The 72,089-nt window shown below is 42.3% G+C and overlaps 1 protein-coding gene across 1 annotated transcript; it reads right to left on the reverse strand.

Moving 5' to 3' along the window:
* Positions 1-19,196: 19,196 nt before the first annotated feature.
* LOC147634256 (mitochondrial Rho GTPase 1-like) lies at positions 19,197-47,661 on the reverse strand. The gene is made up of 14 exons (XM_086805385.1): positions 47,243-47,661; positions 46,269-46,401; positions 46,045-46,191; positions 38,954-39,130; positions 38,605-38,859; positions 38,446-38,514; positions 36,283-36,338; positions 35,197-35,278; positions 34,853-35,064; positions 34,459-34,528; positions 34,123-34,235; positions 20,170-20,320; positions 19,658-19,844; positions 19,197-19,563 (listed from the first exon to the last, which is right to left on the reverse strand). Exons 1-14 carry the CDS (start codon positions 47,455-47,457, stop codon positions 19,490-19,492), a joined length of 1,941 nt encoding a protein of 646 aa, XP_086661511.1. The 5' UTR covers positions 47,458-47,661; the 3' UTR covers positions 19,197-19,489.
* Positions 47,662-72,089: the final 24,428 nt, after the last annotated feature.

Genomic DNA, 72,089 nt, shown 5'->3' on the forward strand with positions numbered 1-72,089 from the left:
AGGGAGATTAGCAAATGCTTGGTGATACTTTGCTATAGACTTGCCCTTCTGGTCTACTTCCAAGAATTTTTTCACTATATCTTTTTGGAAACTAGGTGGATATAATCCCTCATATCATCCTATATGTTATTTTGATCTAGCCCATTGGCGTCACAATACTTTTTCCACCCAACCCTGCTACTCCAGTGACTTTCAATCAAGCCAAAGCTAACTTACTTTGCTTCTTGTATCCCATCACCACATCAAAGTACTCATCCATATTCATAGATTTGATCCAAGAATCCATGGCTTCACCCCTCTCCTTCAAAAAACAATGGCTAAGCTTTATGTAGGGCTTCCCATACATTATGATCAAGTGGCTCATTATAATCTATGAGGTTAGCCTATTTGTAGTTGTTGTCTTGATTCATGATTCCTATCTATGAGGTTAGCCTATTTGTAGTTGTTGTCTTGATTCATGATTCCTATCTAAGCAAGGAGAATTTCATGACTTTGTTACGTTCTCATGTAACATGCTTCATAATTTATTAACTCTAACTAATTTTCAATCTTTGTTTAAAATAAGAACACATAGAAGAAAAAATAAGTTTTATTGCATGTACTAAATTTATTGCATCATCTAAGATCCTCTTTCTATGGTTTAAAGTAAATAGAGGGAGGTGGTAATATCCAACAATTACAAACTTTTCTTGAGATAAGTACAATGAGAGGTGATGAAGTATAGCGATGCATTCATCTAAGGGTAGAATTCTATATTCTTCTATTAATTCTAATTTATTTATTAGGCTAAGGTTCAATGCGTAGAAGGATCGATGATCCAAACTTATTTCCACTATGAATCTCCTTTCGGTTTTGCAACCACCATCGATGAGACAACCATAAGAAAAGATGCTAGTTGGGCTAACCAAAGCAATATTCTTTAAACTCTAGATAGCATTGTTATGCCATATCTCTATCCAAGGGTAGATGCATAAAAGCTATGTTCATCACTTCCTAAGTATGGGCTATGGTCTAATTTTCTGAATTATAATAAGAGTCTGCATCCATTCACAATAACATGATCCCTTTATTTGCTATTGCTAAAATACTTTTTAAATTTTAAATTTTTTTCACCTTAATTATTAATCTCTAGCATGACTTCCAAGTTTGTCTCTACAGTCATTGTATACAAACTTACGAAGTGGGAGATATAAGCTCAAGGAATTTATCATTGTAATGAACTCTTCTAAGGGTAGGGGTTTGTCTCCCTGTATAGTATACTTCTTTACTAACCTTAACTTCTCCATAAAGGATAAATTTTTTCAGTACCCTATCCCTTCTGGCTCTCCACACCAGAAAGCATCATTTAGAGTGGAAAAGGTTGTCCCATATGTTCTTTATAACTTGTTCCCAATCTAGATGGGGACTAGAGGATAATCTTTTGTAGGAAAATGCTATTCTATCCTAGCATTTGCCAATCCCTATAAAACCTAACAACTAGATGGACATCTTTCCTACCGCCGAGTTTTTCATCATTGAGAATCTTTCTTATGTAAGTTCTAATAACCAGGTAGACATCTTTCCTATGCCTAGTTTCCCATCTTTGTTGAGAACCTTTATGATTAAAAATTATTACTCCCTCATGGGAAAAAGGGAACATAAATTATTTGTTTGAATTATTTGGGGACTAAATCCATTATATCTAAGATTTCAAAACTTGTTGAAATTATCCGATCTTCGTAAAATTGTCACCCAAGAACCAAATAATAATTTTAAAACTTTCTCAAGTTAATTTGCCAATAGCTTACAATCTTTAAGATAAAAAGGGAAACAAAATTTTTTATTTCACTAGTCAAAGTTTATTTATATATATACAAGGAGATTCATCAATGTAGGATTCCCCATTTTTCCGTTCTACTCTCACTTGAGCTCTCTTGAGTCTCTTATGCATAGACTTAACATATTCTCTAGCTATAATCCCATGAAATACATGCTCTATAACTTGATGAGGGGAAGTTATATCATGGGAGGAGGTACAAAATAGCTGAAGATTCTATACGCTCTTTGATATGATCTAAAGTCTCGATGTAGAGGCCCATACAGACAAAGCTCAAGGTTTACTCTGATTCTAAACAAGATCATGGTTAGAAATATATTTTCTCTAAACATCCCATCTTGACTATAATAGATGTTGATAATGGTACACTACTAGAACCAACAGTGTCTCTATTCAACATGAGTAGGAAAATAAAGCTACTCAAACTAACACACTAAGGCAACCCTTTCGCACCATCCATGGTTCAACAATAAGTGTTTAAAAGCAAAAGCTGTCATGTCTCCCTCGGTTTGATAAGCCTAGAATCTCAGATAAATCAGTTCATCTAAATATAAGGTTATTCTCATAAGCCCAATTAGTTTATCAAAATCCATAATCATTGATCTCATAAGTTTATCACATCAGATAGACATGATTTAAATTGAATTCAAACAATCATTCTTTAAAAGAAATGATTGAAAAACTTTTTTCCTTTTTAAACATACACTAGGTTTTGACTAATGCTTTTAATGATTTGAGGATAGGCTGAAAGGGTACCCCTACACGGACGACAGGAGCACCACGAGATAGCTGACTACAAACTGATTTAGTATGTTGATTTAGTTAGCTGACTCAAATAACTCATTTAGTCAGGTGATTCAGAAAGCTTATCCCAGAAAGCTGATTTAGTCAGTTGATTCAAAAAATTAACTCCTTTGACAAACTCCACAGGTTGGAAGCTAACTCAAGCAGCTTCTTTAGTTAGCTCATTCAGTTAGCTGATTCAATCACGTGATTCAGACATCTGACTCAAACCCACAAAATGAAAAATTAAAAAATTTAAAACATGTTTATTTTATGGAAGACTAATGAGCCTTTCCTTGCTCCAAGCATGGAGCAACTATGGAGCCTTCCCTTACTCTTCAAAAACCTTCCCTTAAGAGAAGCTCCATCATGCCAAGGCCTACTCTCTTCTTGAAAAAGAGCTCTTTGCCTAGGGCTTTAGTGAAGATGTCTGTAACATTCTCTTTGGTATTACAATGCTGCAACAGTATGTCACCTGAGTGAATCTTCTCCCTGATGAAATGTTCTTTGACTTCAATAGGCTTGGTGAAATGTTCCTTTGATGCATGACTAGATTCTTGGCTAAGGCTTGAGATGATATGTTATGATCACACAGAATAGTAGAACCATCAACTCCATAAAGACCAAGCTCCTACAACAAGCACCTTTTCAACCAGATAGCTTAACAGGATCAGGTGGTTAAAGCCTTGTATTAAGCCTCTGTAGAGGAAAGGCTGACTATATTCTACTTCTTAGAACACCATGAAATGGCTCTTGCACCAAGAAAGAATGCATTTCCACTGATGCTTCTTCTATCCACCATTAGATAGGATACATGCATAGTCAGAATCACTAAACCCATGTAGATTTAGTGTGTCACCTACATATAAGATACCCCAATGCTAAGTGCCTTTCAAGTATCTGAGCACTCTTTTGGCTGGAGTCCAATGAGATAATTTGGGGTTCTGCATAAACTAAGCAAGGCTATTTATGGCAAAACAAAGGTCAAGCCTAGTCATAGTCAAGTAAATGAGAGAACCAATGAGTTTCCTATACAAAGTAGTATCTGAAGGATGTCTAGTTTCATCCTTTGTCAACTTCAGAGTGGATTCCATTGGTGTAGACACTAGCTTGCAGTCTTCTTTAGAATAGTCTTCAGGTACTTTTGTTAAGAGATGAAGATACCACCTGTTGTGGTCCTGGCTACTTCAATCCCAAGAATATAGTGCAGGTATCCAAGGTCTTTCATCTCAAACTTAGCTAACAATTTGGATTTGACATAGCTACAACCATGGCTTCATTGTTGCCTATCAAAATCAGATCATCAACATACTGAAGAACAAGAACAATGTCCTTCTCTTTCACCATGGATCAGCTGATGACCAGCTTGGCAAGCTCATCAAATATCACATCCCTTGACACAAATGTCTCCTTCATAATTGGATCATAGAGTTTGTAAGCCTTATGCTCACTACTATATCCAACAAACATACACTTTCTGGACTTGTCATCAAACTTCTTCCTATTTGCTTTTGGAATATGAGAAAAAGCTAAACAACCAAATATTCTAAGATGATGTACTTGAGGCTTAAGTCCATGAAAGGATTCATATGGGGTGATGCCCTAGAGTGCTTCAGTTGTTGGGGATCTATTCATCAGGTAGCATGATGTGCTGACAGCTTCAGCTAGCCCAGTAGGTGTTGGAGAGGTTCTTCTCCTTTAGCATACACCTAGCTGACTCAAACAAGACTCTATTCTTTCTCTCGGAAACTCCATTTTGTTGAGGTGTATGGATGCAGGTTAGTTGCCTTCTGATGCCATGCTCAAGAAGGTATTTGTTGAAGTCTTTTGAGAGGTTTTCACCTCCATTGTCTAACCTAAGGGCCTTGAGGCTTCTACCTGTCATATTTTAAACCATAACATGAAATTCTTTGAAAATTCCAAACACTTCAGCTTTGGATTTCATGAAGAAAACCCAAGTAATCATCTATGAAGGAAACATGGTATTTATAACCACCAAGTGAAGGAGTGTGGGCTGATTCACAGACATCTATGTGAATGAGGTCAAGGACTCATCTTACGCTACTTGTGCTTCTAGAAAATGGTGCTCAAGACTGTTTGCCAAGGCGATAGGTTTCACATACTTTATCAACTTTTTGCAGACATCTATGTGAATTAGGTCAAGGACTCATCTTACTCTACTTGTGCTTCTAGAAAATGGTGCTCTCGACTATTTGCCAAGGCAACAGGCTTCACATACTTTATCAACTGTAGGGATGGTATGCCAAAACCATACCTCTTGATTTCCGTAGCACATGCTATTGAAATCTAGGTGAGCATACCTTTTATGCATAATTCTGATGGAGGTAAGGAGGCTACCTAGCTAGCATGCTAACTAGCTAGCATGCTAACAGTTTTGTTATTGACCCACTCAACTTGAAGAGTTTTCCATGCTTCTGACCTCTTCTGATGACTTTATAGCTACGTTGAGGATCTTTGATCAGGCAGTATTGACCTTCAAATTCCACTTTGAAGCCTTTATCCATGGCTCCAATTAAGAGGAGGTTCTTGGTGAGTGAAGGCACCAAGAGGACATCTCCAAGTTGCTTCCTTTCCCCTATGTTCAGATCAAGGGAAACTTCTCCTTTACCTGTGATACAATTAAGAGTGTTGTCTGGCAGTATAAAGCAAGCCATCATGAGTATAATCCAACTTAGAAAAATACTGAGAATGAGATGTCATGTGGGACCTTGCTCGACTATCAATCAACCATGGTTCCTGCTGGCTACCTTGGTCTACATGATTTGCTTCTATGATCTCTTCAATAGAGAGAAAAGTGTTGGCATTTGTGAAGCTTTAAGAGCTTCCATCTTTAGCATAGCTTACTAATTTCCCTTCAGATTAGCTTGCTTTTTTCCTGTGATCAGATTAGCTTGCTTTTTTCCTGTGATCAGATTAGCTTGCTTTTTTCCTGTGATCAGATTAGCTCACTGATTTTCTCTTCATATTAGCTTGCTTTTTCATGCAATCTTTCTCAAAATGTCCGTATTTTTTATAGTAATAACATTGAATGGAATTATGGGAAGTGCTGAGGAATAGCCACCTCTACCATTAGAAGAATAAGTACCTTCATGAGAACCTTGATCATTGTTGTTGTTGTTGGGCTAATAGTTGTTATGTCTTCCTCTTCCTATTTAATTATTTGATCTTTCTCTGCCTATGTGTGTGAAGAGGGCTCTATCAATGTTACTTGTGATAAAGTGTTGCTGCTACTACCATGGATGTTCTTCATGTTGCTTTACTTTGGTCCTCGTCCGTAAGGATCTACTCCATTTCGTCTAGTAAATGTTTTTCTCTCAGAATGATGAGGCCTTAAGAAAAACCTTCATAGCCTTCCTTTAGCCCATGGATGATGATTGTAGCAAGCTCGTTGTCAGACATCTTGTCTCCAACATCTATCAGTTGTTGATGCAGATCTTTCACCTGCTTGATGAAATCTGTAGGAGTTTTATTGGGCTTCCTTGTTTCATTTATGAGTTTATCTCTCAAGGAAATCTATCTTAAAGTGCTTTTAGACTCATACACCTTCTTTGGGATCTCCCAAGCTTCTTCGGGAGTCAGCACCTCCCTCAAATGGCTAAGGGGGTCATCCTTCACACTCAACTTTATCATGTGGATAGCTAACATGTCCTTTGTGTCCCATTCTGTTGGGGCTGCAGCAGTCATATCAGGTGGTCTCTCCATAGAAACCATCTCCCAACAATCTTTGAAGAATGATAGTGACTCCATTTTCAGCTTCCAGGTTGCATAGTTTATACTATTGAGTTTTTCAGCACCCTCCAAGTGTAGGCTACTCGGGTTGGGTGCCATTGAGTCAGTAGAACAGACAGCTAAATCCGCCTTTGGATTTTGATAGTTGGAGCTGACTTCAACAGTCGGTTGACTTCAATGGTTATTATTATGACTATAGTAAACTTGGCCAAACAAGTAAACCCAACCAAATTAGTAAACATGGGCAAATGCTGAATGCCGACTCTAGAATGCTAAAGGTTGTGCGGCAACAACAGGCACGGTGACTATCAATAACAAGTCGCTGATGTCAACAGGAAAGTTAACGGCTTGTCAGTAGAGCAGGTCAACGGCTTGTCAGTAAAGTAGGTCGACTCATTAAAAAAGATGGTTGATTCTGTCAGGTGATTCAAGAAGCTGATTCTGGCAGTTGGTTCAAATAGCTAGCTCTAATAGTTATCAAACAGCAAATTCATTCAACTATTTTAAATAGCTAACTCCGACAATCGAAAGATGGCATGGCATCAATAGGCAAGATAATGACATGGCTTCAACATATTAGAATATGACATGGCATCAGTACATCAGATGATGATGTGGCTTTAGCATGTTGGAAGATGATGTGGCATCAATATCAAAAGCTGATGCATATTCTACATATTTGATTCTATAGACGAAAGTGACTCATGTTGAATCTAGAACCCGTGTAGAATGCCTAATGCTAGAATGCAAAAGACTGACTTATCAGTTGTGTGCAGCATCGACGTGGAGCAATACGGCTACAAATCTAAGACAACATGTAACTGAAGCTGATCTAGATACTGGTGTGCTTGATCTCAGAGGCTAGGTGGCGCCTAGGTAGACTCTACGCAATAGAGTAAACAAGGCTCCGATACCATGTGCAAATGGTGAGTACAGAGGAAATGCAACACAACGACCAGTAATCTGATTGAATGAACAAAGTTGAAACCGAATCAATACTGTTTATATTACTAAGACAACATGTAACTGAAGCTGATCTAGATACTGGTGTGCTTGATCTTCAGAGGCTAGGTGGCGCCGCCTAGGCGACAGACTCTACGCAATAGAGTAAACGAGGCTCCGATACCATGTGCAAATGGTGAGTACATGAAATACAACACAACGATCAGTAATCTGATTGAATGAACAAAGTTGAAACCGAATCAATACTGTTTATATTACTGAATCAGAGGAGATACGATAATGATAAATTCTAACTCTAATCTATAAGGGCTGATTCCTAACACCCTATCCTAATGCTAAGGAGCTCAATCAGCTCAGATATTACAGTCAGTATAGTGCTTTGAGTGTTAGTCTAGGCTACACACTTAATAGGCCGCTTCTTGTACACTTCTTGTTTCTTCTTCACACTATCTATACCACTACATACAAAATCGACTTTTATAATAATCCAAGATGAGTAGCTCGTCTCCATGTTGTGCTTCATCTTTACCGATGTAATCATGTAGGTGTGACTAGAATTTTATAGCTAATTCACAGCGACTAGGTGAGCTATGTAGAATTATCACCTAAGACGATGGCAACCCTGTAGGGATCGATTTCTACCAAATAGGTGGCACATTTGAGAGGCCTAGGAAACCTTAGAATGGTGTGAATCTTAAATCTTTTAATAGAGGTCAGGGTCCTAGTTAACCTATTATCACATGGTCCACCTCTTAAGTGCAACTCACATGGAATAATAGCCTGTGTAGTACTCCATAGTGCTAAAAAGCACTTAAAATTTACTAACTAGAAATACTGGAATAAAGCATTGTAAACTATGTGAAAGCACTAATAAAAACTGCTTGAAAGCATTATAGATTGCATGAAATCACTAAATGAAAACAGAGATTAACTTGATTAAATATCAAGATCAAATACACATAAATAAAGAGACTTTGTAATAGAATAGAACAATTAGATTATTGGACTAAAAAATGCTTGTATTATGAAAGATTAATGCTTGTGCACTATAACTTAGATGAACTCAACACATGGGAGAATTAATGTTGGTAATGTTCAAATATCCCTAGTCATTTAAAGCCAAAGATCTCTATCCAGTGAAGAGATCTCCTAGGCCTGAGGAGTGATGTTTCCATTTTCTGATTCTACAATAAGGCTACCAGATTTTGAAATAATGACTGTATCTTTGAATTAATTCCCTCCACTCAAGACATTTTAACGCTCCATTTGATCTATGCCAAGCTTGTTGTCTTCTTTGTTTTTTGAATAAGTTGTATTACATTTTTGTCCCTTGCCACTTGAAGTTTTTTTTCAAGAGCTTGAATCTTTTCTGTGCATCTTTCATTTTTTGAAGTTTTGTTTCATGAAATCAATCTCGCAAAATGAGTAAGATGATTTTCTACTTTAAGAACATCAATTAGAGCTAACATATTTCCATCACCAATAAATTTCACAAATAAAGTTACATTCCAAAATGGTGGGGGGCAACTAGTAAATGGATCTTTAGGGTACAGATTACCTTCCATCTAGAGATCAATGTTTTTCTTACCTTGAAGCTGAAGATTTTCTGCTTCTAGATATGTTAGTGTGTTAGCTTTATTACATTTCCTCATTGGTTCATACTCCCTAAACTTTCATACAATGGTGATAGAGTAGTACGTCATGCAGAGCCATCAAGCAGGACTATGTCAGGTCCGTTAGAGAGTGAGGAAAGCATAGGCAGTGTGAACCCATGGAGCGGGAGATTACGTGACGGATAGCCAGTTGGCAAAGGCAAGAAGAAGGTAGATGTGGAAGAGAGCTCATGTGAGGAGAGTATGGATGAAGAGCATGGTTTGCCACATGTTAGGACACCAGGCACAAGACAGGAAGAGAAGTATGTGTCACCTCATGCAAGAGTGGATGAGAAGAATGCACCACAAGTGAGGAGATCAGAGAGAGTCCGTTACCCAGTGGTGACAGGCTGACATACAATGGCTACATGAGGATGCATTATGCATATATGGTGTCTCATGTACAACACAAAGAGCCAACGTGTTTTCAGGATGCAGTTGGAAAGCCTCTGTGGGAGGCAGCAATGGATGAGGAAATGGATGCGTTAATTCACAAGACATAGGATCTTGTGAAGTTGTCGATAGGAAAGCAAGCCATTAGTTGTAAATGGGTTTTCAAGGTGAAATGTAAGTCAGACGGGTTAGTATAACGCTATAAAGCAAGTATTCACAGATGCAAATTATGTTGGTAGTGTCATGGACAGGAGATCTACCAGTGGTTATGCTTTTTTGTTGGGAAGTGCTATGATCAACTGGAGTAGCAAGAAGCAATCTACCGTAGCCTTCTCAAGCACGGAGACAGAGTATCGTGGAGCAACCATTGCCGCATGTGAGGAGGCTTGGCTGAGGATTGTGACAACATAAGTAGTATCATGCCTGCCAGGAACCCATTATATCATGCACGCACCAAGCATATAGAGGTGCATTACCAGTTTGTTTGGGAGAAAGTGGTTGCAGGAGAGATTAACTTGGTCTATGTTAAGACCAATGAGCAAGTTTGCTGATATTTTCACAAAGGCATTGAGCAAAAGGCATTGAGCAGGGACAAGTTCCATTATTTCAGGGTAGCATTAGGCCTTGATGATGTGCCAGCTCATGTTGAGCTTGAAGGGGAGTGTTGAAATATAACCCCGTGATTATGTAAGTGTGTGTGTGGGTGTCAGTGGTGTGAACACACCCTAAAGTTAATCGATAGGGTTGTGTGAGAAAAAGGAGTCGTGTATGTGAGTACACCGTACAGTACATAAAGACAAAATGAAGGAGAATGGAGATGAAGATTTGGAAAAATTTATGTGTTTGTGACTAAATACACACCACACACTCACACTCACACTCTAGTAAGAATTTACATACTATACTTTCATACTAAGAAATAATAAGCGATAAATAAGAAACTTCGGTTATACGGATGCCTTTCTCTTATTGGTCTAGGACCCTTTCTCTCTCTAGGATGAAATGGCCCAAAAATGACCTCCCAAATCCTCTAATGGCAGCCCACATCAGCGGGCTACTTGGCCCCTTTTTACCCTCCATTATGGTAATATGAGCTTTCCCTATGGCTTCTACCAAGCTCATATTACCATAATGAAAGGTTAAAAAAACGGGCCAAGTAGCCCACGTCCGCGCAGGCTACTGCTTGGCCCTTTTTTGCCATTCTGTTATGGTAATATGAGCTTTGCCTATGATGGCCATATATTTAAGGATGGGCCAAGGTCGGTATGATTCATTCAGTGCTAGATTTGCTGAGTAGGTCCATTGAATAGACACTAGAGCACCTGGATCAACATTAACACAGTCCTAATGTGCAATTCAGTCCCATAATTGTTGGGACAGTAGTACAACCTTTTGTTCATGCATTTTCGATTCATGCTAGCATAGGAGTTGTCCAGCTCTTAGTTTAGATCTGATTTTATAGAATTGGATATATTCATCTTTTTGTAATATACAATAGATTAGGTGAATACTTCTCTATATTCACATGTTTGTCTTTAATCAAACACTTAATTAGCATTGATAAGGACATTACTGCTACTTAATCAGCATTGATAAGGGCATTACTGCTGCAACACTCATGTTCTTCTTTTGTTCAATCCATCACTTGGGCTCATAACAGTTCATTTCTCGTCTAATCTACCCTCGACATGGCATGTGTGATTATGGCACATGATTCTAAGGCGTACATCCCATGTGTCCCCTTCAGTGCTCCAATGGGATCATCCAATTTGCAATCTCCTCCATCTTCAAGTCTTTGCTTTGAAATTGGACCCTCAAGCTCATATTACCATAATGGAAGACCAAAAAAAAAATGGCCAAGCAGCATGCGTCGACAGTGCAAGCTGCTTGGTCCTTTTTTTAACCTTCCATTACACTCTGTGAGAGTAGCTTGGCCCTTTTTTTTGTCATCCTTTTGGGCATGGTTAGTTAAGTGAGCATGGTGTATGGGGTGGCCCTTTTTTTTCCCATGGTTAGCTAGGGGAACATGGGGTATGGTGTGGCCTTCTTTTTTTAATGAGTTTTGTATACATACACAACCAAACTTAAAAGTTTCTTTAGATTGCTATGTATGTCGTGTATGGTATGGCTATGTATGTAGTGTATGGTCAAAATGCATGTCTTGTTGAGCCATGTATGGAGCGCAATGTTGATGATTTTGCCCGGCCCCAATGATGGTGATTTAGCTCGTGGGGGTAAGTGGGTGACTACCTCTCCTCCCATTTCATGTAATCATTGTAACAAGGTGTTTGTCTGAGGTTTTCTAGTTGTTTGATACTCTTTTTCAGAGAGTCTTGCTTTGTCTACAGCTTTTTCTTCCAAAAAAGCGACAAACCTTTGTTTATCTGAGAGAGCACACATTGTGCTACAATGATGTTTCTCCATGCGTGGCCATTGTTGGGGACTACATTGTCATCGCGTGGCAAGGCATTTGCAGGTGGGCGGAAGGACCTAGTGTACACAAGGGTTCCTAAAAGTTCTTCACAAAGAACAAGCATGTGGTGGTAGTGTATACACTCTCAGGGGGAAGCACATGCCTTTGGCAGTAGACTTTTTTTTATTGGACTTCCCATTTGGAGGGATTCTCCATGGGAGTATGCAGAGGCCACTATAGGATATGTTCATAGAGGACCATGCCCATTATGGCCTTTCTCTAGTGACAGCTACTCTTGCAAATAGTGGATGGTTGATGGTTGTGTCTTCCATGGTAGGTAAAGGCCTTCTTTGCACTCTCCCTTTTGTGTTCATTGACTAGCTATCATTCATTTAAACATTGAATTCATGCAAGAGATTCTATGGGGTAGATTGAGTGCTATGCTAGAGTTTCTGACATGGAGGTATGGAGATGAATTGTTGTGTTCCATCACTATGCATATGGGTACATGAATGAGTGCTGCAAGATAAAGGTGATGTAAGTACACTTTATATGTCCATTGACATTTGTGTCACCATTATTATGATGATACGTAATAGGATTTTATTCCATGGTGGAATTCACATGCACACTTGTTTCAAAAATGCAATTCTAGACTTCTATGTTGTACTTGATCTGAAAACATGGGATGTTTCCACCCACCTTTTCATTGGAGAGCAAGCCATTGTTTGAGGCTATGCATATGAGGCCCACAGACTCTTTTTTGCATTGCACTACTTTCCAGGGAGTGATCCCACGATGGGCAATGGAGGATTGGAGCTTCGATGGGGGCTTGAGATGAGCCACACATTTCTATCATGTTATTTGGAGCTGCTCTACCGCCCCCAAGATATTGTCTTAGAGATGGGGTGCAACACAGCTCCCACTCTAATGGCATGTCTTCGTTTAGGGCGATCATGTGTTTTGCTTGACATGAATGATGACATCATCTCTGGATATGTGGAGGCATATTTGAGCAGCTACACATGTGTATCCTCTTCCAAAAGGATGAGAGTAGATGAACTCTTGGGGGAGATCGATTCTCATACCCCTGTGATGTCTAGCGAGCCATGCGATTCTCCCAATTGTTTTCTTTTTTGGTTCATTTCCAAATTTATGGTAGAACTTATGTTTAAGATTATGATTCCTATTAACCTTTTTGCTTTTTCATATATAAAGTCTTTTTTGGTGATTTATTTGTGATGCCGGATGACTTTTGGGTGATGTATTTTGGGCTTTGGCTGTATCCTTCATGGCACTATAAGTTTGGATGATACTTGGTTGTTGATCTGAACGAAGGGCTTCTTTGTTTGGATTACATGCTTTAAGGTTGTTTTGTTAAAAGGTCCTTCGAGGCTCTAACAACCCAATCTTCTTCCCATGAGAAGCTTTCACTTTTTGACAAACCAAACAGTATTGCACATGAGTGAACATGTCTCACCTCATTCTTGGCCAATAAAACTAGCGCTCTAATCCAAAGTCGAGTTCATGTCCATGTGACCACCAATGATGGCATCATGGTGGGCATCATGGAGAAGAGTTGCCTAGAATTGTTTAAATACACAAAGTCAACCTTTGTAGAAAAGCCAACTATCATGTATCAAAGAAATGGCATGGTCCTGTGTGGTGGTGTCCAATGAATGTTCCCACTGAGTACCGAATTCTATGGAATCCACGTTCTTGTGCTTCATTTCATCTAGTCATGTACCATGCGGATTGGATGTGGTACACCATTCATTTCCTGCTCAAGGCGTCGGCCCACTCAGTTGGCCTTCCCCCGAAAGATACTCGATCGTTCCTCCAGACTACTAGAAAATTTGGTTCCATTAGTGTGACGGTCACTCCAATTTGTGCTTGGCTTCGCCTAAAGCCAACGCAAAGCGTGGTGATCTATGCGAACCTCAAGTTGCACCCATAGAGAAAATGTTTCCAATGCTTCAGGGCTTATATATCAACCCCGAGGAGTTCCTAATCATAAACCGAGTAGTTATTTTTTGTAGGGATCAGCTTACATGACATGTAAGCAATTGGATGCCCATTCTGTTGTTGTAAGAACGCTCCAATAGCGATGTTACTCGCATCGGTGTGATCACATGAAATGGGTCATTCCAGGAGGCTAATGGTAACAAGGAGCCTCAGATAACTCAACGTTAAGGTCCTTAAAAGCCTCTTAAACCCCGGGGGGTCATCTTAATATGTTACCTCCAAGACTTGATGCCTTTAAGAAGATCAGTATGTAAGAGCTGCCAAGACATCAGAAAACTTGTCGATATGGGTTGAATATGCCTGGCAAATACCCACAAACAACCAAATGTCATGTCATTTTCAAAATCTCCCAATTAAGGATTTCTACCACCTGTGCAAGGTCTAATCGGATGCCTTCAGCACTGATTATATATTTGAGGTAGCGAACCTCATATAAAGAAAATTTTATTTTTTTTCTCATTGACGTAAAGCTCATTGCTTTTCAACAATTTCATCACTTTTTCCACGTCAATACCATGTTGCTCTTCTGTAGCTTTAAAAATCAATATGTCATCCAAAAAGATGAAAGCGCTTTCCTTCTATCAAGTCCCTGAACACCTGCATCATCGTGTGGTTTAATGTAACTAGGGAATTTTTTAAACCAAAGGGCATGACCGCGAACTCATAGTGGGCTCTCTCAGTTTGGAATGTGGGTTTGGGGATGTCCCCGTCCCTAATTCTTACTTGATGGTACCCACTTTTGAGGTCAATCTTTGATAACACTTTTGCTCCATTGAGCCTCGTACCAATTTAGGAATTTTGGCACTTATTCAAGTGCCATTTTTTCATATCCTTATTAAATGCTCTATTTTTTGAGAGCGATGATCAAGAATGAACATGACTATAAAGATATTGTTAAAGAGATGATGTGGATACATTGTAGTTGCATGATAATTGTAATTGTATGATGTTCTTAGACCTCTTAGATTCTATTAGGTTTGAGGAAATCATCCTTGATGCTCAAAGTCAAATTTGAGTCTCTTGGAGTCTATTTTGTGCAAAAATGGCATCCTTAGAAGCTAAAACTACTATTTGAGACTCTCTCATACAATATCTATTTAAAGGCAATCGCCCACAACGCTCAAATCTTGTTTGAGCCATGGGAAATAGACTTCACATATGATAAAATATGAGAGGCCCAAACTCAAGTTTGAGCCTCTAAGGAAATTTCCTTCATATAACATAGACTATGAATGGCTCAAGTTTAAGTTTGAGCCTCTAAGGAAATTTCCTTCATATAACATAGACTATGAATGGCTCAAGTTTAAGTTTGAGCCTCAAGGAGCCTTTATAGACAATACACAATACACTATGAAATGATCAAACTTTAGTTTGGACCTCAAATGACTTGAGTTTTAAAGTTGTGCTAAAATTGTGAATGTTTGTCAAATTTCCTAAATTTGTGTAGTCTCTAAAATGTAATCAATCTGAGGCATAGGGAACTTGCTCTTTATCGTCATCTTGTTGAGCACTTGGTAATCTATGCAAAGCCAAGAGGATCCATTTTTCTTTTTCACCAAAAGTATCAAGGCTGTGAATGGAGACACACTAGAGCGTATGAACCCACACTACGGTAGTTTGTGGAGTTGATCATCCAACTCTATCTCCATGGCCTTGCTCAGCCGGTATGGAAACTTATTGGGGAGGTCGGAACCTGGGAGAAGCTCAATCTTGTGGTCCTTCAGTCTAGATGGGGGAAGTTTAGGGGAAGGTTGTCCCGAAGAAAGATCTTCTAGAAGTGGTCATCTAGGGCCTTATACTTCTTCGAAGCACTAGTCATTGTCTGCGTGGTCTGAACATAGATCACCGCACACTATTGTGTGCCTTTTTGAATCTCTCATTTAGCCTAGATGTGGCTAATGACCGAAAAGTAAGGTATCCCTAGTTCACACTTCATGATCATCGAGAGTCTTTGACATATTTCAAGTAATCCGGAACATGTGCTAGTGCCAGTCAACATCTGGGGTGAACTTGTGAAACCAGTGGATCCCTAAGATTATGTCTACACCTACAAGAGGGGCAACCATGAAATCATGCACAAATTCTACGCCTTGGATGGCTAATTTAGCATGGCAACCTTCAAAATTGATGCTCGTTATGCCCATGCTAAATCCCTCTAGTTTCTAAACTATGGAGGTCAACGAGAAATGGGATCGCCAAGCAGCTTTTTTGTGACCATGTCCTATGTATTGTCGTCGTCAAACAAGACAATAACCATCTGACCACCTATGTAGCCAAATGTCGTGAGCAATTCATTTCGCTCATACTCCTGGCCTTCTGCTTATCTTCAAGCTCTCAGCTATATAACAATGGTGCCAACTATTGATGTGAGATCTGAAGGACTAGCGGAACAAACTAGGGGGTCAGTGTGGGAGGTTGGCTCACCACGGAAGCTGCCAAGACAATGGTAGTCTAAGCAGGGGTCTTCTTAGGGCAAAACTTAGAAGTGTGTCCTTTTGTATAACAAAAGAAACATCGCCACGCTCCTTGTATTGTTCATGCTCTTCAAAATTATGCTTACCACGTGTTGTTGGCCAGAGCCTTCTGGTCTAGAGTAAGGCGACGTCCATTGTTCGAGTTCTTAGAGCCAGAGACTCCCGACATAGACAACTGGGTCTAGTTCTAGCCCTTACCGCCAAAGACTATGCCTTGGCTACTCCAGGCTAGGAGATCTTTGGTTTTTCGATGTTATACTTAAAAGAATATGGCACAGCGAAAAAAAAGATAAAACAAGAGAAAGTACACTAGACAATGCAATGAAGAGAATTTCAAAATTTTGATTATACCAAACAAGAGATAGGTACAATATGGTGTTATCCACCTGTGCGCTCTAGTGTACAGCTTAGATGGCGATCTAGACACTCAAGATGAAGAGCGTACTAAGTATAGGGAATATATGCTCACAAGCATTCAATGCCTTAGCTTGTGCCAACTATGTCTATTTATAGTGTTGCAGGTAGTGCAATGGACGTGGGCGGCTACGCCACATTGACGCGGCTCATTGCCCACATATTCATAACGCGTCCCAACCGACCATTGCCCACTAATGATGAAATTAGTATCCAAGAGAATTTTTCCCTATATCCCCAAACGCCAGCTAATGCTTGTACCCCTCATCATCTCCTATCCATCAACGATCACAACAACTAGACCCCTTCTAGCATCTAAGTTCAGGTTCCAGTAAAGATATGTGCACCAATGGCTTCTCCTCGTAATGGGGGCCGTACAAATGTGCACCATACATCAATGTGAGATACATGCTAAGAGATGGGCATTGAACATATACTAACAGTACTTCATCTCGACACTTTGCACAAGAAGTGCCCAAACAAAAGTCTGGTTCAAACATGTGCACATCCCACTAGATTTACGTATTATTCCGTAGAGGAATTGACCTTGTTTGTCCGTATCTAATTTCTACAATTGTACAAAGTTGTGGGATAGAGTTTACCGTTATACTTGCTAAAATTTACCTTCTCTCATGAAGGTGAGTCGAGTACTTTCCTTGCGTCGAGAGCAACAAGGTATCCCTCATAGTCCACGTGTCGACATTCCTCCAATGCGACAACGTAGGCTAGCGTCTATGTTCGAAGCTCTACCTCTCGTACCTGCAATTCATGTAACCCATGGGAATGCTATGTTAATTCCTCAAGGGAGATAGCCGAAGCACAGATCTAGGAAGGGATCGCGGTGATAACTCATGGAGAAAAAGGGAGGGAAATGGGTGTCAAGGTTTCTTGAAGAGGTATCCTTTTCTCCAAGGCCTGTATCAAAGGCAACATGCCTGCATATGTTCCCCTTGTTACGCTATTTTGCACGTAAGTTCCTAGAATGTGGTGTTTGTGTCTCCACTAAGGACCTAGAGTCTAGAAGCAATCAATGTCAAGAAACAGTTTCTGCAAGGGTCTAGTGTTCTCTCTCATCGTCAAAATTCGCCATAGTGGGAGTGGTCCAGTTTTTCTTGACCGCAACAATACCATCCACTATATGTGGGAGACGTTTCCGGTTATAAACCAACCCTCCTTCGAGGGACGAGAGTCGCACCGAAATGGGAGTTCAACCAACGTCTAAAAACCAACCACAAGCAAAAAAAAAAAAAAAATCCATTTTCTTGGCTAAATCTCTTCACCGGAAGGCAAACAAAGCTCTGACACCACTGTAATATGCGAAGGAGAGGAGGAATGAGAGAAAAAAGAGCAAGAGCTTTCCTTAATCCTACTATATATTCATAAATATCAAAATAGTATATACAAGTCTTGGTGACCTGAAGCACACCTGAAAGGAGCCTTGACTATAAAAAGGTCCTAATCTAGACCTAGGACCTATTCCCCAAGTGGGAACTAGATGATATAACACAACATTCTGCCTTGGCTTATATAGGCCCCAAGTATGCCGGTCAACCAACCAAGCTACTGTGAGCCAGTTCAGACTTCCATAAATATGTATTTAATGCAAGTGCTTATCCCAATGATCAACCGACTCCGACTAGCTTCTGAGTCTTCCACTGAACCTATGTTAGGATTAGTATTTTTTAGAGTTTTGTAGGTTTTTTTTGCTTTGGAGTTTTGGGTCTTTTTGAGTTTTGCAAGCTCCTCTTCTCCCTCTTGTCTCACGCATCAGCCCTCTCAACCCTAGACACTCATTCTCCCCCTTAAGACACATGACAGCTATGTTTTAAATAATCAAGGCAATGATCTGCAAGCAAATTAAATAATCAAGGCAATAATGAGAAAGTAAGCACCATCGTCGCAAAAAAAAAAACACCCTTGAAAAGTTCCCACTGTTGGTTGATTGTGCCAAAACAAAACCTTACCACCTTCACAGAATTTCTTTTCTTTTTCAATCATCAGTTAGAAAGTAAGCAGCTAACTACATTCTAACCAGTCATAGCTTGGCATGTTCCTTCCATTTGAAGGTTTGTGTGCTGCAATGTGGATTGCAGGTACATGTTAGCTAGCTTTTTGATGCATACTTATGGCGTGCAGTGATTCGTGCACGGCGCACTTCTTGGTGTGCACTACATTACTTACTATGACGCAGACTCTCCATGAAGATGAAAGGTTGAGCGGATGCATTCTGAACACCATTAGGATAATTGTCAACTTCAACGTTTCTACATGTGTTGAGACGTCCAAGGTGACTACTCAGGTTTTGAATCCAGATGATAAGGTCGTCTTCCACGCATTTTGCCTGAGCTCTTGCTTGATCTTAGCCATGTGTGCTCTTGATAAAGGCAATAGTCTAATCAAATGCACATGAAAGCAGTCTCTCTCACAAATTGCTTCAAATCTCACAGTACTCAACGAAAGTAACGTTTTACAGAAGTTGAAAATAGCACCTCTTACAGGGAAGAAAAGGCAACTGAATCTTTGGCCCCAAATAGATAATTTATTACATAACCTGGCACAACTCTGATCAGACACGAGACAAGGCAGACAAGCAGAAAAAATAATTACTGCCCTAACCTTGATGGGCGATCATAACAAAAAAAGTTGCACTCTGGTCATTGAGACTTCAGTGGACACTAGCTATAGACTTCATAACTTGGCCCTGTGGGTTTCTCTATGCATCCAAACAACCTTTACCAATTCAATGCTCTAAAACTGAAACTGACTTCACAGTGCCGAATCTTTCAGACATGCTGCCTCAACATCCTTAGTTTGACACTTGACGTCTCGCACAATAGACCCTGTAGGCTGCTATTCCAACAACAGCTACAGCAGCTCCCACTGCACACCACATCAAGCCATAACACTGACTGCATCACATGAATTCAAAGCATCCAACCCAAACTACTGAAAACCCCACAATGAAGCTGCATACCAGAAAGCACCACAAGCGAGCGGTTGACTATCTGCTTGTAGTGCTGGTAACTCTTTCCAGCCTCTGTGACTGGAATGCTCAAATGTGGACGTTGTGCAGCATCAACAACACGCCGGTAGATGTTGCCAATATCTCCCAGCTTCATGCTGACTGAGAGGGGAGCTTCCATACCCATTTCCTGGCATATCTATAAAACCTTTTGAAAGGTCAAACACCATACATGCAGTGCAGGTTTGGCTTAAAGCATATCTATAAAACCTTTTGAAAGGTCAAACACCATACATGCAATGCAGGTTTGGCTTAAAGCATTAATGTGCTAGCATGACTACTCACAAAAGAAGATTACTATCTTTCTCATACAAAAGGAGGGGCACTCATCATCAGGGGCATTTTGAGCCACAGTTGTTCTTGGTGTTTTTTTTTTTTTTTTTGGGGGGGGGGGGGGGGAGAGAGAAGAAGGGAAGCGAAAGTTGGGAGGGGGGGAGGGAGAGTTTGTTGTTTTGAAACCTTACCCGTGCTGAATCAGAGACAGCTGCAGCCTGCGGGCCCAAATCATCTTTTGCTGCGACAAGGAGGCAAGGTACCTCGAAACCACTATTCTCACCATGGGCTGTGACTTCCAGCAATAGTTCTGAGGTTTGCTTCCATGACAACTCATCAGAGCTGTTGAAAAGAAAAGGATCAATTTTCTGTCTTCCTCATCATTTGCTACAAGCCATCAGAGAGACACAGACCGAGCTAAACACACTTTTAAAGTAAGTTCCAGGCTGAGAGAAAAACAATTTTTTGAATACAGCAATCAAAATTACTCGGTCTTATAGACCATTTTGGCCTTCAGGTAGAGCTGAGCACGTCTTCAAAGCCGGGAACCTCATACGGAGACCCAAAGAGGAGAGGATCTGCCGATTATGCCACACAAATGTTGAGACGGAGGAGCATTACATATGCCGCTGCCCAGTATACTATGAGATCCACGGGAAGTTTCATTGTCTGTTTCGTGAGGGATTTGGTCCACTCTCCAGGATCTATGACTTCCCGGGCCAACGTTGCATAGGCCTCTTCCTCCTTGAGCTCTGCAAACATGGGGACACTTTCTTGAGAGAGCTTCGGCCCCAGCCAACCCGCCCCCTCCCTCGCCAACTAACCATCACCAGTTTCTTCCGGACCCAAGAGGTGGAGGACACCGATACAATAGATCTTGTGGACCCACCTCGAGCTGCTTCGGACCTACCTTGCCCGAGAGGAGTTACCTCAGACCGGGCCTCTACACTCCAGCGTGCCCGATGCCCCTGGCCGTCGGCCACGATCCCCTCATCAGCTCCAGATCCACGACATGCTCCACCGCCATCGAGCTACCTTTCCACATGTCATAGCTGAGGGAGACCTCTCGGCCATACTCATTAGCCCCATGCTTGATATTTTGGAGAGTGGTATACCATCTACTGGGAGCTGATGTTGCTCTCATGTTTCTATGTTCCTAGTATTCCATAATGAGTTTCCATGGACAGTTTTATATTACCCCAGTGAGATAGCTATGTTTATTTTTTGTTTCTGTTTTATTTTCCATTCCATGATGAGATATGCCATTGTATCACTTTGGTCTCTTAGGCCCATTGGGTCTTTAGTAGACACTTAATCTCTCTCTCTCTCTCTCTCTCTCTCTCTCTCTCTCTCTCTCTCTCTCTCTTCCACCTGTCAATTGCAGATCCTGGACATTCTCTGCCCAAGAGATCTCAATAGATCAACTATACGATGCAAATAGAATGAGTGTAAGATCAATCACATGTATGCATGATGTGAGAACATGTGCAAGACACCACATTCAGGGCTGAAGATGGGCTAGTCCCCCCCAAAACAAAAAAAGCTTTCCTTCCATCAGCTAAATCAGAACATGTCCCTCAGGTTATAAATTGGATGTAATTGCATTTGGTGTAGATTTGGTTTCGTCCCGTATAGCCAAAAATGACTCCTGGACTGAAGTTCAGTGTGTGTGACTAGGTTAGGAAATGGCCCTTGAGCCATAGCCCATCTTGTATGGTTAGGCCAAGAGATGGCTCGATCATAACTCACGTTGCAGTTAGGTCAAGGAATGGACTTGAATGTGGCTCTGTTATGCACCACAGCCAAGTCATGAGTAAGACTTCCTCATTGGAAGTGGTAAAAAGCTTAAGAAGGGGGATTTATTTCTTTGATAACCTATTGTCCATAATTTACATTGATTTCCTTGATGTCTAGGCTTATAAGATATGTGGTTGACCTGATTTTGACGTGGACAATGCTTGCTCCACAGGCTTCGAGGACACCCAACAAATGCCAAAAGGCCGGTGTGTGAATGCGTGCTTGATGTTATTATGGCATAATTCTTACCTTAATAAGTTTTGCTCATAAAATTGTGTAGCCCACAGATGTGAAACGAATTTCTAATGCTAATAGTTTCAACCTCAGAATAAAATGGCTTTAAAGTTGAAAGCAAGAAAGCTATGGGTGATGGGTAGCCCTGCTCCACCAGCGCCAACTGTTGTGCCCTTCTCTGGCTGGATTCGCCACCCTGCAGCACCATTTGCTTAGCCTGCTTACACCCTTACTTCTAAGCATCATAGTCATCCTGCTGATTCTCTAGTCACTGTTCCAATTCATTGGGCAGCTTGAATTCAACAATGTGCCACTTGAAGTATTGGGAGAAAATAGGCATTTTTTCACTAAAGCTTATATATATCTATAAGAATGACAAGGCCTTGGGGTTCACATTAGAAGAAGTGTGGCTTATTCTACACCAGAGAGAGAGGAGGTTTCCATCATCAACAAAATCGTTGTCATATTGTTTGTATTTGTTTGATTTTCTCAAAGTACTTCTTTCAAAAGCAATCTCCAATGCGGAGCAAATGCTTCTTCACTACACGATCCAACAAGGGTTGAAAGTTTATCCCAAACAAATGTTACCTCAACTTATCAACTCAGCTACAGTTGTGGAGAGCTTACACATGAGCACCTAAGTGGACACTGGAAACCAAAGGCAGGCTCAAAATCTATTTAGATCTGAATAGCCACCAACAAGAAAGTTCAAGGATACTAAATTCATGGAGATGAAGAAGGAAAAGATGTCACGAGAGTAAACCATTTGTTCCTAGGGTCGATTCAAAACAAAGACAAACCTATAGAGAGCAAGGAAGATACTTCGAGTGTGGTCCCAATAACATGGACCCAGAGGGCAGAAAACTTCAAATCTCAAGCTAGTTTGATTCCTTTTATATACTTAGATGAATCCAAGAACATGCCCAAATTTACCTTTTAGGAACGTGCATGTTATATACTCATGGTAGTCAACCCACAAGACTATATAACTATCAACTCCATTATACATAGTATGGACTAGATACTACGACATCCCCACTAACATCATCAGTGCCCAATAGTGGGTGTAGAACTCTGTATCAAGATATGCTCTCACATACGCACTCCCCACACACACACACACACACATAAGAGCATATATTCACACAAAGCCCTTCGTACTAAGTTCCTAGGGTCAATTCAAAACAAAGAGAAATCTATAGAGAGCAAGAAAGATACTTCAAGTGTGGAGGCAAGGACAAGCGGATAGCAAATTCTCCCAATAACGAGAACCCAAAGGGCAGAAAGCTTCAAATCTCAAGCTAGTTTGATTCCTAATGTACAAGGGAATATTGGAAAATCTATACGGAATCTGATACCATGCAACGCTTGGGAACAACTTATGAATCAAACAAAACTTTTCATTTTGATGATTGCTCATTGGATAACTTTACTTCTACGAAAATGATAGCTGTTAATGGGATAGATGTACCACAAATGGGAGTGCCAATGGACGTAAATTTAGCTTTTGGGGGAAGGGATGTGAATGTGAGACCAATAATTAGAAGGTGCAGATTCACATTCAAGGATAAGAACTTTGTAACTACCTCTCTTCAAGGTCATCATGTAATATTGGGCATGCCATGGCATACATGCATGAACCCCAAGAATGAGAGGGAGGAAGGCACGGTGGACAAAGCTTATGCAAGACTTTGATATGGAGATTCAGTATAGGTAAGGTAGTTTGAACCGAGTTGCAAATGCTTTGAGTTGGATTGGAGGTGTGAATCTGTATGATTCCCTGAGAGGGCTATGTTAGACCGATGGGCATTTCAGTTAGTATTGGTAGCAGGTTCAGGCAAGGAGCTCCACAATTTTAGACCAGGATTCAAGGGTCATAACATCTGTTAGGGTGGCTCGTAGTCAGTACTTGATCCGAAACGGATTATTGTTCCGAGATGATAAAAGTCTGTGTACCGGATTGTGCTAAGATTAGGAGGAAGATTTGTCATGACTCTCCTTCAAGGTCATCCGCGTGTACAACGGACTTATGATTTAGTAAAACGGATGTTTGAAATAAATGAACACTAAGTCGTAAGAGATAAATTAACATAATTTGACCAATACTTACCACCTATCCACATGCAACATAACCATGTCAGAGACAATTTAACACGCACAGCTCACAGGCAAGCATCCCTTACTAGAAGTACACATCGGTCATGCAAGTATGAAAACAACATGCAAATTCAATTTGCAAGCAAGCACATAAAGATGTTAGGCAATACAACATTGTTATAGACAATCCCCGTTCATGAGACTATACCCAAGGCACGTTTCCAGGCAAGTACACGAGATAACAGACCAAGCGGAAAGCCAATCCTCCAAGCGTTTTCGGGCATGTACACACAAGCACAAGTCCTAGCGGAAAGCCAATCCTCCAAGCGTTATCGAGCATGTATACACAGACACAAGTCCCAACAAAAAGCCAAGTCTACCAAAGATTCCATGCATGTACGAGCCACCTTCTCTGGAGTGCAGTCCGTGAGTCCCTTCCTCAAGCTGACTTTTGGTACATGACTCTCCTTGGGAGGAGTTGATCCTAGCACTCAAGGGACAAGACCCTGGTATCTACCAAAGTTTGGGCGCAACCCCGAGAGCGTGTGCTTCTCGCGATCTAATAGGAGGAGCACCATCCCCAACCTCTCTCAACTTGATAGATTATGTGGATGGGTGGGTTTAAACTCACGGGGGCATGATTGGTATCTTGGCAAGCACCACTTTCTCTAATCATGCTCTAGTTATTCTGTCCTTGGAGGACCCCTCGAAACAGGAGAGGCATGTGAGCACTAGGATTCCGGACAACCTCATTCAGGACCCTGAGATTTGCAGCAAAAAGATAGAGCAAGTATGGGAGGGACTGGATTTTATCTCAGGCTCTGCCGCGCGCACCTTGGATGCGGGCCTTGGCGAGACCAACAGCTTTTTGCAAGAGACAACACGGAGCAGATTCGAGGGATTTTGTGAGCAGGGGAGGAGAATTCCGAGGGATCTTGCTTCTCTCCACCGTCTTCAAGAGAGTTCTCCCGGTGGATTGAGAGTCAGCTTGTTACCGCTTGTACAGAGATCAAATCCATCAAGGAGAGGAGGACAGTCTCACCAGCAAGCTGCTTTGTGGGTTCTTCGGTATCTTGGTGGCACATCAAGTGTGATATGCAACGGAAGTCTTTGTATTGGAAGATCCTGTCACACAAATGCTCACACCGTCTTCTGTATCCTGAGTTTCGTGAGTTTAGCAATCCACTTTAATACTTCAAACTTTAAAGAGATGAGTGAGAGAGATATGAGAACTGTACACCAGATTGGGTCCCGAATTACCCACTGAAGGGCCCCCTATCCCGATAACGAGATAGTATTTGCTTTATTTCTTTAGAGAGAATGACTGTGGACTGTAGATAAGCCAGACGCAAGATCTCGGAGGATCGGAGAGTGGCTGATCAGTGCACTGCTGTAGAAACACCTCGATGACCTGATCTCGAGCCTATGCACTCTTCCCAAGGGCATGAGGAAGGGCTGCACACCTGAGGCTGAGAGAAGAAGAAGGTGGACTGTTCTACACTATGTTAGAATGCTGAAAACACTTATGAATGCTATGTTACCTTCACCAGATGACTGCTGCATGTATGGATGATGCACAGAAGGCTGGACACTGATGCAAACAGCAGATTCAGGGCTGGAAACTGCTGTAGACTGAATCTTCAGGGCTGGAAACTGCTGTGGACAGAAACGCAATCCTGTAGAGATGCTGTTGGACTGAAACGCATGAGAAACAGAGGCTGCAGACTGCTGCTGTACGGCTGGACAGAAAACGCAGAGAAGCTGCTGTACGGCTGGTCAAAAACGCAGGACTGTTGTACTGTTTGCTGGCGTTGAACTGGGCTGATTTGGATGCTGAATCTGGGCCTGAATTGATGCTGAATCAGGGCTGAATGGATGCTGAAGGCAAGCGCCTAGGGCTGACTGAAGCTATGGTTTCTCAAGGGACTGGAGAAGCAAGCTTATGGGCTCTAGGGCTGGATTAGCCTAGGGCTGAAAGCAAGGGTGCTCCTAGGGCTGAGGAGGAGAGCTCTTAGCACAATGAAGACTGAATGAGAAAATAGGCTCTATGCAAGCCTATTTATACTAACTGGAGGTTGGTCATTTAATAAAGTTTTATATTTATAAATGCCCAATAATGCAAATAATGCTAAATAAATACTAATAAATATGGAAAAAATACCAGATAAATCCCAGTAAATTCCCTAAGGCTTCGGGGATGTTCTAAATGATGCACAGGCATATGAATGCATATTATGCAGGATGCAGAGTGCTTTCTGATGCAAACCCTAAGGCTTCTACTGACTCTACATGCATGAATGATTCTCTCCAAGTGGGTTAAGGGACTTGACTGACTGACTGACCCGCTAAGGCTGAGGAATGACCTACGTAGCTCGTGCCTGACTTATCCTGGACTGAGGATGTACAATGGGGTCACGGCGTACGACAATTATCATCCTATTGGGTTCTAAAACTGTACAACTGTTGCACTTCTGATGATGAGCCATCTTGTCACCATGCACTGAGTGCAGAGTGCATGTGACATCAAGTTATGGTAGTAGAGTGGTTGATCCGGAACTTCTTGTGCACCAGCAATGATGGGAGGCCTACCCGAGGCAAGGTGGCCTAGAGAGTGATCATTCAGCCGCGATGCAGAGGGGACCTAGGCATCATTGACCCCGCCATTCAGAGTCACCACCACTACACGCACAAGTAACACTTATGTTTGTGAAGTATGCATGACCGGCGAGGTGGATGTTGGGGTAAAGGCGTTATGCCCACCCTTATAGTGTGTACAAGCCCATAAGTTATAGTACATAGTACACTTAGTACTTTTAATGTACTAAGTGCACTATGTGTACTAGTGCAATATACATGTGTGATAAGGGAGTCACACACTCATATCTTCATGAGTTGACTTATCCCCACAACTCTCTCTCTCTCTCCCTTGTTCTCTCTGTGTATGTCTCCCACATGAATGATCTCTAAACCCTAATTCCTGTTTCTCCCACACAACTGGTATCAGAGCCGGTGCCCTTCGAATCTCTGATGCAGGCAGGCAGCAGCTCGACTCTCCCATTAGCCTGTGTGTGAAGAGGCCACAAGCGAGCCACTGAAGTGAGCGAAGAAGCGTTGGGTAGCTGGCTGCTAAGCGTGAGCAACGCGTATAGCTCTACATGGCGAAGGCAGCAAAGCGAGCGCTGGGCGAAGCAGGCAAACGTATGCGAAGGCAGTAAAGCGTATTAACGTGGAGTTCCTGGCTACCTGCGCTAGGCGAAGCGACCTGTGCTATGCGAATGCACGAGCGTGGAGTTCCTGGCTACCTGCGCTAGGCAAAGCGTTGGACGGAGCCCGTCTTGTAGACTGGCGCTAGGCGAGCGAAGCGCACAGCAGCCATGCGAACGTGAGCAGCTTGCATCAGGGTCGCAGCAGCCAAGCGAACCACAAGGCAGCAGCTCCGCAGGTAGGTGGGCGAAAGGAGAATGTGGCGGGCAGCCACTTCTGCGCTGAATCACAGCAGCCAGGCGAACGTGGGCAAGCGTGGCAGAGCTACCCGTAGCAAATCACAAGAGGAGCAATCCTGAAGCCCGTGCCTTCTTAGACATTCCCAGCAAGGAGCTCCCACCTGCACAGAACAGCAGCAGCATCATCACCCTCTTTTCCTGCAACAACAAAATTCAGCCTGCAAATTGAAGAAAAATCAGAACATTACAAGGTATTTTCCTCAATTTTTTTTTGGGATTTGCAATTGAGCAAGTACAATCAACAATTGAGCAGATACAGGTGTCGAATTGCTCAATTTTGAGCAAAATTGGCAAAATTGGGTGACATTGGTCACAATCAGGATCAATTTGCAGGACATTGGTCACAATCAGGATCAATTTGCAGGAAATTGGATGTCGAAATTTGGGGCTTTTGATGTAATTGTGCAATTAAGCACTCATACATGCTGTATGATGTGAAAAATCACACATTTGGGCAAAATTGCAGCAAATTGCAGTGCAAATCAAGGGGCTTTTGTGCCGATTGGATTGATTTGCATGCAGGCAATCGCATTTGATGCTGTGGATAATGTGTTGATGCCTTACAAGCACTCAATGTGCCTGTAAATCAAGGGGCTTTTATGTACTGGATGTATATGTGGCCAGGGAGAAGCATCGTGAACACTCTGGATGCCTTCATGTGCGTCAATGTACCATGTATGATCAGAAATTGATCTTAAATCAAGGGGCTTTTCAAGTTCGTATGCTTGTTGAGCTTGGCAAAGCAGCAGGCAAGATTTTTATGCCTTGAATCCTCAGAAATCAGCTTGCAGTCAAGGGGCTTTTGCCCAATTTCTATTCGGGACTGTTGTATGCAGTGTTCGGGACTGTAAAAGTCTGATTTTCACTCATTTGGACAGCCAGGAGAGCATTTATTGCTATTGTACCTGCTGGTACAGATTTGGTACAGCTTTGTACAAGTTTTGGCATGGCTGTACACTGATTTGAGTGAGGAAAAGGTTCAATTTCAGCTGCTGTACTTGCCGGTACAGGTTTGGTACATCATTTGTAAGCACTTGGTACTGTTGTACAGTACTTTGGAAGGGCAACAGAGCACATTTAAGGTGCTGTCCAAAATCTGCAGCAACCAGATTTTGGTGATTTCATCACATAAAGTGGGAGAAAAGTTGCATTTGTGCTTCCGCAGTGGGAGATAAAGCTTGGGAGAACAACTGTGAGCACTTCGTGTGCTTTTGGTGCAGTGTTTGCACATTTTGCAGGGAGTCGGGCATTGACAGGTTGCATATTGCTATGGCAACCGCAGGTGAGAGCTCTTCATTGCTTCACATCAAGAAGCTTGAAGGCTCGCATAATTATGATATTTGGCAAACCCAGTGCTACAATGTGTTGCTCCAGAAAAAGCAGCACAAGCCTATCAAAGAAAGGGGTGTAATGCCCGCTTCTCTTACTGCTGAAGAGTGGGAAGATATGGATGAGCTGGCAAGATCTACTATCATGTTGTCTGTGTCAGACTCATTACTTTTCAGCATTCGTGAAGAGAAGACAGCTTGGGGAATGTGGCAGAGATTGCAGGACTTGTATGCCCAGCAAAGTGCCTCAAGCAAAGTGTATTGGTTGAAGAAACTCATAGGCCTTCAGATGAAGGAAGGGGCGTCTATGACAGCCCATCTAAATGAGTTTAATGGTATTGTCAGCCAGGTCATTAATCAAAAGTTGGCAATGGACGATGAGTTCAAAGCCACTTTTCTGTTATGCACTTTGCCAGAGAGTTGGGACACATTTAGGACAGCCACTAGCAATTCGAATGCTATGCTGTCATATGCAGATGTTGAGGGTGCTCTTCTTCAAGAAGAGATGAACAGGAAAAACAACTCTGTTGGAAAGTCCAATGCAATGAATGCACGTGGGAGATCCCAGCAAAGGGGGAAAAGCCAAGAACGGGAAAGGAGCAAGTCTCGCTCCAAAAAGAATTTGGAATGCCATTATTGTGGCAAGAAGGAACACATTAAAAAGCAATGCTACAAATGGAAAAATGATCAAAAGGAAAAGGGAAAAGGCAAAGACAAAGAGAAAGATGAAGCCAAAGATGTAAAGCCAAAGGGCAAAAGTGGAGTCAAGATTGAAGAAATCAATGTGTCACATGCAGGTGGCAGTGAGGATGAGGTCCTATTTACGTCTTCACTTGATGCCCATTCACTTCTTACAGGTGGTCATGGTATGCACTCATGGATCATTGATTCAGGTGCCTCCTTTCATGTCACAGGTTGCAGAGACTTGTTTGTCAGGTATACTGCTGGCAATGAAGGAGTGGTTTATTTGGGTGATAACCATGCATGCAAGATTCTTGGCAGAGGTGATGTGAGGCTTGTGTTTTCAGATGGCTCACAGCTTATGCTCCATGATGTCAGGCATGTGCCTGAGATCAAGAAGAATCTGCTTTCTACTGGACAGCTTGATGATGTTGATTATGTTACCACATTTGGTCGTGGAAAGTGGAAGATTAGTAAGGGCTCACTGGTTGTTGCCATAGGCTCTAAGGTGGACACTCTTTACTTTATGCATGCAGGTGTTTGTCACCATGCTAATGTAAATGCAACCGAGCTGCCGGAAATTTCTATGTGGCATAGCCGGTTGGGACACATGAGTGTCAAAGGAATGGAGCAATTGTCTCGTTTGGGTTACTTGCCTTCTCTAAAGTTTTCAAGTTTTCAGTTTTGTGAGCATTGTATATATGGTAGGCAACTACAGTGCCCCCACAAGAAAGCTCTTGGACAGAAAGATGCTCAGTTAGAGCTTGTGCATACAGATGTATGTGAGATGCCTCAGCTTTCTTTGGGAGGGGCAAAATACTTTGTGTCTTTTATAGATGATGCCACACGCAAGGTGTGGGTTTATCCTCTTCGTTTGAAGAGTGATACATTCTCAGTGTTTCAGAAGTTTGTTGCTCATGTTGAGAATCAAACTGGCAAAACACTGAAGGCTTTGCGTTCCGACAATGGTGGAGAGTATATGTCCAAACAGTTTCAGGACTTTTGTGATGCTAAAGGCATCAAGAGGGAGCTCTCTACTCCTTATGATCCTCCACAAAACGGGACAACAGAGAGGATGAACAGGACCATTCAGGAGAAGGTCCGTTCTATGTTGTCACATGCTGCATTACCTCATGGTTTTTGGACTGAAGCTGTTATGACAGCCGTTCACCTTATAAACAGGTCACCTAACACGAGGCTTGGTGGGAAAGTGCCAGAAGAAGTATGGACAGGGAAGCCTCCGTCATACAAGCACTTGAGTGTTTGGTTGCGTTGCGTACGTGCACATACGCAGGGAAATGCGCACCAAACTTGATCCTAAGTCTCACAAATGCATATTCCTAGGATATGGTGACAGAGGTGAAATGGGGTATAGACTTTGGGATCCCATCAATAGAAAGATCATACGCAGCAATGATGTCATTTTTTATGAAACATGCATGTATAAGGAGCCTGCAAGGCAACAGGAGCCTGGCAGAGTCATCTTTGATGATGATGGACATCATGGACAACAACAAAGGGCTGTAAATCAGCCATTACAGCAAGAAAACCAGCCCTTAAATGGTGCTGAAAATGGTCCAAATGGACAGCCAGAGATGGCAGAAAATATCCCTATGGATATACCACAGTTAGAGGAGATACCGGGCATGATATTTCAGCCTTATGGCATGGAACAAGAGCCACCAATGGGTGATATGCAGGCTGGACAGCAACCTGCAAATGATGGTCATTGGGTACGGAGGTCCACAAGACCCTCCAGAGCCCCTGACAGGTTTGTTCCAAGGGTTGACTATTTGATGCTTACTGACTGTGGGGAGCCCTCATGTTATAAGGAGGCTTTACAGAGGGCAGACAAAGCTCTATGGGAGCGTGCCATGAAGTCAGAGATGGATTCTCTGCATAAAAATGGAACTTGGAAGTTGGTGCATTTGCCTGCAGGCAAGAAGGTTTTGCCATGCAAGTGGGTTTACAGGCTCAAAGTTGCACCAGATGCAAAGCCAAGATACAAAGCTAGGTTAGTGGCTAAGGGCTTCAAGCAGGAATATGGTGTGGACTTTGATGAGATCTTCTCTCCAGTGGTCAAAATGACCACACTTAGAGCTGTGTTGGCTTTGGTTGCGCATGATGATCTGGACTTGATTCAGATGGATGTGAAGACTGCTTTTCTTCACGGTGATCTCCATGAGGAGATATATATGCAGCAGCCAGAGGGTTATGCAGTGAGTGGAAAGGAGAAGCTTGTATGCAAGCTGAAAAAGAGTCTTTATGGGCTCAAACAGGCACCAAGAGAATGGTATCATAAATTTGATACATTCATGAAATCTCAGAAATTCAGGAGAAGTGACATAGATCACTGCTTGTACACCAAGAAAGCTTTGGATGGCAGTCTATTGATCCTCATCTTGTATGTTGATGATATGTTGATTGCCGGGAAATCTCGTAAGGAGATGGATACCTTGAAGCAGAGGCTGCATCAAACCTTTGATATGAAGGATTTGGGTGATGCAAATCACATCTTGGGTATGCGGATACTTCGGGACAGAAATCAGCATGTGTTGTATTTGTCTCAGAAGGAATACATTGGCAAAGTCTTGCAGAGGTTCAATATGGACGGGGGAAAGAAGACTAGTACTCCTTTGCCTCCATATGTGAAACTCAGTGCTATGGACAGCCCACAGTCAGATAGAGACAAGGCTGATATGGCCAAGATTCCGTATGCTTCAGCTTGTGGCAGTCTCATGTATGCCATGGTTGCTACTAGGCCGGACATTGCATTTGCAGTGGGAGTGGTTTCTAGATACATGGCCAACCCCGGCAAGAAGCATTGGGAAGCAGTGAAAGGTGTCATGAGATACCTGAAGGGCACACAGGATATGTGCATATGTTTTGGCAAACAGGATGCATTAGTGCATGGTTACACGGATTCGGATTATGCCGGTCATCCAGATAACCGGAAATCTACTACCGGTTATGTATTTACATTCACAGGAGGTGCTGTGTCATGGATATCCAGGATGCAGAAGTGCACTGCCTTATCTACCACAGAGGCCGAGTATATTGCAGCCACAGAGGCTTGCAAGGAGGCATTATGGCTATCTCGGTTAGTGGTTGATTTGGGTTATACAGGGGATATTCCATTGTTGCATTGTGACAGTCAGAGTGCCATCCAGTTGGCAAAGAACCCTGTCTTTCATGCAAAGACGAAGTATGTGGATGTGAAGTATCACTTCATCAGAAAATGATAGAGAACAAGCAAATTCAGCTTGTTAAGATTCATACGGATGACAACCCGGCTGATCTGTTGACAAAGAGTTTGCCTCCGGAGCGGTTTGCTCATTGCAGACACTTGATGGGCATTGGATGAGGCCAGTTTCAGCCTTGATATGGCCTTGTATATTATCATGTACATGCTGATTTTTTCTTTTCCTTCATTTAAGGGCACTTTGCCTTTAAGTGGGAGGTTGTTGGGGTAAAGGCGTTATGCCCACCCTTATAGTGTGTACAAGCCCATAAGTTATAGTACATAGTACACTTAGTACTTTTAATGTACTAAGTGCACTATGTGTACTAGTGCAATATACATGTGTGATAGGGGAGTCACACACTCGTATCTTCATGAGTTGACTTATCCCCACAACTCTCTCTCTCTCTCCCTTGTTCTCTCTGTGTATGTCTCCCACATGAATGATCTCTAAACCCTAATTCCTGTTTCTCCCACACAGTGGACACTGAGGAGCATTAGATGTTCAGATGCCCACCCTATAATGGAATTCGAGGAAGCTTCTACTGTCTTTTTTGAAATAAGTTCGACCCCCTCTCAGACAGAACCCCCAGATTCAAAACCAAGAATATGCTTCTCAGAATTCTATACATTGCATCTGCTTACGCAAGATGATGCCACCCAAGCTCCATAGGGACAAAGGGATCACACAACCATCAACTACATACCCCGATAGCGGGATTCGTAGGCCCCACACACCATGCAGTCGCGAGAGAGAGAGAGAGAGAGAGAGAACGATCCCTTCTAGGAGCCCCCCATCCCCCCCTCCCCTCCCCGAACAGATCCTGACCTTCCACCCATCAGCTGCAGATCCAAGACATACTCGGACGCCAGGGACATCATCAAATCTCTGCACTCTGATATGGAGGAGGTAGCATTCATTGTATGCATGGGTCCATGTAGTGCGTGTCTCCATTTTCTTTGGTAAATGACATAGATCCTTTGGGTCTTCAGTAAACGTTTAATACAATTTTCTTTGTGTCTTTTTCACACACCAAAAAAGAAAAACCCATCAAAACTTAGCAAATGAAACTCATAAACACACACACCAAAAAAGAAAAACCCATCAAAACTTAGCAAATGAAACTCACACACACCAAAAAAGAAAAACCCATCAAAACTTAGCAAATGAAACTCATAAACACCATATCTCGATTTTCTTAACATAGCTCTTAGTGCAGTGCTTTTAGGAGACAGCATGAAATATATTCAATTGATTAATACCTGTCATAGACAAATGCCGCCACATCACAGGAAGCCAAGACGTCTTTGTTGGCTAGAAGCTTTGAGATAGATTCAGTTGGAATTTCTCGCAAGATGAGAGTCTTTTTTGTGCCCTACAACATTCAAAACAGTAGCATAATTCATAAAACCCATGAAAGGATAAATATTATTTAGGCATAGACTTCTATGCACCTGCGCATCTGCATGCCTAACAAACCTAGGTTCACAGCCGGGGAGGCGAAAGTACCCCTCACCACCAGGCTATATGCCCGTCAATGCAAAACCATAAACTTAATTGCCATGTCATTTACACGATTTAAAAATAGAGAAGCTTACCCCAATAGGTTCCACAATTTGTACACTGTATTGTTCTTCTTGTGTATGTGTGTACGTATCCACATAGGGCCTGTTACAGTCGATCCCACAAAATTTCTAAAATCAAGCATCTTTAGGACAGGGAAATATGTTGACGACGCTGCGACTGTAGGGGTGCAATCACTCAACCCATCAAGCAAAGAGTTCAAATTGCAGTAGCAACAGGTCATCATCAGCTGCGGTCTCCTTACAGACAGGCAACACACATACACCTGTGCATGTGTTGTACTACTGCAGCCTATCAAAGGATGGCCCCTGTGTGAAAGACTACAGCCATGACCAAGGATTTGCCCTGCGCACAAAAAGCCAATACAGCTTTGTTTAAAGTGTGACTAAAGCACAAACAGAAAATTACCTTCCAATTAAGGCCCGAAGAAGAGCAGTCTTTCCAGCTCTCACAGGTCCAAAAACAAAGCAATTCAACACATTGCGTTGTGAACGCTGTCTTTTGCGATCTAGGCGGCGCCGTCGTGTTATTTGAAAAGCAGTAGCAACATCCCCAGGGTAATTCAGGTATATCAGATGGGCAAGACTCTTGATAGGGTTCAGCAATGTCATCAAAGCCCACTACAGGAAAAAAAAAAAAGGGAGGGGGGAGGGGGGGGGAGACTCAAAAATAATAATTAAAAGCATTGATATAAGAGCAAAAACAAGATATAGGAGAATGAATACTCATTTATGAATCTCCAAAGAACAAACCTGAGATAAAAATCCATTTACAGTGAGGCCACCCATGGCATTCTTTTCAGCACAATCTTCGTACATGCCATCCTCCCATGGGCTGTGAAAAGACAGAGAATTTGCCATGAGAGTGAATAAAGCATTGGAGTCATCACTTCAACCTGTTGTTCTTCACTACACTTGCAAGGGATATAAGCAACTACAATTGCAACTACAATTGCAACCTTGTCATGCTCCGTTGACCCACTTCAGGCTTACAAATAGTGCCATTGTTAGGATTACCTGCCTCTCTCCTGCCCTCATATGGAACCTTCAGGTCTTGTATTTTCAAAGATAGCTCTGGCTTAACCCTCAACAACTCAAGCACCTTTATGCTTGTATTGAGTTTTCATCCAATTTCATACATTCACCTTTTCATAATGTTACAGTTTCATATGATTACACATGGTGCCCTTGCATTTACCTTTTCACGTAACTATGGCTTGATGTGCCAAGACCAGTTTGCACATGTGGTCTCTTTTCAGTTGTATAAACATTGATTCTCAACAGAGATTACTAGGTCAAGATTTCCAACCTTGAAAAGGAAAAGATCTTTCAGCCCAAGGCACATGAGGAACCAGGACTAAACAACTGCTACAATCCTCTTGGCAACCAGAAAGTCTTAAAGGTTCTGTCCCCACAGCTGAGTCCCCCATCCCCCCAATGCATGTACCAAGCCCAAGTCAGCCCATGCAAACGAGTGCTCACATGTCTGAACTGGGTGCCACATGTGCAGCTGGTCTGAAGCAACAAGAAGCAGCATGTATGGACAAACAGCTTGGTGTGTAGGATGCAGCAGCCCAAACAAGTGTGCATGGGTCTACTGTGTCCACCAAGAGGGGGTTCTTTCAACAGCCAAACATGTCGGCTGTCTACTCTCAAGGAGATCCCACATGCAAGGCTGCCTGCTAGTATGAAAGTCACCTGTGTGGTCACTATAAAGCTGAACCTTGTTTTTACTGATCCGTGCTCTTCAGCACATAAGAAACACAAACTCCTTTTCAAACTCCATGTGAAGCAAACTATCAAAAGGCCTGTATTATACTATCCAGAAGAGTTGCATACCTAGAGGGAGCAGTAGAAAAAAGATCCTCAATTTCTTGTGGTCGTAAGGCCCCATCCTGCAATACAAACAATAACTTTTGATTCAGCATTAAAAACCATTACAAGATATTCCACAAGTTAGTCTAGCATTAGGAGACATCCAAAAAGGAGCAGAGGGACGAGGGCAACTGAAAGTTAATATGGCACAATGAGACCTTCGAAAGAGTAGGTTGGAGCAGTTTAACCTTCTACAAGATAGTCTAGCACGATAAAACATCCAAAAGAGGGGGAGGGAAATACGGAGTAGTTAAGATAAGTCAAACTTCTCATTGTGCATAATTTTCTGTCCCCATGGATATACCCTGTGTATACAACCAAACGCAAGGTGCAACACAAAAATGCATGTGCACGTGTGGATGTGAGTGTATCTTTGCAAGGAGACACCCATAGCAACTGGAATATAGCACTCCTACAAAAAGTCAAAGGGCTAGAGGCTATTAAAAAATACATCTTGCAACCTAGTGGCCACATGTTGGGGGCCCGACCTCATGTATCATGGGGCACGTTGAGCATAGGACCAGTCACCAACCAGGTCCCTTGGAGATTGGATTCCACACAGGCAGTTAGCCCCGGAGGTACAGGAGAGGCCTGACAGGGATATGAGGAAGAGACAGGCTCAACATCGACATTGACCCTGCTATTCCTCAGGAGTGGCTGACTCATATCCCAAAGCCGACCACCCCAGTGTGGCTAGGCGTGTTTACTGGGTACGAGATTCTTGTGGCAATCCACGAAGCGGATAAGGGCAGCCGTCTACTCACTTTTTCTATTGGATCCCATGGCAGATTAGAGAGATCCAAGCGCACCTTACAGAGGGTGAGGGTGATTGGATTTCAGGCGCAGGAGTGGCACATAGACCCACCACCGGCCAAGGTGGCCACGGAGAGATTCTTGCGGCTATGGACATGGGAGTGCCGACCTCTCACACGCCTCTAGTGGGACCCGAGCGAGTGGACTCGGCATGATCCCGATGATTGGGAGGAGACTCTAGATGCCCCCTTCTTTGCTATACAGTGCGGCTAGGCCGGCAACAGTAATACATTGGCAATCACAGGACCTCTCACAGCACTTCCTCTCCGATTTTTGGAAGAGGCTCTCGGATAGTTTTCGGCCTCGAAAGATCACCCTCTTTCTCTAGCTAATGGCACACGAGAGCTTGGCAATGGGTGCGTGGTTGGCCATCGCAGGTCGACCAAAAGCTTGCACGAGGTGCGGTCACCCTCAAGAGTCTCAACGACATTGTCTTTGGGATTGCCCAAAGGCTCAGCGGGCTTGGCAAAGGATTCTCCGCGTCTTCACGATGGATAGGGCCTCGACCCAGATCATTACTTGGGGCACCGTCACTTGGGCCACAGAGGCTGAGGTGGTCAGGGCTTATGAGGATGGTGGGGGGCTAGCCCTTCAGGTCTCTCACCTCCGCACTTCGGAGGTACCAGTCCCAACCCCATCTACAGACCACTAAAGACCGGGCTCATGTCAGAGATGGAAGATTTGCAGTAGTATTGCAGACTGGCACATATGGCAGGCTAGATGCAACGAAGCCATCGAGGGTACCCACACTCTGTTTGCGGAGTCCATTGGGAGCATTTGGCTCGACATCATTCATACCCTCTGCAATAAGTGGGGAAAGTTGCAGGGTGTGGAAGCAACGAGAAGCTTTCTTGAGGCTCTAGCTACCTGGCCCTTTTCTCACGGATAGCGGAGGTGATCCCACTTGGCATTACAGACCACCCGTGTGGTTATTCCCCCTCCCCCTGTATGAGATAGCCTTCTCCTCATAGAACGGCCAGCCGAAAGGGAAGTGCATCTTTCCCCACCCCTTTTGATTATCTGACCCCCGCCCTCTACATGAGGCGAGGTTGTATCTAGCCCGTTGTGGTTGTATTAAGCCCATTGTTGCTGTTTTTCATTAACTAAGAAGGATCTATTTCCCGGGGAAAAAAAAATACATCTTGCAGTCCTTTCTCCATATCTGTGGTAACCAAACAGTATTAAACTTGCTCTGCTAGGTGGCACCAAGATATGCCTAAAGTAAAGGATATGAGCAAGAATCAAACATCACTTAGACAGGAAAATCAGCTTAAATGACTCAAAAGCGATGTTTGCAGCTCAATAAATGCTCACCCCATCCAGATCATAAGCAGAGAAGACACGTTTCAGGAAATCTGTTGCTTTGTCTGTCAGCTCCACACTCTGGAGAAAAAAAGCATGACTGTCTTAATGTACCATCAACCACAATGCTCGAGTGGAAAGCATGGAGACCAGGCCAGACGATTCAACTACCTGATCAAGCGCCCGTTTAAATGACGGACTTTGTAGCAGGTCATCTCTCAATTTAACTTCATCATCGTACCCAAATTTCCGAAGAACTGTCCATGTAGTCTCCAAACGGCCACGTTCGATAAAAAGAGCATGCAGAAACAAAAAGCCAGTCAGTGTCAGGCCATTATCATTCACGCCCTCGGGAAGCTTCTCTGCCACTACTTTCTTTACCCCCACTACTTCAGATGGTTGCAACGGAGCATTGAAGCATTTGACCTGTAGAACAGCCATACCTGATTAGTCAAACTAGAAACATCATTCTAGCTCCTTAGCAGATCATTGAGATGTTTTGCTCTACTCCATGACTAACCTGAAATTCATTGAGCTCAGCATCACTTAAAGCACCATCTCTGTCATGGTCACATAAAATGAAGATCCTTTTCAAGGCTCGTACACAGCGGGGTTTCAATGTTTGAGATTCTTGGTCAAATAGAGGTGCTGTTGGGTGCAATACTGCCTTCTGAGCATAGTAGAATACTTCCGCAACCTGCACAATGAATCACCAAATGCCTAGATTACAGACAATGCATTCTAGAAACACATCCAAGTCTTCCACCAGAGCCAAGTTAGTTGGCTAGACATCCCAAGGCCAGAAGCCCTGATGTAAAAGCAAATCAGTTGCGTTTTTCGGATTGTGGGCTAGCTGACCAGCAGTCCACCAACCCTACAATAGGTCAACCAGTCAACTTGCTGTTTGGGACCTATATAACAATGGGCAAGCGCATTTTCAGGCATCCAATGCTGATTCTGCAGTGCCAGCAGGCCCCAGAGCAGCAGAGACAAGTGTTGGATCAACAGTACTGCAGTCCCCACAGTCACATTTTGGAACAACAAGCCGACCTTTTTTTCATGCATTTTAAGCATTAATGCTAGGGTTAGAAGTCCAAAACTGAGTTTAGATCTGAGTTTTCAGGATTGTAATCATTGTATGTCTTCATCAGCAATAACCATGGTAGATTAAGCCCAAGAGCTGCTCAAGCATCCCAAGGCCAAGTGTCCTAGTATGAAGGAAAATCAATTGTGTTTTTTGGGATTGTAGGCTGGCCGACCAGAAGTCCACCAACCCTGCATTAGGGCAACCAGCCAACTTGCTGTTTGGAGCCTATATAACTATGGGCAAAGGTCATTTTCAGGTATCCAGCATGGGTCCCACAGCAGTTCAGGCAAGTGCTGGATTAGAAGTAACGTAGCCCCAATGTGTGGTACATAATCACAAAGTGCAGTACATAATCGCATGAAAGCGAATCAACCTTTTATTCATGCATTGTAAGCAACACCACTGGGGTTTACGAGCCTTGATCTGAGTTTTCAACATTGTAATCATTGTATATATACATCAGCAATAAACATGGTAAACTAGGTTGAGACACATTACACAAATCTCTCTTCTTCTACTGTGTGCTTTCACATTTTGCTTGTAATTAGTATTAATTAACCTTCCAATGAACATTTTGTTAGTGCATAATCAAGCGTGCATCCACATGCATGTAGCGAGAAAATCCCATAAAAAGACTAAGTTCTAACACCACTAACAGGCTTGCAAAGTTTGTTCATGATCGGAGCATGTTTGGATTGGTAATTAGCGCCCAGTGCGGATTTTTCAAGTCTCTTGGTGCTTATGTGGCCATGGAAGATCCTGGCCTTCCCCATACCATCGTACCCAAACATGCCCCGGGAGATTGAAGATCAAAGATAGCCAACCCCCCCTTAGGTATAAAGTTTGTATGAAAGTTTGTATGAAATCTGGTGATCTCCAAATCACCAGATTTCATATACAGCAGCATAATGAAAACAATAATCAAACAAGGTGTGGTTGAGGCAAGTTCATCAGGATCCTCACCGATTACCTACCGAACAAGAGGGTCCTGAGTCCCCATCACAAGCATATCCAAATTCTCGCTCTTAAAGCAAGATTCAAGAACCTATGGATTTTTGACAACAACGACAACATATTGCTTGTTCAATGTACTCATTTCCTTTCATTGTGTCAACAATCTAGTGGTCCAAGAGGTCGCTCTCAAATTATACAAACTCATATTCCTTTGGTTATAAAATACCTAAAGAAAGGGAGGGGTCAACCCCTAGTGTTGTGTTGATGGTCTTGGTTTTTGAATTACCTTAAGTTGTATTTGATTAAGTTGATAGTTAAAGTGTTCTGAAAGTACTCCCACTGTGTACAGACAGAGGGCTAGTTCAATGGGCTGTTAGGAGAGCCATGCAAAGGACCATGTTGTCCCTACACCAGCTGACAAGAGTGTAGCCAAGTATCCACATAAGTATGTTGTGCGAGGCCACCCAACTATTGCAATACAGGTTGAGAGATCTCTAATTGCAGGCATAACCATGAGCACAAGAGTCTTGGCTGTGTCCTCTCGTCAAAAAAAAATAATGTTACCTCTTCAACAAAAGCCAACTCAAAAGTATGTAAACAATGCTTGCTTGTTTGTGTGCTTTACACTTGTAAAACAAAAGCATTGATAAAATGGCGACACATATACACCTAAAAAATAAGATAGCCGGAAAGAATGGGTCTATGAAACCAAAGTGATACAATGCTATCAATGGTATGTCTCATCATGGAAAAGGAAAACAAAACAAGTACAAATAACATAGCTCTGTGAAAGTAGAGGCTGATACAATGATCAACATGGGGAAGTACATGGGGTATAAGCACTAGTACGAGAGAGTCTCATCATGGAGTACATGAGAATATGAAGCATGTGGGGCACATCATCCTCCAGTTCAAGGTACAACTCTCTCAAGTATAAGCATGGGGTTACTCAGTATAGCCAAGGGGTCCCCTTGTCATGGTACGTGGGAAGGTGGTGTGATGGCGGTGGAGTATGTCCTAGATCAAGAGATAATGGGAGGATTGTGGTTGGTATCCTGTGGACTTGGGACATCGGGTACGTTGAAGCACGCAAGCCCATTTTGAAGTGACTCCTCGGGGATGGGGTAGAGCTGAGGTAATCCTGTGATGGACCACCCACAGGGTCCACTATGTTGATATCCTCTCCTTGGGACCGGGAAAATTTGATGATGGTCGGCTGGCGAGGAAGGAGGGGTGGTGGCTGTGGGCCATGGCCGACACTATCTTAGGATTGTATCTCTGTGTCTACGAAGCTCTAGTAGGAAGAGTCCCAGGCAGCACTGGTCCGGGAAGTCCATGATCCAGGACAATGGGCCAAAACCCTCATGGAAGCGACAGTGGTACCTCTTGCGGATCTCAAGTGCACTTTGCAGTGACAGGTATAGTGCTCCTCTAACTCAACCCATGTGTGGCATAATCTGCAGATCCTCTCCTCCGAGATCTTCGTATGAGCTGTCCATCTCTGAATATGCGCTATGCCCACCCCGTCTCCACCCGTAGCTCGACAATCACCATCCGCATGGCATGTGATGTGAGTACCCACGTAGCCTCGCTACTGGATGAAGCCATCCTCCGAGCCTGATGAAATGACTTCTGTATAAGTGCATCTTCGGTGGGAGCTCTGAAGGCAGTGTATGTGGATGCTGAGGTCAAACCAAATAGTCTAGTCGACGTCCTCATGGGAGAGCTGGAGAAAAGGGGAGTCCAATACTGAAGAGGTGGGAGGTGGTCCATCTAGAGCCCGTGTCCTGAAAACGAGGTGGAAACTCGGGCATAACATGCTCCAATGTCACCCTCAAGTGCCAGTTGCCATGAGGACTCCAAGACAAGCCTCGGGTATCTCTGGGGGCTCATCGTGCTAATGCGGTGGAGGTAGGCGACTGTATAAAAAAGTGCATCTACCACCATCGGAGCTGCAATGAACTTTGCTTGAACGATTGCATGTGGGATCGATGGTTTGTTGTGAATCATGCGAGAGAACATCGTGACCTGGGGCCTCTCCACATGCTGCCAATCCCAATCTAATAGATCTGGTCCCCAGAAAAGTGCTCCATACATCAAGGCTGATGTGACAAGGGTGTCAAAGAGCCAACCCTTCATCCTGGGCTCCTAGAAACAGGCATGGAAGCATTGTTGCTCAAGTACCGCCAAAGTTGCATATCCCCAAGACACTCTAGTGCGTACTGTTGTGGTCATGCTAAAGCAGGGGGGCCACTAAAAGTAGCTCCAAGGTACACATATGATGGGACAATCTCCACCATACCTGAAGCTCAATCTGGATGTGTAGGGGCGGGAGGTGTTGAAAACCATGACCTTGGTTTGACCAAGGTTAACAATGAGATCTCCCTGTGTACAGAAAACTTGTAGAGCATCCAGGTGTCTCTGAAGCCCCTCCGTTGAATCAAATAAGAGCACAATGTCATCTGCATAGAGTAGGAAGGGAATGAGTATGCGAGTGGACCACCTGGCCCACCTAATCTATCAATGAAGCTCGAGATCTCATCAATGTAAAGGCCAAAGAGAGTGGGTGAGAGATCTCCTGTTTCACCCCAATAGTAGTAGAGATCTCCTCTGACATCCCTCCTAGGGCTCTCACCCGTCTCGTGACTAACTCATAAAGAGCGATGATGCTCCAAATCACGTCGGATGGAGCCCCGATCTCTTGTAGGCTCTTGAGTGATCGGGGCCGAGGAACAGTATCAAAAGCTTTGCACAAAGCAACAATAGATCCTCTCATGGCGTGCTTTGCCCTCCTCTTGTGGTCAAGGGTGGAGTAGCTCCTCCGGAAGCTTACCTGCGCTGGGGCCCTACATCCATGTCTCTCTGCAAAGGCACTAAGCTCTGCCTCTAGCACTGATCCATATAGCTTGGCCAATGTGTGGCCAATCATGATCGTCCTATAGTTATCGGGGTCCGGTGGATCTCCAGCTTTGAGGATGGGAGTGATGGTGTTAGTCGACTAGGAAGGTGCGAAACCCTCACACATGGCTCTATTGAACATGTAGGCTAGTAACGACGCAAGTGTGTCATCAGCATGGGAGATATACTCGGTGGTGAGTCCCTCATGATCCAGTGCTCACCCACTACACAGTCTACGAATGGCCGTGAGTACCATGCCCGGTGTAAAGCAAGTAGAGGCAGCAAGGAGAGGGGGGGGGAGGGGAGTAGAGGTTGTTGGTCGAGGATGTGGTAGAGAGAGTGCGCATACGAGTACCAAGTGTCTAGGCATGTGACGGGCGTGGGGGACAATGCTCACGGAGTTCTCTCCGAGTGTCCTTCTGGTTAGGCCATGGAAGAGTACATATAATTCATCCTCTTTCCGGGCGTAGAACTCTCATTTCTCGTGTTTGGTAATGCATCGGGAAATCAGTTGCGCTAAGTGCCTTGAGATTTGCCCAATGCATACCTCATGCTTGAGACGAGAGCGGATGGCCCTGCATTCATCTATCATATCAAACCATTATGGGCATAGTGCCGCAGGTGACTTAGCAGTGGAGCGGGGTGTGCATATGAAGGAGGTAGTGGCAAATGTGTGAAAAATGGTGGTGAACAGGGATATGAGAGTGGCAAGGGGGGCAAGAGGGTCCACATCTTGGAGGTGGCAATAAATGTGGTCTGAGATGGATCTAGGTGTAGTGAGTGGTGGGGGTGTTGGTGTTGGTGTTGGTGGGAGGATGGGTAGTGTGCACATGAGAACGAAGTGGAGATAGGTGTGGTCAGGGGTGAGAGTGTCGGTGGGAGGATGGGTAGTGTGCACATGAGAATGAAGTGGAGAAAGGTGTGGTCAGGAGTGCCAAAGCCAGAGATTCCAGTAGGTAATCCACAGTGCTAGAGCCACCTCGGTGTGGAAAGCAAGTGAAGACACCCGAGGAGGGCCACCTGCGCCCATACGACGTGCTAGTCGGCTCTGTTGTAGTGCTCATCACCTATCACTCAACAATGACAATCATGTTAGATACATACAATCAATTGAACTCCTCACAATCAATCCCAACATGACAACAAATAATAGGCACAAACATAAACACCAGTAACACTAGCCCAGTATGTAACACGAAATCACCCGCAATACCAATAACACAAGCCCGTTAGTATTTAATATGAAATCACCCATGATACCAACTACCAACATGGTAGAATATTTCCCCATAGAAGGATCTAGCGAACAACTGTGCTCATCAGTGGAGATGATTTTTTCAAGATGCTCTCATTTCTTTAGGGGGCATGACAGTGGATTTCGGACAACCCTATTGGAGAGGTTGGTATAGACATCTCTCTTCTTCTCTTCCTAATTATTGTGTATATTTAGTTTTATGCATATCACTAGTCTAAAATAGCCTGCTTCCGATGCTTGAGTCTAGCTTCTCTTCTATCATAACATAGATTGCTAGCTTCCGTTAGTGTACATCTGACACTGATATCAAAGCATAGGTGCTAGAGCCTAGGTTCTCTTCTATCAAAGCGCAGATTGCGAGAGCCTAGGCTTTCTTCTAGTTACAATTATCACTAGAGAAAGTCAAGTCTTTGCTAGGAAAAAAATCTCTCTTACTAAAAGAGTCGAGTGTCGAGTGGGACACATGGACTAGTACCCTTGAAAACGGGAGATCTTGAAGGAGCAATACCGTCAACATCAAGAACACTTAGCTCAATATAGACAAGACGATGAAGAGCTCAAAGCCCAATACTGTCGGAAACGAACATGAAACCAAATACCAGAACCAATGAGAGAACCCAACAGAAATTTTTCAAAGACTGGTTCAATGCAATGACGCTATGTTGGTGACAAAGACGGAATTGAAAAGGTCTGGTGATTTCATCAATAATCAATCTTTGCAAGGGGGAATATCCTAAATAGACGGAGAATTTCAATCTGGGATTTTACACCAGTGAACGACTAGAGTTGGTGGCAACACAAACAATAGACTCCAAATTCACTGCAGTGGTACATAAGAAGAGCACCAGTTCAGAGTATAACTAAGCCTTCCACAGTCAGTCATCTCTCTTCATCTTCTATGTGCATACTCAATGTTAAGCATATCAGTAATCTAAAATAGCACACTCCCATTAGTGTACATCTCACAGTACATGTATGGTACAAGCCTTCAACAAAATATGGTGCAATATGGTAAATAACCTGCATGCATAAATATAATATGGTAGCATAATTACTTTATGCATTAGTAGTTTAGTCACCTGATGAGCTTGTTGATAGGTGTAGCACACAAAAAACAGCCAAAATGTCAAATTTGAATATTTAAGGGCTGAAAGCGCATTTGCGCTCTTTCAGCCATTTCCCATTCCCGAATTTCAGCCGCTTCCCCTACAACCCCTCTGGCATTTCAGCTGTTTCCCCTACTATCACTGGCAATTTCCATCTGCACTCCCATTTTGAGTCATTCTCCCATCTTCTCCCCAACTTAAACCTCTTTCACTGGCATGCCAAAATTATTCAGTCTATATTGCTTACTTCCTTACTCAATGTATTTCAAAAACTGGAAGCTTCAACCACAAAATTTTGTAGAAAAGCAAACCTGAATTTGTTTCAAGGCTGAGCATTCAATGCAAGTCTCGATTTCTCTAAATTCTTGCATGATAGGTGTCATCATTTGCTCAAGACTCTGCTGGTGGTCACTGCGAAGATCCAGCTTACAGCCAACTATGATAACAGGCACTTTCACCTGTAATGGACAATGGAAATTGAGTGAAAATGTTACTGAGTAACCTTGTGGTATCAGGTAGAAAAAAGCACCCTTACACTAAGTCGTCGTAGTTCAGGCAGCCAGTAAGTAGATAAACGCTCAAGAGTTTCTGGCCTGTCACATGCATATGTGAGCACAACGGCATCGGCCTTTCTGCACTCTGCCTCCAGCTTCCCTTTATCCTCAGGTCTGCCAAGCCAACAATGATGTACAGTAAAAACATGGACATGCAATGCCACTTGGAAAAAAAGAGCTTAAAAACTATAAAGAAAATAATAAGATACCACAAGAACAGCAAGCTAGAGGCTAATAGTAAACCCAGTATTGGAGAAAGCCCCTAGAAGCTGGATGGAAACCCTAAAGGTCAGTTTCAGGTTCAGATGAGTAGAAATGGTCCTCGAAGACCAACACCTGAAATAAATAGGGAGCCACATTGGCAGCAACCCATTTTCCAGCTGGGGGAATGACCATTTCTGTCAGGGAGCAGCAGCTCAGGAATCTAGCTGAAATCCAGCTCTGATGTGTCAGCTTCATGTCAACTGCTCCAGCACAGCTGAGGTAGCATTTCCGATTCAGAAAGAACCCCGTTTGAACAGCCATGATTTGCACTGCATAGACTGGCAAACCATGGCAATGGGTGCCATCTGAATAGGGATAACTACAGTAAACTGACAGAAAACCAAGCAAACTCTAGAATTGCTTGAAAACCTACAGATGTGATTAGGGTTAAATACAGAAATGATTGGAACCTTTGCAATGCGATTAGGGTTAAGTGAAAAAAAGAGCAGACTCACCAAATCTGATTAGGTTTATGTACAGAAGAGATGAAACCGTGAGAATCTGATAAAGGTGAAGCACATGTATCTAATTGGGAACCCTGGGGATCTATTAGGGAAATGACTGAAGCCTCTAATAAGGGTTAAGTAGAATTAAAGAATACCTGAAGGAGGCGTCTGATTACGGTTAAGTCCAAGATTACAGTCAACTACAGGAATGATGATAATTAAGGAAACAGAGTAAAGGGCTTTACCTGGAAGAGGTGTCAATGATGTTGAGGGGGACTCTGTCGGGGTAGAAATCGGGGGGGAGGCGGGTAGGGGGCAAGACAGGGGAAATTGTGTTGGGGAAGGAGTCGGTGGCCACGGCGATGATAAGGCTGGACTTGCCCGTGCCGCCATCGCCCGCCACCACCACTCTAACGCTGCTGATGTTGCTGGGACCCCCTCCCCCTGCAGAGCTCGCCATAGTCCACTTCCTTTTTCAACACCACTGCAGCAGCGGCAACAACAACGATGTCTGCGGCTTCTGCACAGACAGAAGCTCCAACTTTCTTTGGGTTTGTTATTAGGGCACGCCCAGACTGCTGCCGCGAAAACGTAGCTGCTAGGGCTTTTAAAATTGAGCTCATTTTTTAAAACGTCTCCTAATCTTTTCTTTTATCTTTTTTTCAATATAAATGTTGGCATTAATTAACCGTTGAGTGCTTCATATATTGCAATAGAGAACTAGATTATAAAGTATTTTCATTTCAGTATTATTATTAACACTTGTCGTGCATGCACCAGAGATCATCCTGTCTCATGAAAGCCTACCCCCTTTCACCCCTCCAATGTTGCTCGGGGGTGTGAGAGAGAGAGAGAGAGAAAGAGAGAGAGCTCTCTGACACATAAGTTTCCTGGCTGAAAATTAGTTTAACTCTAGTGGTTTTAGGGTTGATTTCAAGCATTTCCGCACCTAGCCGATCGACCCAAAATAGGCACGACTTTACACAAAGAAGGCCCATCACCCATACCGCAACCGCTGCCTAGTGTGAGAGAACAACCCAGACTCAAAAACCCATTTGGTTTCCATTGCTTTATTGTCCCTAGTAAAGGCCCTTCTAAGTTTCTTGAATAGCCTTAAATTTCAAGTGTCAAGATTTGGCCCTAAGACTTAAAGACCTTGAGCTATTGAATGGTGTGATTAAAGAGATCCATTGTTTGCACACCTAAGGGATTTGCATGAGAGTGTCAAATTCAAAATACTGTAATTGATTCCTGGATCTTTCACAGTTGAGCTTAGAGGTACCACCTTGTCAAATTCAAAATATTGTAATTGATTCCTAGATCTTTCGTAGTTGCGCCTAGAGGTACCACCTTGTTAGTAAATTGTCTTCAGCAGACTACATGGAATCAAGGTTGGGAGAAAAATCTCATGTACACCCAATTGTGTTACATCCTTGGAATTGCGAAACCGGTGGAATTCATCACAATAACCTTTGGATATTCCCGAGACTAGTATACATGGGATTACTTTGTTGACTTTAGGACAACTCCTTTTCTCAATTTGATCAATTGATTACCATTCTCATTTGACAAGATTGACAACAATGCAATTGGATCTTAGAGAAGAGGAAACCTTGGTATTAATAACTTTGAAAAAGATATTGAAAACGGTGTAACATAGGAGTAATTCTCTGCCTCAAGAAATGCTGGTTTTCTCAAAATTATGTTGACCAAAGGCCCCTCTGAGTTTAGACTCATTTCCAAAGTGTTTCTATGCACTTGAGAAGTGGTAGAGTCTAAGGTGACTCTTGGTTTGGTGGATCAAACAAAGCTTCGCATGCACCCGTAGCTAGCAGTAGAATGGACCCCATTAAACCTGACGAGGTTGGGCTGAAAACCCAGTACGAGAAGAAGCGAGTCAAACCATCTATCTATTTTGAGCAAAGGCATTTGGTTCCAAGACATTTTGCCAAAAGGCATGACTTCGGTTCTCAAGAAAGAAGGTGCAATGTTAGGTGGTAACCCTAACCCCTTTTATAGGCCTCTTCAAGTAGTGAGCCTGCACAAGAAAGACCTTAAGTGAACCACTCCCTGGAGACTGGGAGACTGGGCAAGGAAGTCTTTATAAGAGGCTCATGAGTGAGAAGATTTTACATACCTTCTATGGCCAAGTATGCGTATATTTATGGAAATAAGGTTGCAAGAATGAACACACACACACACACACACACACACACACACACACACACACAAACACAGTGGAGAAGCTCAAGGGAGCACACAATGAGATGATATATAGATAATGAATGTGTGTTGTACAAAGATGATAATTAGACCCCAAGATGGGTGTGTACTGAAAAGATGCAGGGGAGAAGAGAGCTTGAGCTCTTGCACACACTCACTCAAACCCTCGAAGAGAACACACAAGGTGAGAGGCTGGAAATTCTTCTTCTTCTTCACACAACAAAAGAGGTCTACAAAGAAGATAAAGTGACTAACACACATAATAAAGTATATACAAGCGGTCCATAATGTGAACACACTAAGTGGAGTGGGTAGGTGTGGACTAGTCGGTGTAGTCCAACTGTAGAATCTCTGGCAAATATATGTCGGTGCCAGCTACTACCAAACCCGCCAGTGATGTCAATGTCAAATGGTCATGCATGCGCCTTATGAGTGTCAGCTCATGTTGAGCTTGACATCTCAACACTCTCTCTTAAGCTCAACTCTAGCTCATGAACTCCAAGCATATCTTGAAATCTACATAGCTTCTCAGCTCCCAAGGCCTTCGTAAAGATGTCAACGACCTAATCAAGTGTGCTCACATAGACCAAGTCGATGTCGCCTACCAAGACTCTCTCCCAAGTATGTCGCACACTGTCAAGATATGGTATACGCGGAACTTGCATAAACTGGCTCTCTAAGCCAACAATGTAACTCAAACCTGGCCTGCTAATTGTGAAATAGATTAAACTCCCCACAATCTTCATGTACATAGTGGGATCCTCCAACACATAACATATATCCGCACTAAGCTTGCCATTTTGATCTAATGGCACTAAGATTGACTTACAATCAGCCACCCATACTTGACCAACATGTCCAATACATATTATCTTTGTGAGACCAACCACCATTAGGTGTGCAAATGACCTTAATTCCTAAAAAGTAGCGCAGATCTCCCAAATCCTTGATCTCAAACTTCCTTTTAAGAAGACTTTTCACATGCTCAATCTCATCCAAGTTGGCGTCCCCATCAATAAGATCATCTACATAGATGGTGATGATCACGATACTCTTAAAACTCTTGCGCACATACAAAAAGAATGATCTCCATCCGCCATATGAAAACTAATAATGACAAGATACTCAGCAATCTTGTCATGCCATGCTCGTGGAGCTTGTTTCAACCCATACAAAGCCTTACAAAGCGTACATACATACTCCGGGTGACCTGTACCCTCAAAACCAGGTGGTTGATCCATACACTTCTTCTTGCAAGTCACCATGCAAGAACACATTTTTTTACATTCATCTGCTGTAAAAACCAACCTTTAGCTGTAGCCACCGCAATCACAGCTCTCACAGTTGCCATCTTTGCAACCGGGACAAATGTCTCCTCATAATCAATCCCATGTGTCTGCAAATAATCAATCCCATGTGTCTGCGCATATCCTTTGGCTACCAATCTAGCCTTGTACTTGCTTATGCTACCATCACTATTATGTTCCACCTTATACACCCACCTACCAACCAATAGCTTTCTTGCCTTTCGGAAATGGCACCAAATCCCAAGTCTCATTTCATACGATGCATCCATCTCCTCATCCATAGCTTTCCCCCAACACACATTTCCAATAGCCTCATCAAAACATGTGGGTTCTACAACCTGCACAACTTTTGCCATATAAGCATCATGATGTGCCACATAACCATCATAAGTCAACTTTTGCAAAAGGTTTTTGACTCTTCCAGATATTCATAACTTTGCATTCATGGCTTCCATAGCCTTCTTCACACCAGGTGTCCTCATTGTTGGAATCAAGGTTCATCTATGAGCCACTAGACTCTCCATCAACAAGAGAATGCCCTGTAGAAATTTCAGGCATATCGAGGGGCTCAAGCACTTTCTCTTTGCCTTTATGTGATGTATCCAGGACTGGTATTATGACGCAACCTGCCACTCCATGGTCTATTAATAGAACCACTGGATAAGGACTCTCATGGTCCACTCAATGACTGTGATTGCTGACTTGCATTTTGTGCAACCATTTTTTTCCACTTACATCATCCCCAACAACATCTTTTTCAGCACACATGGCAGGATTATAACATCTATATCCCTTTTACTCAAGGGAATACCCAATAAACATACATTTTTATGCCTTTGGATCCAGCTTAGTACGCAACTCGTCTGGCACATGCACATATCCAATACATCCAAAAACTTTCAAATGAGACAAATCAGGTTTCTTACCAGTAAACTTCTCCTCTAGTGTTACATGATGTATGCCCCGTACACAGTCTCAGCCCAATACCTATGTGGCATATTCTTCTCTACCATCAATGCTTGTGCTATCTCTGCAATATGCATGTTTTTCCGCTCAACGAGTCCATTTTTCTACAGAGTGTATCTACATGTCTCTGAATGCCATTTTTTCGCAAGAATTATATCTCTGAATGCCATTTTTTCGCAAGAATTCAGAGAACTCATTGGAGAAGTATTCTCCCCCTCCATCTGACCTTAGGCACTTCTCACGCTTTCCTGTCTATTTTTCAGCCACCATCACTCAGAAATTCTGAAAATGAGTGAACACTTCACTCTTCTCCTTTATGAAATACACCCATAGACATAGTCTTCGCAAGACCCCATACATCTGAATGCACAACATCTAGTACATTCATGCTCACATTTCTATCATGTGGAAATACATGCTTTGTTTACTTTCCAAATTGGCATGCTTCACATACTTTCTGTATACTTTCAACCTTAAACTTAGGCAGCCCTGTCACAATTTCTTTAGTTTGCATAGACTTCATTCTTTGCACATTTACATGCCCAATTCTCTTATGCCAAAAGTATGTATTTGCAACAACTCCTAAACCATTTGCAAACATTGCAGCACTCACTTCAGGCATATTTACATTCAATGTAAACATTCTACCCACTCTATTACCTTTTGCAACAAACCTGCACTTATCTTTAAAGTCTTCTAAATAACAGTCATCAGCGGACCTGCAAACCCTACTCAATCATCTGGCCAACTTAAACCAGATTCTTTGTAATATTCATAAACATGAAGTACATCTGCAAGGTACTTCATCTTACCATCGTGCATAGACAATTGCACATCTCCAACATGGGTAATCGGATGAGCAATGTCATCCCTTGTTTCAACAAAACCTGGTCTTTCAAGACTCTTCATTTCCTTGAACCACTCACCATGACTTGTCATGTGGTTCAAAGCACTTGAACCACATGATGTATTGTATTTTAATTCAAAGCACTTGAATTAAAATACAATACATCATCTTTACATGCTGCTACATCATTTCCATACACATAATAACTACATGTTGCATAACAAACAACCTCTCATTATCCTCATTATTTTTGCTAGAGGATGCATAGTTATTTTGCTGCACTTTTTTATTTCGCATGTCACTCTATTTTTTATAGCAATCTGCTTGCACATGTCTAGGATTACCACAGTAAAAACAGCCTCATGTATCATTATGCTACCTTTGCCAATTACCATGACCTCGTTAACTCCCCCTACCTCTAAATTGGCCTCTTTCACCTGTGTGTTGTTATTGCGAATCTTCGGATTGTTGTTGCCTCTGCTGACCATAATTCTAATTACCTGTTCAGCCACCACCTTGGCCACGTCCATGACCTCTACCTCATCCTCTAACTGCACTTGTGTAGAAGGCATGCTGCTCTGAACTGTTTTTGTTTTGTGAAGACTGTTGATCACCCAAATTCTTCTCTTTAATGATCAGCATTGACACCAAATCTGTGAAGTTGGGAATGATTTGGTAGTGACGTGTGTGAACACACTCCTCTTTAGGAGGTTTTTTCTCCCATGCTAATATATGTTAAGATGTCAAGATCAACATGAGCCAACACTCACGAGGTGCCTGCATCACTGGTGGGTTTGGTAGCTGGCACCGACATATCTTCGCCATAGATTTTACAGCTGGACTACATCGACTAGTCCACACCTACACACTCCACTTAGCATGTTCATATTATGGACTGCTTGTATATACTCTATTATGTGTGTTAGTCACTTTATCTTCTTTGTAGACCTCTTTTGTTGTGTGAAGAAGAATAAGTATTTTTAGCCCCTCACCTTGTGTGTTCTCTTCTAGGGTTTGTGTGAGTGAGTGTGTGCTTGCAAGAGCTTAAGCTCTCTTCTCCCCTCTGCATCTTTTCATGGTATCAAAGCCTGGTTCATGCTAAGGACTGAGTGGCAAGCAAGAGAAGCACAGGAAGCAGTATAAGGGTAAGAGCTTCATCTACTCTACCCCCTTTGTGTTGGCTACTACACCCTTGTCTCAAGAGCTCTTCAGAGGCACCGGCAAACGAACTCCAATTGAGGAGATTTTTACGCAAGAGCACAGCTATAGGGCAACTATTTTATTCATTTGACACACTTTTTAGGACCAAAAACGTGTTTTGGGCGCATCTGGACCTCTGTTTTTTAGTTCGCAGGGTTCACAGGCATTACGGGTAAGTTTCGATTCTTTGCAGAACTCTGTTTTTGGAACTACAGGAAGGGCGATTGGTTGTGCTGACACTGTATGTACTGCAAAGAGGTATTAAAGTTGCCATTGGGTGTATGCATGCAATTGGGTGTAGTATAGTACCGCTTGCAGAGAATACAACAGTTTGTGCAGGTCAAACAAGAGTGATGTTTTGGTGAGTTTGTGTTGTAGACAAGATGTCGAATGATGGAATAAACCAGATTGTTACAGAGAAGCTTGACAAGAACAACTTCTATGCTTAGAGGCTTAGACCGACAAATCTCCTGATGGGAAAATGTTACTGGGACTACATTGAAGGTGAACATGAGGAGGTACCAGAGATACCGGAGATTAATCCAAATGCCTGCAGATGTAAAAGAATTCAAGGATTGGAATCAAGGAGCAAGGAAAGTCATGTATTGGATTTCTATCAACATACATGACACTATGATTGGGCATATACAGGATGCCAAGTCACCTAAGGAGGCATGGGACACCTTGGTGAAGCTGTATGAAACTAACACCAAGGCACAAAAGATTTAGTTGAAGAATGAGCTTCATATTGTGGAGAAGAAAAATATGTCTGTGAATGATTATGCCTTGAAGATCAAGGGCATTGTGGAATCCCTTGCATCAATTGGTGTTTAGGTGGAAGTGTGTCTACATGGTCTCGAGCCACAAAACAAGGCGTTCAAGATGTCTATTCAGACTCGGATCCCATAGTATTCCCCAAAGGGAAATAAGTTTAAAGCTTTGCAAAAAGATTTAAACTTCTCTCATGGGAGAGCCTTTGTAAACAAATCTGCCAAGTTGTCATGTGTTGGAAAATAATCCAAGCTGATTTTCAAAGCAGTAACATCTCTCCCTGACATAATGATAGTGAACTCAATGTGCTTTGTGTGAGCATGAAAAATCGGATTCCTTGCAACTGCTATAGTACTCTGACTGTCAGTGAAGATGGCAGTGGTTGAGGACTCACCATTACCCAAATCAGTGACACACTCAACTGTAGTTGTAAACATTGCCCTATACTCAACTTCACAGCTAGAAGTGGCCACAGTGGGTTGCTTCTTTTGCTGAGCCATAATATACATGAATCACCAAGGCAAAAGAAAAAAAACAATCACGGACACTCGTGTGTCATAACATCCAGCCTAGTTTGAGTCTGTAAATACATGCAGCTATGATTTACCCCCCTTGGGATAAAATAACCCAAAGTGCTTAGTGCCCTTTAGGTGATGGAAGATCAGCCAATGCTTTATGCCTGGGCTATACCACATACTGAATGTCAAGCCTGTTGTTACACAAAAAGATAAGGTATCCAATAGCTTCTTGATGCAAGCCAACATCAAAAGGGTCACCCACATCTTCAAGACTTAGTCGTAAACCTAGCTAGCTCCACAGGTTTAGCCACAGGTTTACAGTCTTCAAGATTGAACCTCTTCAACGATGCATCTATGTCTTTATGTACCATGCTCTAGGAGCCTGCTTAAGACCATATAAAGCTTTCTCTAATCTGTATACTTTTGGTTTCTAACATTTCTAAAAACAAAACCACGAGGCTGAGATAGACCTCCTCATGCAAATCTCCATTCAAGAAAGCAGTTTTGATATCCAACTAACATACATTCCAATCTTTATGTGCTCCAAATGTAATGATAGTTCGCATGGTAGTCATACGACACGTGGATGCAAAGGTTTCACCAGAGTCAATGCCTACCGTTTACAACAGGCCTAGCTTTATATCATTCAAAAGTGCCATCAGCTTTATGTTTGAGCTTGTAAACCCATTACGTACCAATGGCCTTCTTGTTAAGAGGCAAGTCTACAAAATCCCATGTATCATTTTTTAGTATTGAATTATACTCATAGTGCATAGCACTCATCCAATTTTTAGATTCCTTTGCTTCATCAAAGGAGACAGGTACCTCTTCATCACATAAACTGGCAATAAGAGCATAACTTGCGTCAACAAGAGATACATGATGAGAGCCTACACGTGTTCTACTAGGAAAAGGAGTGGCCAATTTGCTCACCTAGTGTTTGCACTAGACATTTTGGCATACTTTTTCACTTGTCAATTTGTCTTCTTTCCTCATTAACTGTATCATCTACATTTTCCTCATTAATAGGCTAATCTGTGGGCGTAACTTGTGTGGGCTGATTTTCAGCATTCCTTTGATTATCCAAATGCTCTACATTAATGTGTCATGCATTGGACAATGGAAGGAGAAAGTTGAGTATGTCTTATGAACATAAATTTTGTTGTTTTTTACATGAAAGAAAGGGTTGAATTGCATTTTCCACAAATACGACATCTCTACTCACAGGAATCTGCTTAGTGGTAGGATGATAACCCTTACTTTCCGATCTGTATCCCACAAAAAAAGCATTTAACAGCCTTATTGTCAAGCTTGTTACGAATTTGCTCAGGCAAGTGTGTAAGCAAGACAACTAAAAATGCGTAAGTGAGCCAGAGAGGGCTTTCTGCCATTTCAAGCTTCAAAAGGCGTAATTGTATGCAAAGCCTTTGTAGGACACCTGTTTAAAACATATGTTGCACACGTGATTGCTTCTAGCCAGAAACCATGTTCTTCATCATCATGGTTGGTTCTTGAACGGGCTACTTTTGAAGTAGATTGTATAGTTTCTTCTCTTCATTATCGAAATCTTCTTGTATAACAGTTGACCAAATATGAGGGTTGGTGATAGAAGGCTCTTTGTTGAGTAGGAGAACTATAACTTTGTTGTGTGGTAAAGAAAGTTCCAAAGTCTTGTTGTCCTAGTTAATAGCGCATTTTGCGACCCATCCGGGTATGACGATTCATAATGATCTCCTCGGTCATAAAACGAGTACGATGACTCAGAATGATCTCATCTCTCTTGCATTCATAACATAGAAACTACCTTCCAAGGGATTATTTCCAATGTAATATGAAGTACTTAAAATACCTAATAAATTTTTTTCTTTGTCTTCCTCTCCTAAGGCAGGAAGAACGGCTTCTACTTGGTTGATGAAATACCCGTTCTTCTCAACCTTACTTTCGCTATCTTGGCTTCGTTTTGTGCCTATTTTTGCATTTCTATTTCAAATAGTTTTTGTTGTTTTGTGGAATGGATTTCTTTTAGTTAAGGGTGTAAAAAATTTCCTTGATTTGCTCTGATTCACATAGGAGTCAAATGGAACATCTTAGTGTGAATGGGCACCTTAGGGTTAGCTAGCATATAAGTAACCTCATCCTTAGTTTAGGGTTACTGTTCATTTTGTACTTCATTGTACCTTAAGCGCTTGCTCCTAGTGAACAAGCCTTTTACACTCTCCCTCCTCTTGTGTTCTCTTTCATATGTGAACATCCAGTGATTAAGTGTTTACAGCTTTACTTCCATTTAAAGCTAGCAATTCCAACTACTTGAAAACCCTAATCTTACCTACTCTCTCCCCTCCTCTTGCTCCTAGTGATGAACAAGCATTTTACACTCTCCCCCCTCTTGTGTTCTCTTTCATATGTGAACATTGAGCGATTGAGTGTTTACAGCTTTACTTCCATTTAAAGCTAGCAATTCCAACTACTTGAACACCCTAATCCGACCTACTCTCTCCCCCCCTTGTGTTCTCTTTCATCTGTGAACATTGAGCGAGTGAGTGTTTGCAGCTTTACTTCCATTCAAAGCTATAAATTCCAACTACTTGAACACCCTAATCCAACCTACAGAAATCAAGATATGACCTTGAGGGCCCAGATTTCCATGCCTGGTAATAACTCTCCCCATTTGTGTATTTTCAAATCTGGAGTGGTTTGGTAAGAAGGTTCAACTAGCTGTACTTGAAGCCTACCAACTCTTGGAATTCCTTCAAGTCTACCTGAGGTCTACACTAGGTATCCCCATGGAGTTCTTGGAAGAGTGGGTAGAGAGCAAAAGAGGAAAGAGTTGTCACCCCATGGAGTTCTTGCAAAAGAAGGGTAGAGAGCAAGAGGGGAAAGAGTTACGGAGAAGCTCAATCTTAACCCTAATGCCATGTATTGCTTCAAGCAAGGGGGATAAGAAAATTACTAACTACTACAAGAGAGCAAGGGAGAGGCCAAGCAACATTTACAAGAAGATAATACACCATAAACTACTCATATGTACATTCACACAAGAAGAAGGGCAACCATGCAACCTATTGCCTCAAGAGTAAATAGAGAACTCAATTACGATAATAGGGGGGGTTTGTTCTTTTCTAATTATTCAAAATGACCATACAAAGTCTCATATTTACAATGGCAACCAGAGGGTGCCTAAAACTAAAAGGTTTAACCTAGGCTATGGATCTATAAAAAGTTTGATAGCTAGCATTACACATAATAATCTTATAAGCTTGCTTGGTTGTTTGCCAAAATCATTTACAATAAAAATCGCTTAGCATGGATACAAATGTAGATATCAAATGGTGTATCTTCTATATATATACAAAATTAGTGTTAATAGCTCTCTAATCTATGCAAAACTGCACTAAGCACTTCATGTAAAAAGACATGGGATGAGCGAGCTTACGACATGTGTAATGCTGACCATGAGCAACAAAGCCTAGGTGTACATAGAGCTAGAGAACCAATTTTGGGCCCCCAATTATTAATGGGTGGCCAATCATTGTTAAAAAAAAGCTCATGTATATAAGTGACTTAATGAAATATAAAAAGGATACAATCCCATTATCACAATCAAGTCTTCTTCTTCTTACCTCTTGCTCTCTTGTGGCTGTGGTGGTGAGCTTGTGTGTTGATGCATGCTTGCATGCTTGCTTGCTTGCTTGCTTGATTTTGAGTGTGTGCTTGTGGTGGCTGATGCTCTCTTCTTTCCCCCTTCTTCTCTCTCTCTCTCTCTCTCTCTCTCTCTCTCTCTCTCTCTCTCTCTCTCACACACGTGAAGGCATTGAGATAGGAGTTGAGCTTTCCATAGCTCCTTCTCTCATTGCTATCTACCTAGCTCAAGGAAAGCTCCACTTGGGTGACACAAGAGGTGGTGGAGGGAACCCCTAGGGGCTTCACATCATCAAGAAGTTAACCCTCTTACGGTTGGCTAAGTGCATGTTCCCAAACTGGCCCTTCCATCTTCTCTTCTCTCTTCTCTTCTTCTTCCCTCATGCAAGGAGAATACTCATTTAGGTGAAGATCTTTGGTGCTGCTATCAGGGATAGCACTTAGTTTAGGGTTCTTCACGATCTCTTCCTAAAATAGAGACTTATCTTGCCCAGATGGAATGTAATTCCACTAGTTGTAGTAGTTTGGTATGAGTTGCTTGTTTGATTTGGTTCTTTTTGTTTTTCTTGGAACAATGGAGTTGCAATGGAGCATTGGGAGCAATAGAAGCTTTGGGGACTACATCAAAGGCGGAAGCTACAAGTAAGTGCCCTAATTTTGCCCTTGATTCCATTGATTTTTGGTGTAGATAGTAAAATTGTATGTTACCTTAATCCTTACAATATTAATCCTAGGTCATTAGGTTAAACTATGCATTCCTTGCATCGTTGAGTAGCTTAGGACTAGCCTAAGCTATGCATAAAAAGAAAACCTTAAAAAATCATCACTACGGGAAAAAAATCAGGGAAAATCCAGGAGAAAATTGGACACAACTCATTCTCGGGTTGCATTTCTAAGAAGTGAATGCCAGCTCACTTCACATAAGTATGGCCATATCTTCTTTAGCCATGTTTGCTAACTCCTAGTTGGAGAGTCTCTCCAAATCTATTTCATAAATGAGAGTAATGGGCAGTAAAAGAGCATAATATTGTGCACCTAACTTTGTCAGGAGAATATTTAGAGGTGGTTGTTAGAGATACGCCATTTCGATGCAGTTAAGACACCTACTAGTTTGTGAGTAAACATTCGTATCGTACCTTCACAGATAAACATTCAGTTCTCCGTGAATGAGCAACCATACCTTTACAAGCCCAAGACCATCCCCCCCCACCAATAAATGCCATTTTTCTAACACTACCCATGGTCGCACCTTCTCAAAATCAAACATGTTCCTATGCGAAAGAACGCCCATTTTTTATCCAGCCCATGGTTGCACCTTCCTGACGACGTACGAATACATGTTCCCCTGTGAGAGAATGCTTGTTCAACTTCCTGATGTATGAATGCATGTTCCCCTTTGAGAGAATTCCTATTCCTATTTTAGTCCCCGACTGTACCTAAGACAAAAAATGGTCACATAGCTCCAGTTAAGGCATGCCTATACTCACAAACAGATGAACATTTATTCCTCTGAGAACAAACGACCATTCCTAACTTCCAAAGGGAAAAAATCTCCTTGCTCCAGAGTGTGATTATGCACCTTCACTCAACACATTCACGCATCTATGCTTAGGGAAATTGGTGCGAAACAACTCCTTATTTGACGATATTGAACCCTCCTATGCATAATCTCTTGCTAGATCCGAATCTTTGGTTTACACCATGTGGAGTCAAACAATATTAGTATTTGATAGCACCAATGAAAGTGAAGAGCACCCGAGCACGGGATAAACTAGTCTTGACTTAGAGGTGGGTGGATTGGTTACCTAGTGTATGGACATACCATTGTCTTAAAAGCAAGCCCGAGGATCCCCTGCACACTCACACAGAGGAGTCTTGTCTCGAGACTAAGAAAATTTATCATAGGAAACATGCAATTAAAAGAGCCTCCTCTTAGGGAAACAAGCATGGACTATCTACTTAAGATAATTGTCACACCCTCGATAGATCTAAGACTGGAGGTGGGGCAAGGCCCACATAATCTAATTTAAATCGATCAGACAATCTAGGAGCTATACCGACTATCGTGTTGATAGATTCACACCCTAAAAATATATGAGACTAGAGGTGGGGCAAGTCCCACCTCTAGTCAGACAATCTAGGAGCTATACCGACTATCGTGTTGATAGATTCACACCCTAAAAAGATATGAGACTAGAGGTGGGGCAAGTCCCACGTAATCTAATTTAAATCAATGAGATAGTGTGGGAGCTATACCGACTATCATGTTGATAGATTCATTTCAAGAACTTAGACTAGTGCCAACAAGAACCAGCTCACCAAGGCCCTGAAACCTCCTACCAAGGGGAAAGAGTCCAGCCAGAGCACCCTATCCAACACATTGCACCCATGTATAGTAACTACTCACCTTACAGGGTGCATCCCAGATACCATATGAAGCGCACATCGGCCCGCCACTTGGGCGCGATCCACAGATGGGATACTACCCTCCAAGCTTTTCCCCACCTATCATATCTTCGCCCACACCAGCTCTGGCTATGACAGGATTGACACGCGAAATGTGGAGGATAGCCATGGGAATAAGAAGGGAGATAGCTTCAGGAATTGCACCATCAGCGCCCGTGCAGTTGATGTTATGACCAAGACTAGAAAGGAATAAATTGGCCCATATCTCTAAACTTATCACTAAGTTTAATGGGTCAAGGGATCCCATACCTCATCTGGAGTTGTTTAACTAGATTTGTGAAACATTTGGCCATGTGGAAGATCAGGTTCAGGTGAGTGCCTTTGGCCTCACCCTCGATGGAAAAGTAGGACAATGGTTTTGATCACTAAAAACAGAAGACAAGGCTACCTTTGATGCCTTGAAAGAGGCTTTCAAAGTAGGATATTCGAGACAGGGAACTCGATGGAGTCCAGTTCAATAGTTGCATAATGTGAAGCAAAAGGAGGGAGAATCCATCCGGGACTATATCAGCCGGGTGAGATATCTTCACTCTTGCTATAATGGTAGAGACAAGTTCCGTGATGAAAGATTGATTCGTTGATTCCTAGAGGGACTTGAAGATGTAGCCTTGCATAATTACCTATATGCTCTTGGACACACCTCCTTTGAGAAATGCTATAGAAGTGCCATGGATTTTGAAGACAATTTCAAGGGAACTCATTCTCGAGAATTGGATGAGGGCACTTTTAAAGATTCCTTCAAAACCACAAGTACAAAATCTGAAGGGAAAGGGAAGGAATCCTCCTTAGGAGAACAGGTGGACTAGATAGAAGCTACATTGATGCAATAAATGACCCAACAATGGAGGATAAGTCAAGGCCGCGAGACCAGGTTGAGCAACTTCATCCTTATCCTCCCAAGAGAGAACTAGTGTGATATGCTAAGCAAACCACACTAGTACGGAGTGTCCACATTTGAGACCTATACCAACTCTTTAGTACTGCACTTACTACTAGAGATGGGGCAACATGAAACATCAAAGGGTTACCACCAAAGGGTTACTCAAGCTAGGCCTTTATATAGCAGGCCTTGTCGCCTAATCCAAGGGAACCATCGTCGTTGGCTTTACCAGCACCAGCACAGCACAATGCCCCTCAACCTGGCCATGAAGTGGCCCAGCGAGGAATCCTCAGGGTACCCAAAGTACCCTTGCCACCTCCAGTAATTCCACCACAACCTCCGTTTGAGCCTTGTTCACTAGTTGACCTTGACAAAAATTCTTGAGGAAGGTGAAGAGGGAGAGGTGACCAACAACACCGTGTTCAAGCCCCTTGAGCCAAGCAGCCCACTCCCATAAATTTTGAGTCATTATGTGACGGAGGGTGAGCACATGTACCCCCCTCAAGAGGTTAAACTTGAGCTAGTAACAGTTCCTCATTAGATGAATCATATTGTTGCTACTTATCTTAAGAATCTGAGGGATGATTGCCCAAGAAAACCACAAACTAATTTTCATATCCCTATACCCTACACCTTGAGAAGCCTAAGTAGAAACAAGGACCATCAAATTCACGAGCCCACCCTCATTCCAAGAGATTTTGTTGGTCTCTCTTCTTTTCTATCTTCACAAGTTTAGATTCCTATTGGCACCTTACTTCAAGGTAGCTCGAGTCTATGGAAGGACTTGAAGGATTGGATGGAAGGGAGGCTTGGAGCTAGAATGGAGGAGCGAGCAGAATCAAGGATTCCCGATGAGTCCAATGACGAAGAATCCATAGAGCTAGATGGAATCGCAGACGTACCTACGATACAAGTGAACAAGTTAGGGCAGTGTTTTGAAAAGAAGATGAACTTAGTGCAACATTGCCTCTAGCTTTGAAGGAGCTTCAAGTCACCACCATCCTAGATGGTGGTGCAAGAGTGAGCATTACCAAAAGCAATGCTGGGAAAAATGGGAAAAATTACCAATGGATGACACTGCAATGATTGTGAAACTAGCTAATAGAGCCACCATGAAGCCCATAGGTCTTCTTTGTGGGATTTAGAGATTCATATTCTCAAAACCAGTTTCCGACACACCTTTATGTGGTGATGAACTTTGGGTAGTAGTCAGTTTCCTACAATTGCATTGTAGGATGGCCCTTCATGAGAGAAACCAAGATGACCCATAATTGAAACACAGATCACATTTACATTCAGAAAAAAGACCGAATGCTAAAAGTGAATCTACACACTTGGAAGATCCATCCAATGAGTGGGGGACCCTTGGCGGAAGATTTAGTGACTAGTGCTAGGTCCATAGCACTACACTTGTGCCAAACATGCCACAAAACGTTGAAAGATGAAAGGGATAGCATGGTATTTGCACCTCTCCCAGAGCCGAAAGACTCTGATACTTGCTACCATGGATATACTTTCAAAATGAATAACTATAAGGTTTGCCACGATTGACGGGCAAGAAATTATCTCTCTACATATTATGTACCGCATGCATGCTTGACGCTATGAGCCAAGAACCTATAAGCATCAAAGAAGTTAGGCCATTATGGGATAAATCCACTCGTAAGACCCTTAAAACAAATGATTTTAGGGGAAAGGAAGCTTACATCTTCTCGATAGAATCAGAGGAACACTGGATGATGTATGTAGAGGTGGTTAATGTGCATTATGAATTTTGCCAAGTCTGGCAAAAGGAGCTCGATGAGTTCCCCATTCCGGTTAACAAGGTAACCACTAAAAAGAAAGAGTCACTTGACTCACAATCAGAACCCCAAAAAATTTATCGCTATGCTCGTAGAACACAAAATAAAAAGTTGGTGCTTAACGAGAGGCCAAAAAAAGGATGGATGAGGAAAGTGCTGAAGCTGAGGAGACCAAACAGGTCCCTAAGCACTTCAGAGCCTATAAAGTGGGAGACCGCATTGTACATTACGATAATGGCCCAAAGAATCCATGATTGAAAGCCTAGAACATCTTATGATGGTCTGATCAAGGTTAAGGAGGTCAACGTGGCAGGTTCAGGGGAAGTTTCAAAACCTATATATATTGATGAAGACCTCTCCACAAAAGAAGAAAGAGACCTTACTAGCCTCCTCAATGAATTCCAAGATTGCTTCGCTTGCAAATACACTGATATGAAAGGTGTACCTCCTGAAGTGGTCAAACACACCATCCTCATGGTGGAAGAGGAAAGGCCAATAAAACAAAGAGCACATCTTATGAACCCCAAAAGTACTCTAAGATGGTTCATGAAGAGATCAATCAACTCATAGATGCTGGATCAATCTACGAAATAGAGCGCACTGAATGGGTCTTACCCATCATGATAGGACCCAAGAATAAAAGTAAGAGTGTGTGGAAGAGATCAATCAACTCGTAGATGCTGGATCATCTACGAAATAGAGCACACTAAATGGGTCTTACCCATCATGATAGGATCCAAGAATAAAAGTAAGAGTGTGTGGACTTCAAAAAGGTCAATGTTGCCATGATACGAGATCACGTCCTTCACAAAGCATGTGCTAAAGCATGTCGCACAGGAAAGGAGGCTTACAGCTTCCTTGATAGGTTTTTTGGCTACAACTAGGTGCTGATAGACCCAAAAGATCAACATAAAATGGCCTTTGCCACTGAATGGGCCATATATGCATACCGTGTCATACATTCGGTTTGACCAATGGCCGTATCTATGGTGTTTGTGAAAAGTGCTAGAGAGATGCTAACTCTATAGAATATCTCTTAACCCTTTGAAATGCCAGTTTTGGGTTCAGCATGGAGTGATCTTGGGACACATTATCTCATAACATGGAATTTCCACAGATGACAATAAGGTGCGACTCATTCTTGAGTTACCACTCCATACCAACTTTAAAGGACTCGAGCGATTTATGGGGTAATACTTGAAAATCTTGATTCTAGCATGGCTAGTGAGGGTAGTTCACCACCATTAAGTGGATTAGGGGGTTTTCTCGTATATTTTCCTCCGTGTCCGCCCTCTCCCCGGGCCGATCTTGACCGTATTCATTAGGCAAATCACTTGCTAGACTAAGATAATGCGATCTCCTTTCGGGCTTGCAAAAGGGACTGGGGATGTTCACATTGATGTAGCTCCTAATGTTTCCATGTCTGTAGTAGATGACCACATAGGTCTGTCCACAACGAGATACACCATGAAGTTAGTGGTGTGATGAGGAGCCCTTATAGACTGACGATGGAAATGATGTTTTGGAAAGAGTTTTTGCCTATGAATGAGTTGCAGAGGTTCTGGCATGATTAGGATAAATGGGGCATCTCCCTCACATAATACATCTGTAACTACCACAAAATTGTGTTCAAATTAAAGGGAATCGATGAGTTCTAGACTTTTGGCACAATGTGGTCTTGGGGGTACCTTTAGCTATGTAGGACTATGAGGCAAGTTTGAATTTCCAAGTCATGCACTTAGCCAAAGCTGATATTTATCTAGGCAGGGAGTGGTTGTATAACCTCGGCCCTATCATGAGTCATAGCTACCATGACAATTGTTAGAAATATAAGCCCAACTTGTCCCTTAGCCATCAAACAAATGTGCATAGGATGAAGTGTTATCCTAAGGTCAAATCGTAGTACGTAGCATCACTCCACATGTCCATCCACATGTCAAGGAGCATCCCTACATCAAAGGGGTCGTGGAGCATATTTAGGAGAAGCATCTAGCTCATCTACATCATCAGTGATGTCATCTAGGACTGGATCCAAAGGCTATATAAAGCCCATGTAGCACTCACACTATGAATAAAGCAATGAAGTTATTTCTCATATTATGAATGGCTCAAATCTCTTCCCACCTTGATTTCTTTCATGGTATCAGAGCCAATTATGTTCCCAAGGCCCTCATTAGGTTAATTTACTAGTTACTTAGCATATTAATCACCCACCATTAGTGGAGCCAAATTAGGCTTTCCCAAAACAGACCCACCTGTATTATTGGAGGACCTCCACCGCATTCTACAGGGCATATCTTGGCGCGTTTTCTTCACAAAATCTCTCCCTCTGCTCAGGGCGCAGGTCGCCATTGCCTCAATTTTTTAGATCTACTGCTCCACGACCCGACATTACAGTTTCCCCCAAATATTCATTGTGTCTAAGAAGGCGGCTGTTGTAGTGGCTTGTTCTCCCTCCACAAAATGAATTGCTTCAATTCCTCTGAGCTATATATGCACCCCACAATGTTCTCTATCTTCTCCTAAAAGGGCTTGCCAAATGGTGCAGCCAATCTCCAATGGTAAGCTGATTTGCAGAGGGGGGTTCTGCTGCTGCAGATTTTCTACATAAAGCATTTTAATGCTTGGCGTGGTAATGATCTTGGTTAATCCTTTTTTAATGATCATAATAATGTTATCTCATGCACAAAAGGTCTTTGATTAAGCATTATCACATCTCTTTCCACATAGATAATAGGTGTGTATATTGTTATGAAGCTTGAAAGCCACCTCTTGTAAAGGGATTGTAGACACTGCCCTGAGTATATCTCCTCAGTGGGGTAAGACCTCCCTATCTATGGCATCCACATCAATCATGGCTTTTAATTCTAAGTGTCCTGACAAGTTCAATGGCATAGGGTTTCACACCTGGCAAACAAAGGTGAAGGGGCATTTAATGAGAAAGAACTTATGGAGCTTAGTTAAACCACAAGTAGAAGGAGAGGGAGAAGGAGTTATCACTGGAGCTACCACTGTTGCTTTGCAAGCAAAGGATGAACAAGCTTCAGGGATAATAATCACAGCATTAGATGATAATTTTATACATTATATAGATGATGCTGACACTGCGGCTCAAGCTTGGGAAACACTTAAGAAATTTTTTGGTGCTAAAGCAAAGCATTCTAAGATTAGTCTTAAAATGAAACTCTATGGGCTCACAATAGAAGCAAATGAAGGAGTGGCTTCACTCATCCATAGGTTAAAGAGTCTTATGACTCAACTTGTGTATGTCCAATCCCCTATACCTAATGAACATGTTGTTGCCATCTTATTGAAGACTATGCCTTCAAAATTTGATCAGCTTGTCCACTGTGCTTAAAGAGAAGGATCCTATTCCTTCTTTGGAAAGTGTTATAAACTCTTTGCAGGAAGAAGAGAAAAAACAAATCAAAGACTTCCAAGAAGGTGCCTATGCGATCTCCAACATCAACAACAAGAAGAAATGTGCAACATGTGGGAGAACTAATCACCAAACAAAGGATTGCTTCACTAACAACCCTTGTGTGCATTGTGGAGAGACAAATCATCCATCACAAAGATGATACCTCAAGGACAAGAAAAAAGAGAAGGTCAACACTGTTGAAGAAAATCACTTTGTAGAAGTCTCCGGTATTGTTGGACCTGGAGATGTGATGATTCCTATGCTTTGTAAAAAGGTTGTCATTGTCCACTCTTGTATGGTAAAAAAAAGCCTTAGTTGTTTTCCTCCCTTGTTGTTTGTAAAGAGTACTCAAACCTTGTTATTATATGGTTGAGACTCTAATGTATCAAGGGGGAATGTTGTTAGGCTCAAAACTTTTACTAGAGTGTCAAGTGTAAGGGGGGTGTTAGAAATATAAGCCCAACTTGTCCCTTAGCCATCAAACAAATGTGCATAGGATGAAGTGTTGTCCTAAGGTCAAAGCAGAGTATGTAGCATCACTCCACATGTCAAGATCACTATTTGTTAAAATCTATTTTATCTTATTGTAAACAAAACTTAAATGCCAAGGCTAAAATTGAGACCATAAAATAAAAGTACTAGTTGCTTTGAGTGATTTATTGCGAGAGTGGGTGTGTTTCATGATGATCTCCCATATGGGGTTCCACCATCTAGGGAGCTTGTTCACGGCATTGATGTGCTTCCAGGTTTAAAACCTATAAGCAAATTTACTTATAGGTTAAGCCACTCCAAAAGGTAAAGGAAGTGTAACTATAGTTAGCTGAGTATATAAAGAAAGGGTTTATATGCCCGAGTTCTTCACCATGGGCATCACCCATTCTTTTGGTAGACAAGTTGTTTGACCAACGTAATGGTGCGAAATACTTTTCTAAGATTGATCTTAGATTGGGATATCACCAAGTTAAGATAAGGGAACAAGATATTCCCAAGACCGCATTTAGGACTCGTTTGGACATTATGAGTTCTTAGTCATGCCGTTTAGCTTGGCGAATGCTCTAGCGACATTTATGATGTTGATGGATAAGGTTTTATGTCCATATTTGGGAAAACTTGTAGTAGTTTTCCTTGACGACATACTTATATATAGTAAGTTGAAAGAAGAACACTTACAACATTTGCACTGTGTTCAAAATCCTTAAGGAAAATAAGCTATTTGGGAAGAAATCCAAGTGTAAATTTTTTGCTAAGGAGATCCAACGTTTAGGCCATATTGTATCCACACAGATGGTGCGTGGATGGATCTTGACAAGGTGGATACCATTGTCAGATGGCCTGAACCTAGAAATCTAGAGGAACTACAGATTTTTCTAGGTATTTCGGGGTTCTACTGACAGTATGGAAAGGACTACGTGAAGATTGCAGTCCCCTTAACCAATCCATTAACGATGGCACCAATATTGAGCATTGTGTACACAAATGAGCTGTTTGTTTTGGAGACATATGCTAGTGGGGAGGCCATTGGGGCAGTTTTATTACAAAGGGGACGACTTGTTGTATTTTAAAGCAAGACGCTTGATCATGTCCATCGTAACAGCTCATTATGGACACCATGAGCCGTTTGTTTTAGAGATAGACACTAATGGGGAGGTCATTGGGAAAGTTTTATTGTTGTTGTAAAGGGGATGACTTTTTGCATTTTAAAGCAAGATGCTTGATCGTGCCCATTGTAACTACTCGACTTACGAGCGACATTATGAAAGTCTTAAATGGCTTTCAAGTCAAAGTGAGTTAAAGGGTGGAAAAGATCGGTGGGTGGAGATCCTATAGGAGTTTAAACTTACACTCGATTACTAAAGAGGTAAATTTAATATAGTAGCGGATGCGGTGACTTTCAAGTCAGAGTGAGTTAAAGGGTGGAAAAGCTCGGTGGGTGGAGATCCTATAGGAGTTTAAACTTACACTCGATTACTAAAGAGGTAAATTTAATATAGTAGCGGATGCGGTGAGCCGCATGTGACGATGGGGATCAAGTTGAGTTTCACCACCTTTAAGAGTGAACTCTTGGTTTATGTGAGCATGATTAATCTTTTCTAGAGGTATGATGCACTGTACTACACAGTCGCACTTATATATAGCAGTAGTAGCCACCTCCCTCGTCCAAAAGAAGTACTAGTCCGGAGTCGAGGTTTCTATGGGAAGAGGAGCAAGTGCTATTGTAGAGGGACTAGACAAGTCTCTTGGGTTCTGTACCGAGAATGGAGAGAGCTCCAGGGTGGACCCTTCACAACTATTTGACACTAGTTCACCTGGGGGTGATAAAATTCAATGGGAAGGAAAGTATAGACACTATTCCATTGACAATGAGTACATGCTCTATAAAGGTAGAGTTTGCATACCAACTATTGGTGATTGATGGGCCTAAATTCTTATAGAAAGTCATGATATTCTAAGTGCTAGTCATCACTGGATACAGAAGACCTATGCACTAGTCAAAAGATAATTTTATTGGCCTAGTTTATTTAAGGACGTCCACGACTTTGTGCTAAAATGCAAGAAGTATCATGTCAATAAACATGAGCACCTCAAGGTTAGAGGTTTGCTGCATTCATTGGATATTCCTCAAGGGAAATGGGAAAGTATTTCCATGAATTTCATCATTGGTTTACCTTCTAGAACAAATCAAGGTAATGATTTAATTTAGGTAGTGGTTGACCGATTGACCAAGATGTTCAAGTTTATACCTATTAAACAGATGGTGAAAACACCTATTGTTCATTAAACATATCTAAAAACTATATGGCATGCTTGCAGATATAGTCTCTGATAGAGATAGAAAGTTTGATAGTGGTTGACCGATTGACCAAGATGTTCAAGTTTATACCTATTAAACAGATGGTGAAAACACCTATTGTTCATTAAACATATCTAAAAACTATATGGCATGCTTGCAGATATAGTCTCTGATAGAGATAGGAAGTTTGATAGTCACCTTTGGAGGGAAGTCTTCAAAAACTTGGACACTTCTCTGAGTATGAGTATGGCTGATCATCCATAGTTTGATGGTCATATAAAAAGAGTCAACCAAGTGAATAGCTCAATTAAGAAATCAACAAGTCATAGCCTAGCACACAAATGCATAGTTGGGGTGTGTCACTCTCCTCGAACATAGGTCACCTGGGATTCTCTTAGGTAGCATCATCGTGTAGGATCCCTTGAGGATCAACTCCGTCATGCCACTGCCACTCTCCAATAGAAGCTCAACCCTCTCTCTCTCTCTCTCTCTCTCTCTCTCTCACACACACACACACACACACACACACACACACACACACACACACACACACACACACACATAATGGAGCACTTGTGAGAGTTACATTTTTCCTTTTATGGTGAAGAAAAGGCCAGAAATAGAATCTTGAGCTGAGATGACATGAAAACATTTTTGGATGTTGCACAATGTGTGCTTTACAAAAGATACAACCCATTTGAGTGGGTAGGATGGCACCTTATAGTAGGTCGGGTGGGTGAGATCATGTTAACCTACAGAGTGGTTAACATATCCCCCTTCCCAATTTGTGACCACGTCCTTGCATCATCACCCAAGTTGCTGGGTGAAGCTATTGTGGCGGTGGAAGGTGTGGATGATCTAGGATACGCGATGAAGTTAGTATGGCCAAGGTAAAGTGGTATGGTTTGGGACCAATTCGTATAGTCAAAGAGTCAAGTTGCAAAAGCCCAAAATAAGAACATCAGTGCACGATTCTTCTTCTTCTCACTCTCAAAAGAAGGCTACAAAAGATAAGTAAAAACCCAACATAGGTACTAGAGTACTATGTGCAAGCGGTCCATATCGTGAACATGCTAAATAGGTGAGCTAGTAAGATAAGTATGCCATAACTTGGGGGTGGACTATGTAGGTGTAGTCAAGCTATAGAATCACTGGCAAAGATCTGTCAAGTTGGCTACCAAATGGGCCAGCAAGAAAAAGTGGTGGGAAGATTTGGGTAGCCCTGATGGTAGAGGCATCTTGGTGGGGTGGCATGAAAGGTGATAGGTTCTTGATCTCATAGCACAATGCTAAGAGATGAGGATTCTTCATGGCAAAAATGTTAGCCAAGATGAGGTTGTGTTAGTGTGATGAATTGGAATTAAAGCATAGAATACATATGTTGAAGGTCTGTGGAGGTACCTACAAGGTCAAGGAGTCTCTCGTGATGGGTCATACCATGGGACAGTGTGCTTGCCATGGTCCCCCCATCCAGATATGCCATATGCCATGGTCCCCCCCCATCCAGAGATATATCTTCGACAAGGTTAGTTGGGTGGGATGTGTGCCCATATGTGTGCATTACTCCAAATATGGAGACTTCTCCAAACTCAACTGAGACTTCTCCAACTCAACTGCTTTCTTTTACTCTCTTTGGTACTTTCTTTGATATTTACTTGGCATCCCTTTTCTTGAGGAGTCAAGATTAGTACATTATCTGAGGCATTGCAAAGCATGGCACAAGTAGACTTGCTCATGGCTTTTCCCACATGGAGCTAGGAATCTTTGTGGCTTAATGTATTTGGTAGTGATCTTTGTGGCTTAATGTATTTGGTAGCGAGCACTAGGGATATAGGTAATGTGGATTAATGGGGTGGTGTTAAAGAAGAGGCCATGAAAGTGTATTTGGTAGCGATCTTTGTGGCTTAATGTATTTGGTAGTGATCTTTGTGGCTTAATGTATTTGGTAGTGATCTTTGTGGCTTAATGTAGTTGGTAGCGAGCACTAGGGATATAGGTAATGTGGATTAATGGGGTGGTGCTAAAGAAGAGGCCATGAAAGTGTCCTACTGGTTTGAGGAAGGTGGGCAATGGGTCATACCATGGGCCAAGCTTGTGCTACCATGGTCCCCCCATCCCAAAACATACTTAGATAATTGTCAATGATAAAAAATAGTGGTGCATATGTGTCTACTATATGCAGAGCCCATGTATATAATTCAAGGTCTATTTACTACTAAAAATTGGGACCTTCATTGAGATCAAGGAGGAGCTATTATTTT

The sequence above is a fragment of the Cibotium barometz genome, chromosome 11, assembly GCF_041138505.1.
Source record: "Cibotium barometz isolate CiBa-2024 chromosome 11, ASM4113850v1, whole genome shotgun sequence".
NCBI classification, from domain to species: domain Eukaryota; kingdom Viridiplantae; phylum Streptophyta; class Polypodiopsida; order Cyatheales; family Cibotiaceae; genus Cibotium; species Cibotium barometz.

Bases quoted from the DNA above. Each gene is read 5' to 3' on its own strand.
- LOC147634256 (XM_086805385.1), bottom strand. From the start codon at position 47,457: ATGGCGAGCTCTGCAGGGGGAGGGGGTCCCAGCAACATCAGCAGCGTT. The intron at 35,065-35,196 runs GTTTGTTCTTTG...TTTTTCCTGTAG, and splicing joins TAAATGGATTTTTATCTCAG to TGGGCTTTGATGACATTGCT. The intron at 34,529-34,852 runs GTAATTTTCTGT...CGACTGTAACAG, and splicing joins CTTCGGGCCTTAATTGGAAG to GCCCTATGTGGATACGTACA.